We start from the raw sequence: 72,089 nt of genomic DNA, 5'->3' as shown, positions 1-72,089 counted from the left end.
CCCCCAAATTCCTAAACCAATATTTCGTTTCTTGACCCCTTTGACAGAATACAAACTAAACTCTAATTGAAATAAATTATACATCTTTGCCCTTCATTGTCCAATTCTTAATGTACAGTAATTGTTTGTTTTAGAGCTGGTAGGTGTTTGCCCTCTTTAGCACTATTGGTGTGTTGCATAAAACATTGAAAGGATGTGGTAACCATGGAAAGGTTTTGACAGTGAATCGTGTCAAAACCATTTTTATTTCCATTTCTAGTTAACTTCCTGTTGTTGTTTAGAATAGAGCTGAGCTGGGGAAAAAACAGTGAAAAAGTAGAGGGCAGATGTTGATAGCTAGGCCTGGAACCTAGAGAGCTTTAATCCTTTGTGCACACCAGTCATGTGCGCTTGCCATGCTGGCCCTTCTGCATTTTACCAACATTATTGTTATCATGAGTAAAATGTTGAGGACGTGCTGGAGAGTGAGTAGACTTTGACAGGGTGTGCCGTAAATCCTTTTTATTTTGAATTTCTTGGTTAGATAGCAGAAGCCTTGTTGGGTGTTATAGCTGTAAGTTACAAAATGTGTTTGGATATTTATACACTTTGTTAAATAGTGTTTTGTGTTATGACAATTGAAGAGAGGTAAGATGCTGCCATCCCTTGATAACTTTGCCACTGGATTCAAGTTAGCCTGGCTGATAAGGGGTGTTACCCCCATACCAGTCCCAGGATGCTTGTTTCCGGTCCAGGGAAGCCCTGGCTTGGCGGTTCGGGCTGGACTATTTCCATGAGGGACAGGGTCAAGACTAATTTGCATATGTCTGGGTCTGTGCTGGGATAGCAAACTGAGCTAAAGAACAATGATGGATTCAACCAAGATCTGTGACTGGGGGTGAGTGTCTGAAAAGTTTCAGTGCTCCGTCCATCATCTCTTCTGTTTGCTTTTTTGCCCTAAGTTGGAAAGGGTATGCCCAGACGTGTGTCCCTTGCTGCCACTGGTTTCAAGCTCGCCTGGCTGATAAGGGGGGTTACCCCGAAACCGGTCTCATGGTGCTTGTTTCAAGTCCAAGGAAGACCTGGCTTGGAGGTTTGGGCTGGACTGTTCCCTTGAAGAACAGGGGCAAGACTGATTTGAATATGTCTGAGTCTGAACTGGGGTGGCGAAGTGAGCTAAAGAACGATGATGGATTCAACCCAGATCTGTGACTAGGGATCTGAAGAGTTTCAGTGCTTCGTCCATCATCTCCTTGTTTTGCTTCAAGGTAGACCTGGGCAGGGAAGACGAGTAACGATTACACTGCTTACAATAGGGAGGGCCAATCATTATTGTGACCTGGCAGGTGCTTTGCGAATGGGCCTCCAGGTCAGAGGTTCACACTGGTGATGTGAGAAGAGGATCTGAAGGTATAAACACAATGCTTTCTTGTTAATTCAGGGCAGTAATCCCATTCTGCTAAACTCTGAATAAGGCCCATATACTAATAATGATTGGCTAAGACTTCAACTATGGACAACTATGATTCTGAAACCTATGTTTAGCCGCAATTTGTCTACTTAAGTGTTTCATTCTCAGTGACATTCAGCACAACCAAACATTTTAACAACTTGCCAGGATATAATATTCCACTGAGAGTCAGAAAGTTAAATCGTCATACAGAATCGGGTTATTTAAACAAACAAAACAGTTAAATCACAGCATTGCAAAGGTCACACCGAAAGCGAGTCTAAAAAATATAACCAACAAAAGCAAAACTGTAATTGTAAAAATGGTGCTGAATATAAAGATGAAAGAGGATCTACAATTTACTTTTACTGCAGAATGACCTTTCTATCCTTTCTTCAAAATGGCCAATGAATAGGTTTTCTACTTTTGATCTAGTGTCATGTACTGGAAGATAAATATATTTTCAGTCATGCTTGAGTTGACTGACAATGGTGGTGTCAAATACGGCTCCAGTGGTGTGGACTTTTTCCTTCCTGACTAGAAATACATGCTTCTGGGGAATATAGTGATATGATGTCAATACCCAAAGAAATATTTTGCAGATGCATCTTGGTCAGAGAATGTGTTGCTGTTGTTGCAGTGCCATTCCCAGCTCTTATTCACTTGCAGCAGGGTCCAGCTGATGTACCCTCTGGTTTATAGCTGAGCAAAGGAAAATCCAGCATTAACCACTTTGGAAAGAAGCAAGAAAAAAGGTCAATAAAAATGAAAATTCTTAATCTCCTTTGTTTCCCTTCTGCTTTCCGCTCACCCTATGACTCTGACCAGGCTCTATATTTCACTTCTTCATCATTTTCATTCTATTATATTCCTGCCCCCTTGCGTACAATGTCCTTCTCCACTCCTTCTTGTATTTATTGTACTACTTATTTGCTGATGATACTCAAATCTAGTTATCCTTCTATCCTTTTCTCCATCCCTTATACGATATATATATATATTGCGATTAGCAAATTGAGATTGTCTTATTTATTTATTTATTTATTTATTCAAAGTTTTATATAGCGCGAACAAGATCCTTACAGATATCAGAGCGCTTCACAAAGACAGGGAAGGGGCAACAGAGTAAACAGAGATAATGGGAACAATATAATAATCAGTGACAAGGTAATAACATGGATGATAAAAACAGACATAACACCAATCCATATATGATCAGGTAGGTAACATGGTAACATGGTAATAACATGGTAATAACATGGTAAGTAACATGGTAATAACATGGATGAAAAAAAAAAAAAAAACAACATAAAACCACTCCATATATGATCAGGTAAGGGAGTAGTATATAGCAGCACAGGTCATTGATCCGACTACCATGGCGTACAGGTGGATCAGTAAACTAACGTGTATCATATCTTGGTCAGTAGTAATAGAGTAGCGTAATAGTGCCCCCAACAAGTCGAGGATAGGCAGAGCAGCGATACAAGCAATGCAGAGTCTCTGACCCAACATCTGTAGCGATCAGGAAATATTGGCCAGAAGCATTGTTTTCACCTCTTTCTTGAAGAGTGCAGTGGAGGTGATTAGCCGTGTTTCAGGAGGGAGCGCATTCCAGATCCTGGGTGCCATTCCTGAGAAGGAGCGTTTGTAAGTTTTCGCTTTCCGAAATCTACGGGGTTTCAGGAGTAGATTTTTAGTACTCCTATTGGATCTCGACCCTCCTGATATAGACAGCTTTTGAGCGAGGTAGTAGGGTGCCTTGTGATGCACGGCCGCGTGTGTCATAGTTGCAATTTTTAGCTGTATTCTGGCTTCAAAAGGCAGCCATTTTAGAGACTTTAGGTCTGGGGATATGTGCGAGTGCTTTCTTGAGCCAGTAATGAGTCTCGCGGCAGCGTTCAGGGAGGCTCTTAAGGGTGCTGTTGTGGATAGCGGGAGACCGCTGAGGGTCGCAATTCCGTAGTCTATACGAGGGATGACTAGAGCTTGTACAGCAGTTTGGAAGTCTTTGGCAGGGAGGAAGGGTTTAATTTTCCTCAGCGTGTTAATTTGGAAGTTAGCTGCTTTTGTGGCTTTGCTGACGTGCTGCTGCATGTCGAGCTTGGCGTCGAGTGTGATGCCTAGGGATTTCGCCGAGTCCACGATGGTAGGTTGGACATTGAGTGCTGTTAGGTTGTTGAGCCAGGTTTGGGTGGTGGAGATTTTCGCCGGAGGTGAGATGAGTAGGAACTCAGTTTTTAGAGCATTTAGTTTGAGGTGATTATCGGCCAGCCAGGATTGGGTGTTAAGAAGCGTGGAATTCAGCTGTTTGATATCTTCCGGGGACTGTAACTTTAGGTAGAGTTGCGTGTCATCAGCGTACATATGGAATTGAACATTGGATGCTTGAAGCAAGGTGGCGAGGGGTTCCATAACGAGGTTGAACAGTGTAGGAGAGAGGGTGGATCCTTGTGGAACCCCAAGATCTGCAGGCACCGGTGTAGATAGTACATTGTCGATCTTGAACCTCTGAGACCGGTTGTCTTCCCATTCATTCCTATGGTCCTCTAGGCCCATAGGAATGAATGGGGAGATATTCCTTAATTGCGACTCGCAATTTGCGAGTCGCAATTAAGGAATTATTAGAAATCGCTATTTTTTTAGTGATTTCTTGATGAATAGCATTTTGCTATTCCTTAATAGCGATTCGGTATTTTTCGCTAATAAGGGTTAGCAAAATGTGCTCTTGATGAATCTGGGGGATTGTTTCATCTCAATCTGGCATATTTTATTTACTTATAAGTCCCTAGTAAAGTGGTACCCAACCTGCACCCAGGGCCTGTATATTAAATGCTACTAGTGGTCTGCAGCACATCCGCTAAAGATGGCGTCTTAAACCTGCCACTGCAGAGGCTGTGTGTGCAGTTTACACTGCCATGCAACATTGCCAGGCCCAAAAAATCCCATTTTATACAAATAAGTCACCCCTAAGGTAGGCCCTGGATTCTAGAGGTCAGGGTGCAATGTATTTAAAAGGCAGGACATGTACATTTGAGTTTTACATGTTCTGGTAGTGAAAAACTACCAAAGTCTACTGCAAGGCCAATCTCTCCAATAGGACAACATTGGGATTCCCTTATTACTTTTTATAAGTGTAATTTCCAATTGGGAAGAAATAAGACCCCAAGTCTGGTGTCTCTGGAATCCTAACTTAAAATCATAACATATGGTGAACTTGGATTTTAAATCACAATTCGGGAAATGCCACTTTTAGAAAGTTGGAATTTTCTTACTTTTGCCATTTTGCACCTGCTGCCTGTCTCTGATCAGTCTGGGGTGGGTGACAGCTGGGCCTTGTGTATTCCCCCTAGATAGCCATACACAATGGGAGCTTAGGTTTAACTTGATGGGCCATCCTTGGAGGATGGGTGGGAGGAGCTGGACCAAACCTCACTTACACATGAATAGGCTGTGCTCTGTCCCCACACAAAGGGCTGCATCCGCCCCTGTAGTGAGTCTGGAGCCAGGGCAGGAATTGAGGACCTCTGTGCACTTCAAAGACCTGTCTTTCAAGTCCCCTCCCACTTCGAAGGTCCAACTGGTTATAAGTACTGGACCTCTGACACCACCACTTCAGTACACTTCTGGACGTGCAAAGACTCTGCTAGGAAGGACTGTTGCTTTGTTAGACTCCTGCTTTGCTGTGCTGCCTTGCTGCCTGCTGTTCCCTTGCCTAGGTGAGAAGGATTGGACCTGCATCACTTGAACCCAGAGTGACTTCAAGGGCTAGCTGGTTGGCCTCCTGAGCTAAAGTCTCAGGGACAAAAGACTTCCAACCACTCAGAACTGGCACATCGCCCCTGTTGTGAGGATCAAAACTGGAGCATCGCTCCTGTTACATGGATCAGAACCAGTGCATCGCTCTGTTGTATGGACCAGAAACCAGTGCATTGCCTCTGATGCATGGATTGGCGCAACGCATCACCTTTGGTACCATCACTGCGCAATGCTCTGTCTGGTCTTCGTATCTCCTCTGACGGCATCCTCAGCGCAGACGACAAATCTCTGTGTTGCAGTTCTTCGGTGATTATTGCTCATGCATCACCGCTGCTATGCAGATCAGGACTGGTGCATCACCATCACTGTGCGGATCGCCATAAAATCATTACTTCAGCTGCTCTCCGCAACTTCGTCGTTGATGCTACCAGCATTAAGGTACTTTTGTTCAGAGGAGCTCACTGGATCCCTATATCTGGCCCATCGCAGCCAGCCTAAACTTGTGGCTTTGTCCCGCACCAGCCCGACCAGATATCCCAAATAAGCACTTATTGCTTCTAAGCACTATTCTACAGTTTATTCTTTAAAAATTCATATCTCACGTTCTACTTATTGGATGTTTGTCGTTTTGGACTTATTTTAATGATTACATTAAGTATTATTTTTCTAACCTGGTGTGGAATCTTTTTGGGTGGCGTTATCACTGTTTTACAGTTTGAAGTGTTGCACAAATACTTTACATATTGCCTCAAAAGGTAAGTTTGACTGCTCTGTACCAAGTTACCAGAGAGTGAGCACAGGGTTTGCCTCTTCTTACCCTGACTAGGATTGTGGTTGCTGCTTGACTAGGCTCATACCCTAGTCAACCTACAACCCAATTTCTAACAGAATTTCATTCCCCGAATGAAAAACGATGTTCTATAGACATAGTAATTATGGAAAAAGAAAAACAAGGACCTTTTTTTCACATAGGTGCACTACAAAATGATGCAGGCACTTTTCTTTTTAATGACAGAACCGAATTGGCGCTGTATCTAAAAAGTAAATGAAAATGACTCATGTAAAAGATTTACATTTTTTTAAAGCGGTTGGAGAGGAGCGGAAGCAATGAGGGAAGAAGTAACTCCAGCCAAAGAAGTGACATGTGATGAGGGTGGGTGGAGGGCAAGTAGAGCCGAAGCAACACAGGTAGGACAAGAGGGGGCTGAATGAACCCAGGGGTTGGGGGAAGCAACACCGAAGGGAAGCAGCAATGGGTCACAGAGAAGGAAGGCACAGGTGGGATGAAGCAACACGGAGGGCAAGGTGGGGGAAAATGGGGAGAAGCGCTCAGGTGAAAGCAACATGAATGGGTAGAAGCAGATGTATGACAAAGCAACACAGAATACAGGGGGCGGAAAGTACACACAAGAGACAGTTCAAAACACACACAGTCTCACAGAGTGTTTATCACAAAAGAAAAAACGGTTCTCGAAAAGCAAGCAATGGAAGTCACAAAGGCAACCAATCAAAGATATGTAAGAGACAATGCTTCATGGCAGGGAGAACCCCCAGATTGGCAAAGTGAGATAAGAATAAGTAGCAGGGAAAGGAGAGAGACAAGAAAAGCCACCCAATGGTAGGCAATGGGCAAGCTCCAGGTCCCCTGTATGTGCTTGATAGGCCACAATATGCCTCACACTAGTAGGCTTTGATCTAAATACAACCACTTGATTGTCTTTACACCACCAGTAGTTAAGGCTGAAATATGAAAGCAGAAGGGTGTAAAATCTGCCCAAATTGCACAGAGCGAGTGAGCGAAAAACTGAAAAGTAGGTCAACGTGGTGTATGAGTTTGCATCATATTCTGCCAAATGCATTGTATTTAAAAAATGTGGTTTAAAGAGCAATTTTGTAGTGTTACCTTGAAATATTCCAATCCTCTGTGTACTCAGAGAAATTATTTTGGAACAGTAAATATTACTCCGAGTGCAATAACCGAAGTTCGTATTTCAAAAGCCCATTTTATGAAGAGACACACAACAGAAAGCATGTCGTGAAGCTTAATGGTGATGCAGTTTGCTAATGTGACTAGCTTACTGCATTAAAGAAAGAGATTTTGGAAACTGATTTGTTCTGACTTGTTTTTGCGAACACTGAATAATAAAAATGTCTTTTGTTAAATAGTTCTTTGTCCCAGTTCTTAGCGCTGTAAGTAGCAGATGCTACCATTGTCTAAATGATTGTACTCAGTTTATCGAGCTCGACCTTGGAAAGATGCGTGAGCGCCTTTTACATCAAACGGGTGATTGAAGGATTGCGGCTTTGTGTGGGCCTCTAAGAGAGGAGAGCTGTACACACAATCAACAAAAGACAGAAGAAAATTCATGACGGAAAATCCACATGAGAAAGAATTCAAAGTATAAACCACTCAAGTGTATTAAAAATGAAGAATCATTGCAGAAAGCAAAACAACTATATGGTTTGTCAATTCAATCAGAATAATGCAAATATGTGCAACATTTATTGGCAGCAGAAATGTAGCCCTCCACAAGTCAATAGCCAGCACTGAATACAATCTAGTACAAAACAAACAATGAGCAAATGCCACTAGGACTGCTCCGCTGAAGGCAAGAGAGAAGTTTGAAAAATATTTTAAGGGCAGAGTGATAAATAGACTAAAATAGAGTCAGGGCTCTAAAAGGCTAGAGGAAGACATGACTCGTTTCCCCAATCGTGAGTTTTATACTCTTTCAGCCATTGAACTGTGCATTCATCGAGGTGCATTGAAGAAAGTTGCATCTCACAACCCAATGGTAAAATAGAAACCACATCACACAGTATAATGACTTTGCTCTACATCTAATGCGTATGCTGTACTATAACCTACATAGAAATCAATATGACATTCACAAATATGAACTGCATCTCAGTTGGGCTGAAGGACGTGACCTTCAGTTATATTCAGCTGTAAATCCTTCCTCTTGAGGAACAGAAAATATTTCAGTTTTTAAAGGTTACAGAGCGAGCAAGACCGTAGAGTTAACTTAATTTCGAACATCTATTTAACAATGAAGGTCACAACCGTCATTGGTGCACAGGCAGGAAAAAAGAAAACAAAAAAAGCTTTATTAACGCTTTTCGCACACTTTTTAAATTGGCAGTTTGAAAGGCCAAAGCCTTCTCATGTCCAAAAAACAAGACGTCATTATATTAAACACAGTAAAATATTTAATTTGCCTCTCGTTACTAATTAGTTGAAAACACTAAATTAATTTGTGGAATCTGCACCTACCGATGGGAGGCAGATTCTCCCTTTCTAGAATTTGAAATGGTGACGTTTTAGATCACCCCATTGTTAGCATCCTACTGGCTGTGAAGAGACAGCCTTTACAGAATGAAGGCACAGTGGCTGAATAACAAGGGCCCTGAGGTGCACGTGTTTCAGTCAAGAAATATATGAATGTCTCTTATATTGGTCCTTTGCGTACTGGAGACCTGTTCTGTCACCTTGTTATAAGGGCAGAGCTTCTCTCTCTTCACTTATTCACTTTATTATTTCCAGTCAGCGTCGACAAAACACACAAGATAAGCAGCTTTGCATTTGCATATACTTACATAACTCTATAAAGTAACATTTGCCTGATTCTATACATAAAGAAGCTGTTCATAAATGTTATCGTGACCCGAACATCTGATATCCATAGGCTTCTTTAAACTTAGCAACGCATAGAACGGTTGGTGCATTCCTGAACTCTAGGGCAATTATTCCTCCTATTCGCTGCTCATCAATAAACATACAAGAATAACACAGTCTATGCAACCTTGCCAATATTATGAATCAACCGTCTACTTGTGTGTCCAGAAGATACTGCATTAGGGGTTCCCAGAAATCCCTAGGTCTCGGTGCCTGCGGTAGCTCTTCTGCATATACCTTCAACTGCTCTCTACAGTATGACATATCTGTAAGCCAGTCTTTAAATTTAGGGGGTCGTTTACTGCCCCATCGTATTGCAACACGCCGTTTAGCTAACAGTAGTGTTACAGCCCAAAACTTTCGCCTTTTTGCAGGTTTAAGTTTGTATATTCCCAATAGACAAACTAGTGGAGCATTCGGTATTAGTTCAGTCAGCATAGTCGTAAGTGCTCCCATAATTTCTTGCCAGTACCTATTGACCTGTGGACACGCCCAGGCCATGTGCAAGAAGTCTGCATGTAAAGCCTCGCATCTATGGCATTTGTCATGTGATCTGAGTCCATATTCGTGTAACTGAGTCAGAGTATAATAAATTTGATGTAAACATTTAAAGTGGATGATGCATAAATTGAAATTTGGTGTCATCAGTTGTAGCTGCGTGCAACTATATTCCCAATCCCGGAAATCTACATCATCCCCTATCAGCGCTTCCCACTGTGTAAGCGATTTGTTCGTGACCACACCCTGTTCTGCCTGTGACGCGTTATATAAGTGTGTAACTAATTTTTGACGAGTAGTTGCCGTCAATAAAATCTGTAGTGCTTGCAATTGCGGCGGTTCCTCCGGAAATGATACATATAGCTCCCTGAGTGCCATCTGCAGCAGCAAATGTGTAAACAACTTCATGGGTGTATGGTGTGCACTTAATGATGGGTCATCTCTTTGAATACATCTACCATGTAGAAAAATATCTTTCATAGTGGTCAGTTTAATTTCCTCCAACAACTGTAACATTTTTTTCCCCTTCGTAGTAACTGATGGTGCGTTACAGGGAGAGATGAGGTGTAAATGGGGAGTTTCTGCGTCAGGTGTGCTAGCGTATGCCACGCTCTTGAAGTGCAGTGCACAGTCTGGATCGCATCTTTATGAGTTAAGGACTTTGGGTCCGACACATAAGCTATCAATGGCATTGGCTGTACACTATCTATTTCCACTGCTATGTGTGCTATGTACGCATGCGGTTGAAACCATTAATGAGCGTGCTGTGCATGTGCACAATAAAAATAAAATTGCAAATCCGGTGCACCGAATCTGCCTTCATGGTATGGTTTTGTTAATGTTTTCCAGCCTATTTTAGCTTGCTTTCCCGCCCATGTTAGCCTCTGCATGGCCCATCTCAATTTTGAGAATGTCGCCTGCGTGAGCCAGATAGGAATATTGATAAATAAATACAGACATTTAGGCAAGACAATCATCTTTTGCAGAGCAATTCTATCAGCTAGTGAAAGGGGCATCCTTATCTAGCAGTCTATCTGTTCTTCAAGTTAAGTCAACGCTCTGCCATAGTTTTCTCGCATCACCAGATCCGGATCCCGATGTATCCATATGCCCAGATATTTAACTGGGTCAGTTTGCCATTTCAGTGGATAATCTAAAGTGGGTTGCGTCGTGGCTAGCTTGAGAGGTATAACCACCGACTTGTCCCAATTTATCCGAAGTCCCGAGTATTGTTCGAAGCGTACATATTCTCTAATAAGTTCTTTTAAATGAATGTCAGGACAGCGAGTAGATAGCACCATATCGTCAGCGTATTGTGAGATGCTGAGGGGCCGAAGATGAAACTGCAATGCAGCCTCGAAGTGTCGTTGGCGAATTTTACAAGCTAAAGGTTCAAGAATCAACGTGAACAGAATGGGTGAGAGCGGGCAACCTTGTCTTGTCCCTCTACTTATACTAATGTGTGCCCATTAATTCTGACTCTAGCAACAGGGTCCATGTATAAAAGTTTTATCGATCTACAGAAATGGCTCCGGAAAGCCCATTCTACGTAATACTTTGAACATAAACACTCATTCCACTGAGTCAAAGGCTTTTCCCGCATCTAATAGGGCCACCGCTGACGGCAGCTCTGGGTCTAAATGGTGGTATATTGCAAAGATGGTGCTTATATTTTGATTGGTGGATCACGTTGGTACAAATCCAGCCTGTAGGTGCTGAATTTTTGCTGCTATAATCTTTGCTAATATCTAAGGGATGATAAGAATCACATTTAGTCAAATCCTTATCTGGTTTGGGAAGCGCTATTAAGTACTTCTCTTAGCGAGAGCGGAAGCTTACCTTCCTCATACGCTTCTTTGTACATTTCCACTAAATATGGTATCAGTAGGTCTTGATATTCTTTATAGAATTCTCCGGGTAACCCGTCCAGGCCTGGAGCTTTGTTATTTGGTAGGGAATTTATCGTGTCTATAATTTCGTCTTTTGTGATATGATGGCACAAAAACTTGCACTGAGTGTCCGATAACCATGCAAGAGCTACATCATGTAAATATTGATCAACGTCCAATGGGGTTGTATGAGTACTCGTTGTGTAGAGTTTGAGATAGTAGCCTGTAAAGCCATCTAGGATGGAAGAGGTATCATATAACATCTGATTTTGCGTGTTCTCTATCTATGTTATATAAGACGCTGTTGGTGGCGGTCTAATTTTGTTCGATAATGCTCGCCCCGGTCTACCCCCTCTCCATAGTTGCATGCTGTGTACCTGTGTGCTTTGTATTTTATCTCATCAGCAGCATATTCCTGATAATCATCCATTCTTTCCCTTATTGAGGCAAATACCACAGGATTTTGCGTTTGTGTATATTCTCCTTCAAGTTGTTTAATATCTCTTTCTATCATTGTTAATTGTTGCTGTATGTCCTTCAGAATCCCAGCATGCTTGCTAATAAAGTAACCCCTAATGGTGACTTTAAAAGCTTCCCACAGCAACCGTGCACTATCCACTGACCCAGAGTTAAAATCAAACGAATCCACTATTGCCTGATGCAGTTCACTGCGAAAGACTGGATCTAAGAGGGTTCCTCCCTGAAGTCTCCATTTGAACTGTCTTGGCATCTATGTGGGGATCTTCAGTGAGAGGCAGACAGGTGAATGGGTTGACAGCGTCTTGGGCAGATGTTCTACCTTCTTTGTCCATGTACAGGCACCTTGTGTGATCAACCAACAGTCTATTCTTGACCATGTATTATGTGTCGATGATGTGCATGTCCCCTCTTTGCGCTCTTGGTGTCTCAACCGCCATATATCAGACATCACCCATGTCTTCATTCCCTCTTTAAGTACTTTGGCAGCTTTCCTACCGTATCTTTCATTTCCGGTGGATCTATCGAGGGCCGGGTCTAGACATGTATTAAAATCTACCCCATATAATTGTTATGCTCGGTAACTCCCTTAGTTTAGACCATATGCTTGCATAAATACTGGGGTCGTCTGTGTTCGGGCCATATGACCTGACTATTGTTAATATTGTACCTCCAAAATTCCCCTGTACTATAATATAATGTCCTTGGTCGTCTTTAATGGCATGAATAGGTTGGAATGGGGTACTGCTCCTAATCAACAGCAACACCCCTATAGCATACGCGGAGAATGAAGATGCCATGCAGTACGTCGCCCACCGTGTGCCTACCTGTCCTTCATTGATAGATGTGAGATGCGTTTCTTGTATGCAGGCAACATCTATACCATGTCTGTCTAAGTATGCCAGTACTTTACGTATTTTATGCGGAATTTGAAGTCTGCAGACATTCCATGTTATGAACGTCAGTTTTCAGGTACACAAGCCAATGTCAGCCATATTTAACATCCTCTACTTCCTGAAAAGGCTTTTGCTGCTCACTCAAATTGTTGTCATAAAATTAAAATGTACATTTTCCCAACCTCAACCAGAATTTTCCGTCTTACCCCTTTCCCCCTCCCTCCCACTCCGCCCTTCCCCTTGTAGCGGAGACATTCCCAAACAGTTTTAACATAATGCCCAACTCTCCCTCCCACCTTTAGTATTCAAAAAGACTATGTGTGGTGCACACAAGTGGGCGAAATCTGCCACCCCCATTTCTTGTGGAATTCCCACATGGGTAGATGCCATGTCAACAATATCATAAAACATAACATAGTACAACACAACCGCAACTTGCTACCAGTAAAAAAACCATCCAAAAAAAAAAAACTGTGTTAGCATGGATTCATGGAGCCCTAGAACCAAATAATTAGCTATTACGTTGTTCGTTATTTTCTTTAGTAGGGTACTCCCTAGTGTAAAACTCGTTAACTTATCTGTTTCCCACAGCATGTATGTCCCGTGTTTATCCACCAGGATGGTCACATCACTGCCTTTTCCATGCTATGTGCACTCTACTGTAAAACGTCCATAGCGTTCATATAACTACCAGGCATCAGAAGCAGCAACGTCTATTCGTGCAGCAGCTTTCCCATTAAACCAGTCTCGTTTCCATGTGTCCGTTACAAACAGGCTGCATGCATCAAGAGTGACTGTAGACATGGTCGGTACTTCTCATTCAACGTCTGATGTGTTTTAATTGATCTTCCAGTTCTCCTCGTGGAGATTTCCTGCGCATGCTCCGTTGGCCTTTCTGTTGGAGGAACTTCAGTATGTCTTTGGGTTCAGTATAAATCTTTGTCTTCCCGTCATCCATAACTCTAAGTCTGGCAGGGTATAACATAGCATATGGTATATTTAAGTCTCGTCGTTTTTTTTTGCCGGACCGAATTCCTTCTTCGCTTCCTAAACAGTCACTGTAAAGTCAGGGTATAAGGAGATATCCATCCCTCGTGGCTCAGCATACTCAGCTCCTTGGCTTTCCAAAGCGCTGCATCACAGTCCCTGTAATTTAGTATCCTTGCTATTATCGGTCTCGGTCTTGAGCCAGTCGGTGACTTTGGCGCCAATGATCTGTGCTCCCTCTTGACAATGAAATCTTCAGAGAACTTGTCCCTTCCCAGCAGTGAAATGAGCAGCTGCTCTACATATTGTTCCATGGACCCTGTGTTCGTAGTTTCCGAAATGCAGTTAGGTGGATGTTATTTCTGCGGGACCTCACCTCCAAATCCTCAGTTTTAGCCGCTAGGGCCGCCAGTTGTTTATCCATTTTCCCTTGTTTGGCGTCAAACTGCATTTGGGTATCTTCAGCTTCAGATATACGGCGCTCGGCCATACCTAGTCATTCCATGTGTTTATCCAATCGTTCAGACATCCGGTCAACACGGTATGTTAGGTTATCTTTTTTATCGTCAATGTTGGTTAGAGCTGCTTGGATCATGGTGAACATGGCTTGCACGTCATCATTTGTGACTCCTCCAGTTCATTTATGACTCCAACACAACCAGTAGACGCAGGTTGTGTTGATGATTGGTCTTCAACCCCTTGATCTGGATTTTTCTCGGCCTGTTCAAAGGTGATTTTGGGCTGATTTCTATTCGTCTTACCCATGGCCTTGGTTATGATTGCACCTCTGCGCTGATTACTTCAAACCGCCTATTAGCAGGCAAGGAGCGGATTATGAGCAGCACTGCGCAGGAATTACAGATGTTGCATTGAGATGTACACAATACTCCTAGAGTCGTCAAATGTATCCTTAGCTAATAAGCAGAGGTGTCCAAAGGACTTGTTGGGCCAAGCTCCTATCAACGTGGGTCACTCCACGTATATCTGCACATCCAGCATGTAATGAAGCTCCTTTCTACACTCCTGCGCCTTTCATTGGCTGCCCACGCCCCAGCTGTAACTCAATTATTCTCGTAAGTAATGGGGAGCTCCTCTACACCTCTCTACCTATGAGTGTCCCAGCTCCACCTTCGGTTATGATCGCAGCACCTTATTTGCCTTACTTCAGCAGATGTCACACAGGATGGCAATACTATTGTACTTCCGCAGTTTGCCTCTATGTGGGCCTTGGATGTTCAGTGTCAACGACTCGATACCCTGGAATTGCAGCACCACAGTTTATGTATAATACAAGATACCAACAGAGGCAAGCTCACAAGTCCGTGGACACTATTGCAACTAGGATGTAGACAGGCGCTAGATGCTTAAAGCAGCTGACAAAAAGCTGATGAAATGGCTTTTAAATCTTTCGCTGGTTGCTTAAACGTCCAGGGCAGGACTCCTTAATATATCGCTCTTCCCCCGGAGCTTTCCGTCTTGGCCTAGAATACACCTCCATATGCACCGTAAATCTGCACTGCGCCACTCCTCAAAAATCTTGACCGCTGATACCACTTACTGTCCACTGCGGAAATGCGCAGTTTTGTTCCAACATGTGGTGCGTCTGTTACAGTATTGGCGGCAGAGCTGTTCCCACTGGGTGCGAGTGCTGTTTGTTTCCACCGGTAACCTCTCACCGCTCACTGATTTAAGCGGCCCAGTTCCGTCACCTCCAGTGTTTAGCGCTGCCTCTGCTCCTCACCTCACGCTTGTGCCCCCCGGATCAGGTCTCCACAGATCAGTTGTTGCTTGAAACTTTAATACTCGAGGTCCGGTCGTATTGGCTGTTCCTCCACGTGTTGGCCGGGTTGCGTGCTCTGCGTCTCGGTCTCCTCAGGCATGCAAACCCACCAATGCAGTTTTGGTTTCTCCAGGCTGGGCCTCAGTGACGTCGCACTCCGACATACAGCAACTGGACACCTCAGAGTGAAATATTCGGGATCATACTGATGCCTATCGTCATCGTAATTACTTTTCTTTCTTTTGGGCGTTTGTTTGCAATGTCAGTTGTGCAGGATATTGAAGGATAATTGGCGACCGAGAGGAGCTCGCTTAAGTTGCGGCCATCTCTCTTCGTGGCTAGCTCCACCTCCCCGACTGCCTATTTCCAGTGCTAATGGCTCGTCAAATGTGATACCAGCCCTGGGTACTCAGAAGCAAGTGACATCTAATACATGATCAAGTGCATTTTTAGCCTAGTTGCCTTTGCAGCATTACAACCCAATCTAGACAAAGTGACCGTGCAGCAGTCTTTTATCCGTACCCAGACCAGATGGAGTCAGGAGAGTAGTGGGGACCAGCTCCACCATAGGAAACAGCGCTCACAGATGGAAAGTGCTCCTTGCCGCAGAAGCAACACACCACTTAGCATAGCCTGGCCAACGGGTGCTTCCTGTCCACAGTTGCAGTGCCTTGGGCCCGCTGCTCCGCTTTTCGGGAGCACAGTCGCAGGCCCGGTGTGGGACTGACCATATCCAGTAGAGAATGGGTGCCCAGATTTACGATGGCCTATGTGATCCTGTGCCTACCTTGATGGATGCACTCTTACATTAAGTACACACTATAAGCATGCATCTAATTTACCTGTAGAATAAAGAAGTTCTAGCATTTTAAGGAAGTGTTTGTCACATTTTTAAGACTTCACAAGTGAAAGCCATTAAGTTGATCTCTGTTACGACAGCAGATTATAGTTTGCAAGTCGAGCCCAACTCACTACTAATACCTTTATCTTCCTCTGGCATAGCTGTCCTTAAATTGGTCAAGCACAGTTTAGTGTTTATATCTAACCCACTAACAAATATTTGCAATGCAATCGGTCTCGCCTTTGGGACCTTATTAGTATTTAGCTATGCAGCACATTTTTATGGGTGCTGCAATAATAATTCCAGATAACACAAGCATTAAATCCTGAGCTAAAAAGAGGATTAGTCAGTGTCAAATATCAAGTCCAAAATTTCAAATACTCTTCGTTTTATTCTTCATTTATATTTCATTCTTTGGTAGAATCCAATCTTCACACGTAAAAAAGTAGACAACCGCTGCCAACACGTGTTTCGTCTAGGTCGTCAAGACCAAAAGACTTCGTCAGGGCATGTAAATCTCAAGGAACAGTCATATGGATGCAATAAAAGCAATGTTCTAGTCCATAGCCTGCAACAGTATCAATTCCAAAGATCATCCGAGCTCAAAGAACATGTCCAATTCAAAAAACGTCCAGTCCTTCCAAAAATAATTTGTGTCCACAATATCAAGGGACTGAGTAGTTTTACGCTTCACGAATAGGTTCTTATCCTCCGAGTACAGAGACAAGAAGAAAAGGAGTTTCCCAATGTTCAGCGGCGTGCAGCTGAACATTGGGAAACTCCTTCAAACCATTAGCCATTTGCAGGCTATGATTTTGGAATGACACAGGCATAAGCCAATCCAAAACGGTCAAATGAGTCAGACCCCACAAAGTACATACAAAAGATCACCTGACAGCCGCACTGTCTATGCTTGACCTACAAATGGCTTCTCTGGCAATGTAAAGTTAATGAGAATGGTACTTCAGCATTGCTACACTGCTCTGATTCACAGCCACAAATTTGTGCAAAATTATCATCATCGGCATAAGAACTGGGGAGGGTAAGCAAGAGTCAAGGAGGTCGGGAAGTTACCACCACACAATTTGTTGTAATGGGGGGATAATATCACCCTCTCCTCTGCCCCCCAAGATCTTAAAGTGAAAACTGAAGATTAAACAGGTGCAGTCACAACAGGTTTCTCTCATGTCCTGCCACATCACAGGCCTCCTTAAAGCATTGTGATTTGCGGAGCAAACTCTGCTGTGAGGGAGGGAGAGGCAGTCTGTGTCCTTGTTGTTTTATTGATTATTTAACTGTGGTCACTGGCCTGTTAAACCTCTCGTAGAATCCACCCGTCAAGCCAGCAGAGTAATGCAAGGCAGAAGATGCTGTTTTATGTTAACTGACAGAGAAAAATAATTCATTTTTTGAAAGGCTTAACTGACAGCAGTTAAATAATCAGCAATAACAGAGAGGTCTCTGAGGCTCTGCAAAGTCTGCTCTTCCAGGAGGCGCTTGGAGAAGTGCAGCATGGTTTCAGACAGGCATGTTGTTCTCCTTGATCTCCAGAATCTCTGCAAACATTAAAAGCAAACACACAGCTTCACATTTCATGACTTTTTACATGCATATATATGTATAGTGTAAGTCTGATTTAAGAAGTGATAAATGTATTTGTTGGACTTCCTATACTATCACTGTTGGAAATGGCCCCTTTTGCAGGGTTATCCTCAAACTTTTTGCTTCTTCCTCCTCTTTTTTCCTGACTTGTTTGTGTTGGTTTTAGGACTCTGGGCCCTTTACCACTGCTAATCAGTGCTAAAGTGCATATCCTCTCTGTGTAAATTGTGTTATGGATTGGTGTTTCCATTATTGGCTATTTGATTTAATTGGTAGTCCCTAGGAAAGTGCACTGATTGTGCCAGGGCCTGAGGGCCTATAAATCAAATGCCAAGAGTGGACCTGCAGCACTGATTGCGCCAGCTGTCTGGCAGTTCAAATTGCCAGCACAGAGGGTTGTAATATTTTAATTGTACATTTTTATAATTCCTATGACAGAGTTACCACGACTGGCCATCTGGTCATCCTTAACCTTTTTTTGGCGGACTATAGGGAGGCCAATGACAACCACTGTCTGATCATTCTCTTGGGAGATTTTAACATTCATGGGTGTCCAGATAGATGCTCATCATTGGATCAGTTAGGCCCCCCTGAGCAGGGTGACACTCATTTTGAGCACTCTGCACAGGGTGAACTTCTTAAATTTTTTTGGCTGACAATGGTTTAATGCTCCCGCAAAGGGAAGACGAGGATATACCCACTTTCAAGGGTAGAGGTAGTTCCTCTACCATTGCTTATATTTTCACTAGTCTTATGCTGGGAAATAAAATTATTAATTACTCTGTGGCCTGGTCACATTTCAGCGACCATAACCCAGTGACTCTCAGCATTTTACATCTTGTTAAAATACCTGAAAAAAGCCAAAATAGGGTAGATAAGAATGATATTCGCCTGACAGATCAGGCTCGTAGGATCAGATGGAGTAAGGTCGTTCCTGAAGATTTCCTAAATAACCTTTTAACAGACAGAGGCATGGAGTTGCTTAAGGATAAGGAGGTTTTAGATGCCTATCTAATAATTTGTACACAGGTAGCTGCGGATCTTAAACGTCCGGGCAAAGCAAAGGACTTCGGGGGAGTGGGGTGGTTCGATCGTAACTGTTCACAACCCAATCAAAAATTAAGGACTGCCCTGAAATGTAAACCTGTTGACAGACCTCTCGTGGCTTCTTTAAGAAAAATCTACAAAAGTGTTGTGGAAGCCAGAAGAAAAGAAATTAGGGCAGACGCCTGGGAAGAATTAACCTCCATTGATGTACTAAAGAATAGCGCCAAATTCTGGTCTGTTGTCAATAAACCTTATTTTAACGATCCATGTAACAATCAATTGGATTGTGGTATCCAGGAACAGGAGTGGTTCTCTCATTTTAAATCAGTCTACGAAGGGGTAAACATAGAGGAGGAGGATTTATCCACCCCATTCGGCATTCGCATACTTTATTGGTTACTGAGGCGGAGGTGGCAGAAGCAATCGGGAAAATGACCAGTAATAAGGCTCCAGGTCCTGATGGTGTCCCTGCCGACCTTTTTAAAGCAGATGTCAAGCTATGTCCAAAGTTTTATCTAATATTTTTAATAGAGTATGTAAATCTGGCATTCCGGCTACTTGGTCTGAATCAGTCATTGTACTGATTTTTAAAAAAGACAATAGAGGTGAACCTAGTAATTATCGCCCGATCTCCCTTATTGATTCTGCAGTGAAAGTCTTAGGTCGGGTGGTCCTGAGTAAACTTACAGATAAATTGGAAGAAACAAATTCTCTTTCGGCCCTCCAATTTAGCTTCAGGAAGGGGCGAGGCACTATAGACCAAAGCCTCAATCTTCAACTATTAATTGGGAAATATACAATTGCCAAAAGAGGCACGCTCTACATAGCATTCATGGACCTGTCCTCGGCCTTTGACCGAGTGAACAGGTCCAAACTATGGGGCTTGCTTCTAAAGCTAGGCATTGATGAAAATATTGTGTATTTCCTAGCAGACTTGCATAGGGACCTCACGGCCACAGTCAGATATGATCGTCAGGGCAACTGCACGAATAAGATCTGGATCACGAATGGGGTTAGGCAAGGTTGTATCCTGGCCCCGTTACTATTTACCCTCTACATCAATGAACTGGGTGCTGTGTTAGGGGAGGCGTGCAATGACATACCGAGAGCGGGCAAGTTTTTTATACCGGCATTACTTTATGCGGACGATGCCGCTCTTTTAGCCCGCACAGCAGTAGGGTTACAACGACTTTTAAACTCATTTTATGATTTTATGAAAGTCTTAGACCTTAGTGTTAACTTTTCAAAGTCACATGTAATGGCTGTGGGCAAGAATGGCAATAAAATGAATACCCTGCATTGCGAGGGGAACGTGTTGTCCAAGGTCTCGAGATTCCCTTACCTAGGGGTCATTTTCGATTAAAAGTCCACATGGTTGCCCCAACTGGATGCTAAACGTAATGTGTTTCCAAGGTCTACTCTGTCCGTACTTGCCTTTTCACGGAAAATAGGAGTAAAACCATTACAGGCTGTGTTGAATGTTTACAAAGCCAAATGTATTTCTCTAGCTATGTATGGGGCAGACTTATGGGGTTTAAAAATGTAAAGATGTTACAGATTGTAGAGGACAAGTTTTTAAAGACCATCTTATCGGTCCCCCATTCGACCCCTGGTTACATTGTTCACCAAGAATGCGGGGTGGACTATCTGGAAGATTGTATAGCTATAGCTCCACTCTTAAAATGGATTGCGGTATGGTTGAATCCCGAATTGGATTTAAATCATGAGGTTCTGAGGGATTGTTTAGCCCTTGAGTATAGCAATTCCATCCCATGGCTGAAATATGTTTTAATTATCTGTTGTATTAGGGCGCCCAGAACTGTTTGATCAGCCATCTAATCTAGTCAAGGGGGATGTGAAATGGGTTAAAGATAAATATAACCGCAGAACGGGTTTGGACAGAGAAGAAAAGGAATTGACCAAACCAACTGTAAGGGCTCACCAGCTGCTATTAAATTCCAGTGAGTTAGAATTATATCTGAGAGTGGTCTACAATGCTAATCACAGATTCCTGCTGACCAAGTTCAGGTTGAATACATTTCACCTGCTTCTTACTGATCGTCCAGGGTGGACTAGGCCAATAGATCTGGAGATCTGCCCTTGTGACGGATTCTCCATTATGGACACTACGCACTTTATGTTTTTTTGTAAATATTTTAACTCAATTAGGAAAAAGTTAATTCGACCCCTAATCAAAGATAAAGGGTTTAGACAAGTTAAACCGGCCCTTATGTACCTTCAGCTATTGTCTAACGTTTGGGAAATGTTTTAATGTAGCGAATTATTTGACTGTAGCCATGAGACTAAGGAAAAAAATCGAATGGACATTTTGTAAATAGTGAATTTTAGAAACTGTCGCGGAACGTTTTGTTCTGCTTTGTGTTCCCTTGTCTCAAAAATGTTTGCCAATGGACGATATTTTATTGTATATTATTGTATTTCATTATTGATAGTTTTTTCAATATTGCACTGTATTCTGGGCCTGATTCTTGATGTTTGTATACTTTTATGGTTTTTGCTATGAACCGAATAAAGTACTTTTGACTGACTGACTGATTGTGCCACCCACGTGGTTAGCCCTAAAAAGGTACCTCAGACCTGCCATTGCAGAGCCTGCGCGCAGTTTGTAACTGTCATGTCGACTTGGCCCGTGCGCACACTGGTCAGTCCCTAACCTTCTCTTTTCTTACATGTCAGGCACCCCTAAGGTAGGCCCAAAGTACCACTGTGGGCAGGGTGCAGTGTATGTGAAAGGTAGGACATGCCCAGGTGTGTGTGGCATGTCCTGATAGTGAACTACAGCCCTTTTTGTTTTTCACTATTGCAAGACTACCTGTTCCCCATAGGACAGAATGGGAAGTATGTTTATAAGATCTTATAAACATAACTGGCCCTTGGAACTAGGTGGAAAATAACATTTAGTATGCCTGAACTCAGAATCTAACGATGCATCTTTTAGTAAAGGTGATTTTTACATTCTGTGTTTGAAAATACCACTTTTAGGAAGTAGTTATTTTCTTGCTCAGTCATCCTGTGAGCCTCTGCTCTGCTGAATGTGGATTGCCTGTCTGGGTTTTAGACAACAGATGGCTAGAAAGCAAGGGCGGCTCCCGATAGTCTAGGTTGGTCAGGAAAGGACTGAATATCAATCAATCAATCAAGTATTTGTAGAGCGCACTACTCACCCATTAGGTTCTCAAGGCGCTAAGGGTGTCGGGGAAGCAGTTGCTGGTCGAACAGCCAGGTCTTGAGAAGTCTCCTGAAGGTGAGCAGGTCCTGGGTTTGCCGCAGGAGGATGGGGAGGGTGTTCCATGTCTTTGCGGCGAGGTGGGAGAATGATCTGGTGCCAGTGGTCGTGCGTCGGATGCGTGGGACGGTGGCGAGGGCGAGGTCGGAGGAGCAAAGCTGGTGGTTCGGGGTGTAGAAGGACAGTCGTTTGTTGAGGTATGCAGGTCCGGCTTTGTGGAGTGCTTTGTGTGAGTGGGTGAGGAGTTTGAAGGTGATCCTCTTGTTGATCGGGAGCCAGTGCAGGTCTCTTAGCTGGGTGGTGATGTGGCTGTGGCGAGGGAGTTCGAGGATGAGGCCTGCGGAGGCGTTCTGTATTCGTTGGAGTCTCTTCTGGAGTGTGGTCGTGGTTCCTGCGTAGAGGGCGTTGCCGTAGTCCAGCCTGCTGCTGATGAGTGCTTGGGTGACCGTTCTCCTGGTTTTGGTGGGGATCCATCTGTAGATCTTGCGGAGCATTCGGAGGGTGTTGAAGCAAGAGGAGGAAACTTGCTCGGTCATAGATAGCGTTGAGTCCAGATGAAACCCAGATTGCGTGCATGGTTTGTGGGTGTCAGGGGTGCTCCCAGCGCGGTCGGCCACCAGGAGTCGTACAATGCGGAGGGGGTGGCGCCGAGGATGAGGACCTCCGTTTTGTCTGCGTTCAGTTTCAGTCGGCTGGTCTTCATCCAATCTGCGACTAATAGACCTGGGCTGCGATGGGGGAAGACAGAGGAGATTTCCTTGCACCTCAAAGGGCCTGGCCTTCCTCTGAAAATGCCGTCTTCACTCCCTGCTGGGAAATCACACCAGAGAAGGCAAAACTGGTTCTGACTGGGCACAGACACCCTCTACCTAGAGGATCAAAGGATTTTTGGATGCAAATACTGGGGCTCACACCCCTGAACTTTAGAACTCTTTTGGATCAAGAAGAAGAGCTGGGAAAGCTATGAGGAGGGACTACCACTTTTCTGTGTGTTTTGCTGTGTTGGCCTGCAGTGGCTGCTTCTGTCCTGGGCAGTGAAAGCACCGGACTGAACTTTCTGCAATCTTCTTTTGTGAGTTTCTGCAAGGGCTTGAGGTAGAGCTTGCCCTCTGTTCAAGAAGTCTCAGGAACAGCAAAGACTTCAAACTCTTCTGCCCTCAGCACTGGGGATTGTGCGTTTTGTGCTGCAACAGAAGAAAAGCAACTCAATGACGTCTACAACACCGCTGCAGACTGTGTCTTAATTGCACCGCAGATGGCACCGCCGCAACGCGACCCTGATCTCAACGATGACGCCTGCGGCCTCGGCCACCGAGCCGCTGCTCACACCGCGACCTGGGGGCACCGCACTCAGCACTGCCTCGCTTCACGACAATGCCTTGACATGGCAGAGGGCACTGCCGCAACGCTGCACAGCGAGCCTGGCCTCACCGATGACACCTGCTGAGGGCGCCACCGAACCCTTGCTCGCACCACAACCTGTGGGCACCGTCTTGCTTCACGACGACGCCTTGTTATCCCCGACGACGACTCTCCATGCCAAAATCAATGCCGCTGCTTGCACTGTGGTTCGAGGGCACAGCTCATAAAGTTACACAACGCACCGTCCTCATCCTGCACCGCAGCCTTGGCCTACCGATGCCGGAGCCATCGACTCCAGTTCGTCAGCCGATGACAGCGCTTCAGCAACGAAGACGCCGCTGCTTGCACAGTGACATGCCAGCACTGTGACAAGCACAGCCTTCATCTCGCACCGAGAACCTGGTCTCACCGACAACACCATCTGATGCCGCCACCGAGCCGCTGCTCGCACCGCGACCTGAAGGCACCGCTGCACTTCCCACCGCAGCACCCAACGCCTGCCGAAGCTAGCGCTCCTGACTCCAACAGAGAGGAGATCGACCTGCAATGCGTGTGACTTCGAGGGCCCCGAGGACTCCTGCACCGACCTCAGGAACCAACAACTACAGTCGCTGTGTTTTCAGAAGCTCAACGAGAGGTCGCCGACACCCTGCATTTCTAAAAGGTACTGTTTGCGGGTCTTCCTGACATGGTAGCTAGCTCGCAACGCCGCGGTCAGCCAGGACTGTTTGGATTTGTTTGCTCACGATGCCGTGATAGTCCCGGACGTAGCTATTGACATCACGGAACTGTATTTAAAGCGTCTTTTGATAATTGTGGATTTATATCGTTTTTGGCCTTGTCTTAAGTATATAAAAATATTGAATATTTTTCTAAACTGGTGTGGTGTCCTTTTGTAGTGCTTACACTGTACTATTGTTGAATATGTGCAAATGCTTTACACACTGCCTCTAAGATAAACCTGACTGCTCGTGCCAAGCTACCAAGGGGGTAAGCAGGGGTTATTTTAGGCATGTATATCCCTTATCCTGACTAGAGTGGTGGTTTCTGCCTGGCTTTGGCACATGCCCTAGCCTGCCAAAAATCCAATTTCTAACAATCACTAATTACAAAAACAATAATTAAGTACATGAATGCCACTGATCTTTTATGCTCAAAAGAAGAGAGGGATTTGAGAATATAGGGGTCTATTAGTATGGCGGGCGGATCGCCCACACCGGCCTGGTGGTAGCCACCGCTGGCCTGGCGGGTGCGATCTTCCCGCCATCCACGCATGAATGACCCCCGCCATATTATTATAGCTGGGGGGGTCCACGGCGGACGGGAAGACTGTATGCAGCATTTCTGCCCATCGACAAGTCGACCGGGCAGAAAAGGGGTCTAACATGTTGGCAGTGTCTGCAAGACACTGCCATCCATATTAGCATGCCGGCGGAGATGTGCCTTTCCATACCCGTAGCTGGCCCCCAGGTAGTTGGGGGGGTGGGGGATGCACACCGTGGGTATCTATGGTACCCCCCTGCATTGGTATGGACAAAGTGGCAGGCACCACGCGGTGCCTGTCACCTTGTGCAATCCAATGCGCGACGTGCATTCCCAGCATTAGCTGGGAATAGGGGATGCCACCACCATGGTGGTGGTGGCATCCTGATTGCAGGTGCGGGACCGCCGCACCCCTTGCTGACGGTCCCACATTCCGTTACGGTGATAGGCAGACTTTGTCCGCCCTCCATTGTAATAGACCCCATAGTGTCTGCCTTTAAATGCACAATGTGAAACCAGGAATCATGGGCTCAAATCCCAGCTTCCCCACTTGACCAAACTGTGTCATCCATGGTCAATGCTTTACTTCACTATGTATCATTTTGATTAACCAACCAGTCTGAGAGCTCATCGAAGTAATTCAGTACAAGTTCCCAATATTAACAGTTAGTATAAAATGTTTGCGCTTCCCAATTATTAGCAATATAAGTTATATAAAACAAAAAGCATGACAGTGTGACACATTTTGGATAACTAGTGGCAATGACATCAGGCCTTGGGAGTATTCTCATATTTTAAAAAAATGCGACACTGAGAAATGTTGAAAATACATTTGCTCATTTAAAGGTTATCATATTTTTCATGAGTTTTGTACCATGACTTACTTAGTTTGCAAGGGGAGTCTCATGCTTTGATTATTAGAGCCAAGTCAGAGCCCTCGCACGGCTATTTCCAAGGTAGTCCAAGAGGGAGAGAAGGGGCAGAGGCATATACCACTGATGAGTTGAATCAAATCCAAAAAACATGGCCACCCAGAGCCCTACAAAGTAAGAGAAGATGAGAGCAGGTACAGCCAGGGGAAAAACAGCGTGAGGGGTAGTCTGTCCCGATTCATATGGTGTCTAGTGGTGCTCAGTCAAAATATCGAAGTTTAAATATCGACCTACACTAATATCGAGTTCCAAATATCGTAGGGACAGAATTTCAAAGTCAAGAATATCGTTGCCCAGAATGTCAACTTTAAGGTAAGTGATATTGATTTATTTTAATATCGAAGCATGTATTATCGAAGTAAATAATATTGTTTGCAAAAATGTAGTAGTAAATAATATCAATATTTTTTAGTGTTATGTATTTTAGTATGTATTTTATATGTATGTTGATTTTTTAAAAAGTTTTTACATTATTTTTAAATATATGTATTAAATGTTTAGAAAATAGTAATTTTTATTTTAAGTTCATTTTGCGTTTTAGTATCAGAGCGGGTTGTGGGTTTATAGGGGAATAGGGTGGGAAGCAATTTAAATATAATTAATTAGTTAATATGTGCTTATTTATTGTTATTGTTAATTAATTATTAATTGGTAATACATTTTTATTAAGTGGTTAATTCATAATTATATTAATTATAAATAATGTATTATTCATTTTTATTTACTGTTATTGTTAATTTATTGTAAATTAATTATTAATTGGTAATTCATTTTAATTAATTGATAATTCAATTAATTATGTTATTTTTAATATTTCACGGATTGTGGGTTTATAAGGTAGTAGGGTGGGAAGTAATTTAAATGTAACTAATTAGTTAATATGTCTTTGTTTATTGTTATTGTTAATTAATTTATTGCTATTTAATTATTAATTGTTAATTATTTTTTAATAATTGGTTAATGTATTATTATATTAATTATAAATAATGTATCATTAATTTTTATTTATTGTTAATTAATTTATTGTATATTGATTAATATTTGGTAATTAATTTTAATTAATTGATTAATTGGTCAGTAAATGAATGATGGTATTTTAATGTGTGGTGGTTTGTTGGTTTATAGGGGAATAGGGTGGGAAATAATTTAAATTGAATTAATTAGTTAATATGTGTTTATTTATTGTTATTGTTAATTAATTTATTGTTAATTAATTATTAATTGGTAATCACATTTTGTTTCATTGATAAATTTCTGTGTAGCGCGTTGTGTGTTTATAAGGGAATGGGGTGGGAAGTAATTTAATGTTATTTAAGTAAATATTAATTTAATTTAATTTAATAGGTATTTATAAATAATTATTTTATTAAATAATTATAAATATGTTATTTATTTAAAAAATAAATAAATGTATAAGTATGTTAATTTAACCCCTACGCTATCCAACACTTTCCCTACTGTTGCATTTACTGGAGTGGGAATAGTAATTTGTATCCCTACGCTATCCAACACTTTCTCTACTGTTGCACTCACTGGAGTGGGAATAGTAATTTTTCCCCCTCCCCAATCCAACACTTTCCCTACTGTTGCACTCACTGGAGTGGAAATAGTATTTTTTACCCCTCCACTATCCAACACTTTCCCTACTGTTGCACTCACTGTAGTGGGAATAGTAATTTTTACCTCAACGCTATCCAACACTTTCTCTACTGTTGCACTCACTGGAGTGGGAATAGTAATTTTCCCCCCTCCGCAATCCAACACTTTCCCTACTGTTGCACTCACTGGAGTGGGAATAGTATTTTTTAACCCTCCACTATCCAACACTTTCCCTACTGTTGCACTCACCGGAGTGGGAATAGTAATTTTTACTTCTACGCTATCCAACACTTTCCTTAGTGTTGCACTCACTGGGGTGGCAATAGTAATGCTTACCCCTCCGCTATCCAACACTTTCCCTACTGTTGCACTCACTGGAGTGGGAATAGTAATTTTTACCCCTCCGCTATCCAACACTTTCTCTACTGTTGCACTCACTGTACTGTATACTTAATTTTAAAAAGATTAAAATATTTTAAATTGTTTACATTTTATATATATATATATATATTTTTTTTTATTGATAATGTTGTTTTATGTGTATAGATTTTGGAATGACAACGACATAAGCGAATTCAAACCAGTGGGATGGGTCAGACCCCACAAAGTACATACAACAGGTAACCTGACAGCTGGGCTGTCTAGGCTCAGCCTAAAAAGGAGTGGGGGCTTCCACTTTCATTCCCTTTCACACTTTCTCAAGCCGATAACTTTCCCTGGATCTTTTGCTGCTCTGAAGTGTCTTGTTCTGCTTGAGTGCGGGGCTTAGCCTTTCAGTAAGTACTATTTAGTATACAGCGCTATGGAATATGTAACAACATCGGGCCTGGCACAGACTGAAGACAGTAGACCAGAAAAGAGGGTATGCAGTTCCCCAGGTTAAAAAGGGAAAAGGACAGATGAGCCAAAGTGAGTGGAAGGCAAACAGGAGGGGAGTCCGCCTTGTTGGAACTCTAGTCCTCACACACCCAGCAAGCTAGGTCTCATGCTTCATCATATAGGCTCGCTCCTCGTCGGGTCGGCGATGCAATACCCGACGGGCACCCATAAAGGGGCTCTTAAGCGGAGATCTTTTGTTCCTGCCGTATGGTGCAGTGGGTGTGAGGGCCATAAGGGAGGGGTGGGAGTTCACTGCGTATGTGTTGATGTGCGTTAGTGGTTAAAAAAGGTTGGGTAGTCCACAGAGGAACTTTAATAAAGTGGTAACCCACCTTACTAAAAACAAACAGAGTGGTGGCTCTCTGGCTTAAGGGTCCAGGGGAGCCAGTCCCTACTCTATATCTATGGTCAACATGTTTCATGCAAGAGTGTTCGAATCGATACAGTGCATTTCGTCAGGACCTAAAGACTATCTATACTAAGTGCTGTGGGTAGATGAGAGCCTACCCACTGTAAAAACAAGGTGCGAGTATGTAGTCCCGCCCAGTTCTGTTGAAACCCAGAGAAAACGGTGCGCTTGCTCCTGTCGTCTCCCCGGCATAGTACACCTCAAGGTGGTTGTCCTGTCCTAAGTAGAACGAGTGCAGGAAACCTACCCATGTGCTATGTCAGGGGAGTGTGTGTGGTTTTACACAGAAAAAAAAGAACACATTTTTATATTTATTTTTGGTTAGTTCGCACCCAAAAGTCCATTTTTCAATTAAGTCTCAGATTGCTCCTACATATCCTCATGAAAGCCCTCCTTCAGTTTGAGTTAAATGGGTTGCCATTTTTTATTGCATGTTGCCTTATCACAACTGGAGAGCGATATTGACTGGTACAATAATTGGAATTAACTTGTAGCTGCCTAGAACTTCCATGTCCAGTAGCTAAATCATTTTGATTGTTGTTGTGGTTTTTTATTATTACTATTCTTTTTTTTCCAGACAAGTTGTGTGCATTGAAAAATAGGGGTACAGTGTGTAATGTTACTGCATGGCACTGGCTTATTTTTCGAGTCCTGGAAGTTTCTTTTACAAATCAGCGTTGTAAGTTATGCACATTCAATTGGTATACTAGAACTTAATCAACCTAAAAATCCCTTAATGCACTTATTTAGTAAATAAATGTCCAGGACTAGAAACAGTGTCAGTGATGTGGAGGCACCTTGTAAGACCAAAGTAAGCAAGGTGTTTCAATGCATTCAGGAACCTCACTTTACATTCACAATGTGTTTAAATGCATTCACAAGTGCATTCACAATATGCCTTCATAAGGTGTTTAAATGCATTCAGGAACCTCAGTAATTTAGACAGCAGGTGTTGTTGGTTTCTCACTATAAATGTGGCTCTTTTGACTCTGTATAAAATGAGCCATGTTTTCAAACGAATTTCGTTTTGAACTGTGCTGCTGCCAGTCACAGAGAAGCTTTAGAAAGCCTTTAAAAGCACACCTGTTAAGGCCCAAGACCCACACGAATAGACTCTCAGGGGTAATACGTACATAGTAAATTGGTCATGCGCCAAAGTGAGTTGGAGTGTAAAAAAGGTGGCACGAGTGCCTTTGGAAGGCGCTGTTATCTGGGGCTCAAACTTGGAGAAAATCATACTGTTTTGCATAAAGTGCTGCAAGATATGGATGCGCATTGGCCAGGCTAAAGCCGGGTCCAGAGAGTATCCTTAATAGATAACTGTACCTCCTAGTGCCAAATCTGGTTCGCTTCGGTTGTTTGTGTGCCTTCTACTGAAAACAAGTAATTGGCGGGAATGTCTGCTTCATCATGATAGAATTTGCCTTCTAAAGAGTTTAAAACTGTTTATTTAAAAATGGACATAGTTACTTCAAAATTAATCATCCATGTCAAAGTTGGGGCAAATCTTTAGTATTGCAGTGTGACTTTATCACTTTATTATTCTTTACTTTAAGCCATGGTGCACACCAACCCGCATTGCTGTGGGAGATGACTAAAGAACATTGACAAAGTCAAAAGATCTGGCATAGGTGAAACCTATTGGCTTTGCCAATGCTTGTTCCTTTAGGGCAAGCGTTGACCTCGCTCAAGCATGTACAGTTGGATTACCCATCTTAAAAAAACACGATCTCCAATCTTGCTCTTCAGTAAGCAGCAGCCTTTTCTGATGAGCAGATCACGTGTTCCTGACATGCTCTCTTTTCCTCTTGCTATGAAAGATGGTGCGACGCCCCTTATGTCCATATATACCAGCCGGCCCTATACCATACCATAAGTAGCAACAGAAACAGCTCTTGCATGTTCCATAAATGTGTAGAACATGTATTCTTCCCCTCATTAAAGGAGCCAACAGTCAAATTTCTCTGAGAAAGCTAGCTGTAAGACACAAACTTTGACCTCTGTGACATCACGAGAAGAGTACACATAAGTGGCTTTTCCAGAAGTGGTGCTGCCAAAAGTGGCATTCGTGGGCTTCATACTTATTAAATAGAACCGAAGAAGCCACTGGAGCTTTAAGTTTGTTGGAGGTTTAGGGCGTATTAACAATGTTTCAATAACACCAGCGTTACTCACCTAGTCACAGACATCGCCTGTCTTTTTGTCACCCTATAGCATGTGCAATAAGCCATCAAAGATATGTTATCAGCACTGAAATCGAACATGCTCTGTGTCTATTTTTCGGAAAGGTTTGAAGACCCATTTATTTTTTGCGGCATAACTGTAGGCTTTGCCTTAGTCCATGTGTTGTTGCTGTTTTGAGGCCGGTATCTTAGCGCAGGGACACACTGGCCCGGTGTAACCAGGCGCTCTACAAATGCAATTATTATTATGTGATCTCGAGAATACACCTAATTAGCTGCAGAAGGCGCTTAACCACCTTAGTCATCAAATTGGGTTTGGAGTCTTGTATCCTGCTGGTGTCAGTTTGTGGCCTCTGTTTACCTCATCACTAACTCACAACTAATCATTGCTTTGTTCCGAGATCTGGTGGACACAACACGCAGAATCCTCAACGCTTGGATACCATGAATGGGTTTAAACGTGGCCAGAGTTCACAGAATTGTCCTCCCTTACAGTGTTCACCCCCTCATGCTGCCCCTGTTCTTGAATAGACACTGTATAATTCCACGACCAAGCACACCTTATGCCATTTACTTTAGTAGATTAGTGTAGAGAGGTCACCCTACTTTAGAGTGGCATAAGCAATGTAAAACCCATGGGGATTTAAGAGCGCTTCAGTGGTAGGCTTATGCATGAGTCCACACCACTAGGACATATCATTTATAGTCCTGGACTTTCCTTTGAAAGGTCGTTGCTTTCAGGAGCAGTAGTTCAATGTGTTCAGCTGAAGTAAGTCAAGACTACAAGTCCCATAATGCCCAAATGCAGCAGGTGCAGCGGGGACCCAATGCCTTAGGGAAAACTGAACCCTGTATAGACGAAAATCAGTACTTGAAGTGAGCTTCCTTTGTGATGTGAAGTTATATGGCAGCCATATTCGCTGCCCTAGACTAACATGAGCGGCGCAGAAGAAGCAGTCTGTAAACTGTTGCTCGAAAAAAATATTGCTCACTCTTCTTGTGAAAACACATCAATGAGGAGGACAGGTACAAAACCCTTTCTAACTTTCAATTGAAAATGGACTTTGGACAAAGAACTGGGAGAGGATGCTCTATCTATATATTTAAAAACGAATGTATGTCTATCTGTCTGTCTGTCTGTTTGTCCTTTATGCATTACTACACCGTTCATCCAATCGCCATGAAAGTTGTTGAGTACACTCCCGTGAAGGTTTCTGGCATAAAATTTGTATAAATATCGGCCCCTCAGGACCCTCATAATCTTTCGAATACTGATAAACGTTTACAGTTTCCTGTGCGACTCGCTTTTGCAATGACCATCAACAAAGCACAAGGACAATCGCTGCAAGTGTGTGGACTAGATTTGGAGAATCCGTGCTTCTCACATGGGCAACTGTATGTGGCCAGCTCATGCGTCGGAAAACCTTCTGATTTATTCGTGTACGCACCAGATAGAAAAACAAAAAATATCGTGTATCCACAAGCACTCGAATAAATAAATAAAATTAAAACGACACTTTGAAATGTTTTCCATATTAAAATGAATACGTTTCAATAAAAATGACACAATGTAAATTGAATGTTATCACAACAAGTTTCCTTGAATTTCCTTTCTTCTGAGATCGCATCAACGCGCGACGGGTAAGCTAGTTTCTTTATAAAATATGGAACTTGATTTCACTGATTCAAGTGAAATAAGGCAGGACTTCAGATGCCAGAATGCACTAAGGGCCCCATTACGATGGCTTGCGGACTTTGTCTGCCCGCCACCGTAATGGAAAATGGGACCGACTGCCAGAAGTGGGGTTGTCCCACGAGGCCACTTTGGCGGGCGCATTCTGGCGTTTCACATTGCGAACGGTGTTGCTGGGTGCAGCTTCCTTCACAACGTTAAAAGTGCATGATTTGCATTGCCATGCACAACGCGACAGGCACTGCGCGGTGCATGCCACCTTGAGTATGGCAATGTAGCCACATGTGCAGCCCCCCCGGGCCCGTATTGGCCCCCCGCAAGCATTTTTTCGCCGGCCTTTTCATGGCGGCATCGCCGCCGTGGAATGGCCTTTGAATTTGCTCGTCATAATATAGATGGCGGTGCTTGCTCGGCACCGCCACCGTATTATACCCCAGATCCACACGACAGGCATTCGTAGCGAGTGCCTAGCAGCGGAACAGCGGCAGACAACGTTTCCGTCCACCACGGTACCCCCGCCATACTAATATGGCGAGGGTAAATAAGGTACAGATGGCGGGCGGATTGCCACCGTCGGCCCGGCAGTGGTGATCTGCCCGCCATCATAATAGGCCCCTTAGTTGTAATTTCTATAGCTTGCAAGGCAAATTATTTTGATTTTCACCAATAAAGCCATTGCAAAATGTAAATCTTCCTGCATCTGAAATCATTTAAAAGTTCTGAAACTAGGTCTAAAATATTTAGGAATTTAGCCAAGTCACTATTCCCTGCTCTGTTTTTATATGAACTATTTAAAATAGTCCATACTTGCTACCACAGTTTTAGAGGAAAGAAAGTGAGATTATGACAAACTGCACCTAGTGTATGTATGCGAACTGAAGAGGTGGGTGAGAGGTATGGAATGAAAGGGAGATCAGGAGAAGGAAGGAACGAACAGTGGAAGTGGGAGACACAAGCAGCAGAAGGAATGAACAGCGAGAGACTCAAGGCAAAAAAGAGAAGAATTGCAGTGAGGCTACATAAGTGAAACAAAGAGGGAAAGAGGTAGATGGACACAGAACATTATAAGGAGGTGGAGAAATGGCAATGGAGGAATGTGAGACAATAAGAATAGGATAGGTAGGTTGTGAAAGCAAGAGAGAAGAAGACCAAGAGAAAGGGCAGCTAGAATAGGGAAATTGGGGATGAAGATAGGAAAGTAAACTGAGAGACAGAGGAAGAGAACATGGACGACAGGGGCAGAGAGGGGGATGGAAGGAGGAAGAGGGATGCCAAAAGAGGGAAATAGAGACTATAGAGACAAAATAAAAAGTAAGAGGACCATAAGTAGGGAGAGATCTACACAGACTGAAAGCAAGATTGATAAAGAGAGTGAGACAGTACACAGCACACATTAAAAGATAAGAGTAAAAGATTATTGTGTCAATGTGCTGATGCTACCCCACAAAGTCCCAAGGCTCTTGGCCGGCGTTTGAGCTGGGACACAGCCCTGGAGAGCGCGTACCTAGCAGCCGCAGCCGGTAGTGGGAGTACCTGCCGGGTGGTGTCGTGGAGAGGGGGAAGGGCAGGGTGGGGGGTGGTAATGTATGGATTACGGACCTTAACAGGTCAGTAAACATATAAATAAATAAAACTAATTTTGCTGCGCGCACTGCATCGCATTTGGTGATGCAGCGCACACAACGAATTTTTTTTATTTATTTATATGTTTACTTACCTGTTAAGGTCCGTAATCCATACATTACTACCCCCCACCCTGCCCCTCCCCCTCCCCACGTCGCCACCTGGCAGGTACTCCCACTACCGGCCGTGGCTGGTCCCTAGGCCCCGAGTGCAGTGAGGCCTGGCATTCTGAGGTGGGCCATGTACGCCCTTGAGGAACGTGCACGACTGAGATGTGGCAGAAAGGAGTGTCTCACGGCTCACTGGGATGGTGAGGAAGATGCGGTGGAGGGTATGCAACAGTGGCAAGCCAGTTTCGGGTTTTCAGTAGCTGAGCGGACCACGTCGCCCACAGGAGCAGGGAGTGGGTGGAGCACACGTGTTCCCTGGTATTCGGCACAGTGGGGCTGCGGGTAAACGGCTTCGCTCTTTGGGCTCAGCAGGGTGGTGCAGGCCGAGGGCTAAGCAAGCTGTGTGAATGGGGAGGTGCTAAGGACCCTCGTGAACAGGTGACATAGCCCAGAGGTGTGGGCAGAAGATCACTGCTGACTGCAGATGGGGCCACAGCCTAGATTGTTGAAATGGGTGAGGAGACCCTATGGCATATGGAGGGAGAGGGAGGCAGCTCGTGGTGAATGGTGAACTGGGGACCCGGCCAGACTGGAGCTCTAGAACAATCACAGCACGTGCCGTGGGCGGACAGTGGTGCCAAGGCACCTGGTAACCCTGCCAGAAAAGACATTGCGGGCCTTCCATACTGGTGGTATGGTTACTGCTGCTCCGGACGGCCACCACATGGCGACCTGACCCAATCTGAACATTGGTGAGATGTGTTTGTCGGGAGAGTCCCACCCTCCACCAATGACCCCTGTGTGGATGACAGACAAAGTGGGGGCTGTTGCATGTACTGATAACTTAACTGAGGACCAGACCCTTGGGGAATGACCCAGTCGTGTGGTATTGCAAGTCGCCATAGTCACTTCGGGAGAGGGGCCCGACTGATGTTGTGAGCACCAGCTCAGCTGCCGCAACACTGACACAGCAGGTGGGGGACATGGAGTGATTACATATTGATGGAGATACAGCGGGCCCCCACTTGTCACTTGGCACAACTGAAGAGCGATTTCTCTGCCGGAGATGCCAGACATTGCCTTTCAGACTGTGCTGTCTGACGGCTGCTGAGATGGTCAAACCTATAGGACCCAGACAGCAGGAGACCCTTTCCCGGGATATAGGGCCAATTCTTGCCATGCAGCCAATAGGAAAGGCCCACCTGAGCTACTGGAAACTACCCGTGAAAAACACATAGGATAATTTGAGCGCATCTTCCAGGCTATGCAGGACACTGAGGACCAGATGTACGACCCATTTTTGCATGTGCAAACAGGTTAACCACCTGTTTGCACATGCTGAGCCCTGCAGGCCACCATACCCGGGAGGGCCGCGTCATTCTCAAAGGGGTCACAAATTGAGAGTGCCTCATGAATATTGATGAGGCATGCAATTTGCGACTCCATTGGGAATTGAAAACAGTGTCTCTGACAGTGTTGTACATTGGCATTAGCGACTCGCAAATTGGGACTCACAATTTTTTTGCAATTTGCGATTAGCTAATACCAATGGTCCTACATCTGGCACTAGATCCACACTGGAAATAAAAATAGACACAGTTACATTGAAGCCAATTTTCTACGAGTGGATAATACAAACCTCTCTGGTCGACTAAATAATACGGAATCCGCAATTATATCACTGCTCCGTACAGTTCAGTATGGGCACCACCAACTGCGTGATCTACAGATGGAAGTAAAGGTTCTGAAACTGCGAGTGTAGGATGTGGAAGGCAGACATAGATGGAACGCTATCTGTCTCTTGGGTATACTGGAAAAAATAGAGGGCTTAAATAGGTAACTTTTCCATGAAGAATGGTTAATCGATACAGTGCTGGCTTGAAGGCTCCCAAAAGTTTTCTCCATTGAGATAAATGCTGCTGACGGGAGCGGACCCTCATCCTGTGATAGCTAGACTACTTAATTACAGTGATAGGCACCTCATCCTGAAACTGTTCCATACTAAAGTTCCCTGGAGATGCAAAAATGCAACAATCACAACCTACCCAGACAACACAGTGGATGTCCAAAAATAACATAACTCTTTTGGGGTGGTAAAGCAACAACTGTGGAACATGGGCCTAAAGTAAGCTCTCCTCTTTCCGGCCAGACTGAGTGTGGTCGAGAGTGACACAACCAGTGGTCGAAATGGGCGGGATCGGAAGGGCACGGCGTGCCCTTACTTCTTTAAGTTTATGCAGTCCGTTCCCCTACTTTTCTGTTTTTGAAAATGTGTCCCAGGAGGGCAGAAATAGCGAAAGCCTACTGATAAGTCTTGGCCGTTCGGGGACGGGCAGAGAAGGAAAAGGACTGTCTCTCCCTTCCTTCTTGCCCAGGGAAGATAAAGACAGTGTCTGCTTCCGTGCTGCTGCTGGCAGCTGTCCCTATCTCTCTCACTTCTTCCTCTTATGGCCTCTCTTTCTGTCTCGCTCCTTCTCTGCTGCTGAAAACCGTGACTTCAAGAAACGACTCTTACCCTCTCTTTCCTTTACTTGTTCCCATGTGAAATGGATCAAAAAAAGAAAGAAACCATTTTGCTGCCAATGTCTGTAATGTATTGAAGACACTTCTCATAAAGAATTTAGTAGTTCTTTATTTGTAGGCTGAAGATAAGCTGCGGGTACCAGGGGCCCAGGAGCACGAAGACAGGTAGTATTCAAACAGGCACAACAGAGTTCCGAACTAGAATATAAAGGGAACCAATAGCATTAGTAATATCAATATACATAAAAATAGACCTAACCGAGAAGAAATACTGACATAGCATGCCACAATGTTTTTTTCTGACATTTTTCTTTTCCAAAGTGCAGCCTCAGGGTGGAGAGAGATAAAAGGTTAAAAATACGAAAAATAACTAATCAAAGCATGTCAGAGTGGTCGCAAACTGGCCAGATTGGATTTATTCACACCAAAACACATTAGCACCACTTTACAGAGTTTGCCAGTGAAGCGCCACCTTCGTTTTGTTGTCTTTCTTTAAACAACGGGGCATATTTACAAAGAATTGACAGAGCACAGCGTTAGCCTTCTTGGCTTAACACCGCGCTCCGCCACTTGTGAAACGCAGGGCTGCACCATATTTACTCCCCCTGCACTAGTGATAATTGCACCTGCCTATCGCCAACACAGTCACCCTTGCACCATAGTGAAAGGGTGCCTGCATTGTAGCGGAATGATTGTTTATGTGCAGGAAGGTGTCCCTTCCTGCACATAAACAATCTGAAATGGCGATTTGTAACTTCTATTTGTGCTGCTTTATGCAGCACATATAGAAGTTGCAACTCGTCAGTTTTTAAATGACTGTTTATGTGCAGGAAGGGACACCTTATTGGACATAAATAACCATTCAAGGCATTTTGCTGTTACAATGCAGCACACATGAAAACAGCAAAAACGAGCAGAAATACAGCATTTCTTCTCATTGCGCCCTGTTAAGACCACATTGTTCCCGCTTACATTTCACATGTTTTACTTAATCTTGCATTCCCTACTAGTAATAGCTTTTTCCAAGATGTTATTACTTTTTAGGTCTCGCCTACGCAGTGCGCATGCACTGCATAGGAGACCTTTAGCCGTCGTGCAGCTCTTTTTCAAAGCACACATTCGTGCTTGTGGTGGCATACGCCTTGCAGGAGTGCGCAGCAGCGCGCCACAAGCACGAGTGTGTGCTTTGAAAAAGAGCTCTCCTCAGCGCGTGACACTGCAGCTGCTTTCACTTTTGCCATCGCGCACACACCACTTCCTTTATACTCTCCCTTGTTCCTTTCCCCACTCATTCCCCCATCTCTTACACCTCTCCATCTTTCTGCCTTTCCCTGTGCTCTCTTGTTCCTCCTCTCTGTCGTCGTTCATTCTCCCTTTCATTCCGTCCGCGGCTCCTATTCTTCTCATTCCCTCTTCATTGTCCCACCTCCGCTGATTCAGCTCCTTGTTGCTCTTTCCACCTTCCACTAGCTCGCTCTCCCTACTGTTGTGTTCCATTCCCCTCCTCCCACCGCTTTTTGAAATTCCAGCCCACGCTTGACTCTGGGACTCATCCGCTCCACTTCTGAGATCATATTTGGGGTGATTTAAGGCCAGGGGTTGCAGAGCGTGCTTCAAGTATTTGCTTTCCCAGCTCGTGTTTGCAGCACTGCGCATGCACACTTCTCTGTGTATGCTATGCATGTGCACGCTGCTTCTCCGTGAGCGCGCGCCTCTTTGCGTGCCTGCACGGTGTTTCTTTTTTTTTTAAACAATTTGTATTATTTTCCAGTGTTACAAACATACACGTTGACATTCAATACGACAATAGTACTGTAAGAATGTACATAAGCAGGCACTTGCACTTGAAGTTTCACATTACATTATCATTCGCGAAATATCACTAGCCATGTTTCGCAGGTCCGCTACCTCTAATACTCTTCCTATTCCCCCCCTCCTCCTCATCCGAGCTGGAAACATCGTCTTCTGGCAATGGGTCACATATGTCTCCCCTGTATACATTCCACGGAGTCCACACCTTATTCCATTTGCGAGGGCTAGCCCTGGCCACATATACTGCACGTTCAGTGATCATAAGCATGTCCATGTTCCTACACCACAGCGCCAAGGTAGGTAGTTCTGACGCGCCCCACTTCTGTGCTATATCTCTCTTTGCCACCATGATGCCCAATGTGCCCCATATTTGACCATATCTGGATAAGTCATTCGGCTCCCAAATGTTCAAAACACATCTGCATGGCCCTGGTGTCAGAGAAACCTTGAGTGTTTGTGAAATAGTGCGCATTACTTGTCTCCAATAGTGGGTTACTAATGGGCATTCCCAGAGGGTGTAGATTAGTGTCCCTGCCTCTCCGCATCCACGAAGACAATAGGGATGTGGCGCCCGTTGCAACTTGTGGAGAGTGGTCCTAGTGTAATATATCCTGTGTAAGATTTTGAGTTGTACCAGTCTGAATTTGGCTGAAATTCTCACCTCCTGCACGGTGTTTCTTTGCATTTTTGTCTGTGGTGACATTGTGTGATTCCCTCTCATCATGGGGACCACACATCACTTAATTTACCTTTTGCCTACTAAAAAAATAATGTGACCTTGTGTGGTGTAACTACACCACACGTGGTCCTGAAGTTCAGCACTGGGGTGTTCTTGAGAATCTGCTAATCTTGTTACTTTGCTGCATGCCCTGTGCTTTAGTCACATTTAATCAAAGAACAGTTCGGTATATCTTTGGAGGGCTGCAGGTCCGCAAGCTAACCAACCACGTTACAAATGCTGGGGGCTGGAACCCTTCAGGTCGCCTCTGCACGTGCCAGAAGGCCAGCTGTGTGAGCATGCAATGTGCTGGCATGGGTGTCTGATGCAGCCACAATTCTGGCACAATGATGTGTTTCCAGTCTCCTCCGTGCTTCAGTTGCCCCAGCGTTTCAAGGCAGAGCATCGCTGTGTGCTTTTTTATGTGGAGTCCTTCAAACATTTTCACTGTTCAGGATTATAGATTCCACCTTTAAGTATTCTGTATTTTCAAACATAAGGATAGACAGCAGGCTGGCAGGGGAATCCCACACACCATATTTATGTTATATCCTCTGCCCTATCGTGTCTTTGGTATTAGTGCTATTATTTCTTCATCTAGCGCCTTTTTGGGCCTGGCAATGGCAGTAACCTTTTGTTTTTAATAAAAATATATACACTATACAGGCTCCAGTTCTTTCTGCCAGTACCATCTAGCATGGATCCAATACTTTCACTTTCCCTTTCTTAAGTAAACTATTTCATGAAGTGTGCAGAAGCTTGGTCCTGCGCACTTTAGCACACCCCCAAATAGAGCAGTTAAAATGGATTTAGAGGTTGAAAAACCCTGCGTCTGACTTTTATTGTCTTCTAACACAATTAGCAAAACATCTTCGGTTTTTCCCACTATTTTTGCTGGAAAAAAGCAATAACATTTGTATTTGAGGAAGAATGTAGCCACAACAAAGTATTTTTGGTGAAGAATTTCACGGGAGGCATAATTGGGCAAAAAAAACAACCTTTGCAGGTTCATAGCAGAGCCAATATGTCTCGCCTTTCCGACCTTGGAAGTGTTTAGCCATGCAACAGTTGATGTTGTTGCACCAAGGATATTGTGCTGGATAACTAAACACTTATATGGTCCCATAGGGGAGACCTATTGGCTATGCCAATGCTTGTTTTTCAGGCAGCATATTACTTGTCTAGTGCATAATTTGAATTGAGTCACATCCATATGTTTGTAGCGCAGCACAACTGGGTTATTGTATTGTATGCAATATTTATAAAGCGCAGCTATCACCCAATGGGTATCTTGGTGCTATAGTACGTGATGTCAACACTCACAGATGGTAGAGGGTGTGGTGTGACAGTGAACATCCTCAGACATTAGGAGAGATCAAGTTCTAGGGAACAGCCATGTTTTGACCTTTTTTCTAAACTGCAAAAGGTCATGGGACTGTCTGATTTCAAGTGGAAGTTTATTCCAAAGCTTTGCGACTGCTGTGCTGAACGCCCTACCTCCTGATTTAGCTCTTCGAATTCTAGGAATTCTCACCAAGTAGGCAGAGGAAGAGCGAAGACACCTTGTCGGAATATACCAGGCAAATTTATCCTGTAAAGCTTTGGGGCCAATACCATGAAGGGCTTTAAACACTATGCAAAGAGATTTAAACTGAGTTCTTTGCAATATTGGGAGCCAATGCAGCTTTGCAAGGGCCAAAAAGCCCGAAGAGCGTCGTGGCTTCATTAAAGCCAGTTTAGCCGCCGAGGTTTGGACTATTTGAAGACGTTCAATCAGGAATTTTGGAGTAGGGCATTACTGTTATAGCTTGAAGTCAGTGTGGGTTTTTCTCAGTGGGGCGGTATGGTGTTCCGTGTGGGAGAGGATGTGGCACTAGTTACTAGGGGACTTTAATATACACTATGACAATAGCAATAATCCCCTAGCTAAACAGCTAGAGGAGAACATGGAACTCTTACAACTGTCCCAGAGAATCGAACAACCAACACATAGGGCAGGACACACATTATATTTGATGTTCTCCAATATTAATTCCACCCTCATTAAAGGGATAAAACCTATGACTTGGACGGATCACTCTATGATTGAGTTTGTTATTAATCTACCTGTCAATAATACCAGACCATTATGCCCGGCAGCAGCAAAAACTAGGAGTTGGAAAATCTTCACAGTAGAAGCTTTTCAGCAACATTTTGAATATTCCAACACTATAAAAACTAGTATCAACGATGAAATAGATCAACTCCAGAACCATATCAGGAATGCACTGGACGATTGTTCATTGCTACATTCCAATAACAAACCAAGACGAACTATGTCAGAAAAGTGGTATGGGCCAGAACTAAAGTTACTAAAAAGGAAATGCACATCACTTGAACATAAATGGAGACTTACAAAAACCCAAGATGCCAGATTGTCATACAAGAAAGAACTTATACTTTATAACAAATCCATTAGGAAAGCAAAAAAGGAATATTTCCCTCGCAGAATAACAGAAAATAAAAACTCGTCCAAAGAACTATTTAAAATAGTCAAAGAACTATGCAGTCATACAAGCCTTTCGTCAAATTTGACTCCCTCACAAGCAGGCTGCGATAAAATCAATGACTTTTTCTGTGAAAAAATAGATACAATTTACTCCTCATTTTCTCATGCTAATCCGGAATACTCAGAGACACCCGAGTCATCCACCCCCCAGATTAGCTGCTCCCGCTTCGGCCCGTTCTCAGAAGAAGAAATCGGGAAAGTCATGCTTGAAATAAAATCAGGCTCCCCTTTGGACCCATGTCCACATCACATTTTTTCACAAATAGCTCCCATTATATGCCTGGCAGTAACACAAGCATTGAATCACTCGCTAGAATCCGCTGAATTTCCAACTATTTGGAAGAACGCTATAGTTACTCCATTACTAAAGAAAGCAGGCTCAGACATCAATGATCCTGCCAACTACCGACCCATATCCCAATTGCCCTATCTATCGAAAGTGCTAGAAAAACTGGTTAACAGGCAATTGTCCAGCTTCCTGGAAACAAACAACTTATTAGACATCTCCCAAACCGGTTTTAGGGTCAACAACAGCACGGAGACAACACTATTGTCCATGCTGGATAATATCAGAATGCAGGTAGACCGAGGGAAAACAGTTGCCTTGATTTTATTGGACCTCTCGACGGCATTTGATACCGTACCACACAATTTGCTATTAAGAACTCTTGCAGCAAAAGGTATCAGGGATAGAGCACTAGGTTGGTTACAATCATTCCTATCGGGAAGAACGCAATCAGTGCGCATGGGCAATTTTTCATCCCCTCATCGGAACATCAAATATGGGGTCCCGCAGGGGGCCTCATTGAGCCCAACGTTGTTTAACGTATTTGTGTCTTCCCTCCAGCAATAGGAAGAAAGTGGGGTGTCTGACTGGATGTATAGCCACTGTCTAAAACTGAACGCAGACAAATCAGAAATATTACTTTTTGGGGGACATACTCAGCTGTGGAATAACAGCTGGTGGCCAGTATCCCTGGGAAGCGCCCCTAACCCGACACTGACAGCAAGGAACCTGGGAGTAACGATTGATAACACCATATCCATGAGGTCTCATGTGTCTACAATCTGTGGCAAAGGTTTTGCCTTGTTAAAAATGCTCAGAAGAGTCTTCCCCTGGATTCCGATTGAGTGCAGAAGGATCCTGGTCCAGTCATTACTGATGAGTCGGCTGGACTACGGAAATTCACTGTTTGTAGGGATGGCAGACTATCTCTTTGCCAAACTACAAATAGTGCAAAATGCGGCGGCCAAGGCAATCTGTAATAAAAAAAAATTGACTCCACCAAGAGCTGCCTAAAAGAACTTCATTGGTTGCCAATGAGGCAGAGAGCAACCTTCAAAATACTGTGTATAACACACAGAGCACTGCATAAAACTGGTCCACTTATCTTAAGAAATAGGATTAAGTTTTATGCACCAACTAGAAACCTTCGCTCTCAATTCACAGCAAGAGCAAGAACTACTCGAGTGAAGAGAGCCAGGATGGGAGAACGAGCCTTCTCTCATGTAGCTGCAACCAAATGGAATGAGCTGCCGGTAGCTCTCAGACTTACGGACTGCCATATATCATTTAGAAAACAATTGAAAACCTTTCTTTTCCCCAAGATAGATTAACTGTAGGACTCAGGTCTACCCACCACTCACCATTATCAGTTTAGCGCCGTGATATCCTACACTGGATGATTGTTAGCGCTTTATAAGAAACACAATACAACACAATACAATACTATGGCCAGAGCTGCCGGATTTGGATCTAGGGAACCAAGTGCAGCCTTCAAGACCAGTCCACTAAACCACTCTCCTGTGAGAGCACATTCCCATGCTTCACCTTAGAAGGCCCAGCTAGACCTTAGAGGCCCTGGTGTCTTCGGACTAGAAGGTGGACCCTACCAGTGGCAAGTGTGGGTTATCCTTGAAGGCCTGATCACCACAATCCATGCTGAAGTTCACCTCCAGTCTCGCAGGCAGGCTTACTAAGCAACAAATGCCAGAGTGATAGTGACTCTGTCACTGAGGTCACAGGACCCTTAAAGTCAGTCTGCCTCACCCATTTGCACCTCAATTGGCCTTGCTTCATCAATAGTAGTGCAACTCACCAGGGAACAGCAATGCAGGATTTGCACACACACCAAACTAAGTTACCAAACTCTTTGCTCCATGCACAAGCACTCTTTGCTCCATGCACAAGCACTTTTAATATGTGCTGCCTGCTTTGGGGCAAGTAGAATTATGCTGAAAGAGAGAACTAAATTATGCCACAGTGTTGACTAAATTATGCAGCAAACAAAAAGGCAGCAGCATAATGCGGTATAATATTTTGACATTTTTATACATACTAAAAGTCTCTACAAATATTTTGCCTCATTAGTAGCAGTGTGACAGCCAAATGCAGCAGTGAGAAAGGTTAACAGTTAACCTTTGCAAAGGGCCCTCCACTTCGCAGCAACATAAGTCACATTTTTTGTAACTTTTCATCCATTTGAGCTACAAACAATGTATTAGTTAAAATCATCAGATTATGCAGCAGCTGCTGGTATTAAATGGTAAATATGGCAGAGCCATAATTAGGTGGAAAATATTTGCAAACAGATATTTTGTGATTCATGTTTGAACTGCTCTTGTGGAAAAAGGGAGGAGAAGTGCTGATGACAGAAGCTGCATGTCTCGGAGACAAATGGCTTGTACTTCCACTTTTGAGTGTATTTGGGACATTCTGTCATTGGAAACGTATCCCACTTTGTGAATACATTTTATTGTCAATAACTTATAATCAACCTTTAATAAAAATGTGTATCCATTGGTTGAATTAAATAATGTAATAAGTTGTAAATGGTCAGTAAAGTACCAAACAAATACTAAAAACTGGGATGTTTTGCACTTTCTGGCCACACCTCTGACTCCGCCCACTGACCCAGTCTACAGGTCATTCCCACCCTCTGATTCTCCACCCACAGTTCCCTTACTTTTTCCCCCCACTTCATGGCATGGAACAGTGGTGCACACAGTGCTTAATTTGTGCCAGTGTTTCCGGTGCTAAGCGCCGGCACCTATTTCTCAGGGCCGGGTCTATAGCATTGAGAGCCATGGGTATGCTCCAGAGCCTGTGGAGTGTTGCAGGTGTTGACTTTTTTATGGTGAAGTTTCAAGTCGGTCAGCTGCAGAGCAAGGAAGGCTGTGGTTGGAGGCACCTTCAAGGCTCTGCAGGGGATAGGCAGGGCTTGGCGCGAAGGGAACAGGCAGGCCTCGGCGCGACTCGATTAATTTCCGGGGCACTCCTGGAAGGGTGAGAGGCTGAGAGCTAGTTGGTTGTCCCCATCTAGGCACCCGGCCGCAAAGTAATCTTCCGGAATAGGGAAGCAGGAGCAGTTGAGTTCGACGAGAGGACGTGGAGCAAGCAGAGGAAGTGGCAGAGGAAAGAAACCGTTGTGAATCCCCTAAATCCTCCTGGCAAGAGAATGCTGGGAAAAAGGTCAGTGCAGTTGGTGAGATGGGTCCATGTTAAAATTATAGAAATTTTCAGTTTTCCGCCCCCGAAGTGACACATTGAAACTTCTTTGCTAACAAACGTGCAGATCACTGTGAGCTGGGGCTTATTTATGATAGGAAGACAAACGTCCGTGATTAGCACGGACACAAATGCCATATTTTGTTCACGCATTAGAAAAAAGGACTGATGAAACATATTTTATTTTGCTGAAATAACAGCGACCGAAACAAATACTTTTAATAAAAATCCAGCGCAATAGACGTATGGCGAGTTCTGATGTTGCTTTTTTTGGGAACACGGAAAGGAACGTATGCCTGCTTTCCTCCTGTGCAGCTAGGTCTCTTATGCTTTCTCTCCTTCGAGTGTCTGTGCATTGTGATGTGATAGGCTCTGCAGTCTGTGTTGATGACCGCATTAGTTTCGGCTGACTTATGGTAAACACAGTAAGCACAAGAAGAGGCTAAAAGGGGTTACTAACTTTTTCAGTGTCCGTCTAGGAACAGCAGATCGAAACTTCTTTGCTAACAAACTTGCAGATTACTGTGTGCTGTGGCTTATTTACGACAGGAAGATAAACAACCGTGATTAGCACAGGCACAAATGCCATATTTTGTTAACGTATTAGGAACAAATAGTGCACAGAAAAGCCAGCGATGGACAAGAGTGCAATGAGCAAGTGGAGCATGTTTACTTGAGCAAAAGGAAAAGAAAAAGTAATTTTGCCAGATCTTTACAAATACAGAATTAGTCTCTGCCAAGAGCCTGGTGTTCCCCCCAAAAATATGTCTTCTAATATTTTAAAAGGAAAAAGGTGCACTCAGGCCAGTCCAAGCCCAGCGTTTCTAACTGCCACCCCCAGCTGGTCATTCCGGTCATTCTCCTAGGGGGCAGTTTGCCTTCAATCCCCATGTGGTACGCGCTCTGTCAGAGATGGCGCTTGGTGCTTGGTGCTGGAGGAGGCAAATGTCTTATTACTTACCGGTAATCTTCATTACCCCGATTAGGGTCCTCCCCGTCCCAGTCCTTACCACGTGAGGCAGTCCTGCCTCCACCCAGCCAATCAAAACGCCAGAAATCCAAAGGTCGAAGGTGACATAAGTCCCTCCCACCCACTGCCATGCCTGTCATCAACAAGACTCAGACACAAACACAGCGGGAGGGAGGGAGGGAAGAGGACTGGGACGGGGAGGACCCTAATCGGGGTAATGAAGATTACCGGTAAGTAATAAGACATTACCCCCTCATGGGTCCTCCCCGTCCCAGTCCTTACCACGTGAGGAACTCACAAGCAGAGAACCAGGAAGAAAAAATGCAGGACACCAGGGATCCATGCAAAAGTACAAAACTTTAAACAATAAAGCATCAACGAACAGCAGCGCACAAGACGCCAACAGATATCGTCAGAAGAAGCAAGAAAAACATCAAGCCGAGAAAGTCGCACAAAAGTGAGACGGGACCGCCAAAAGGCCACCCCACAAAGCACCAGGATAGAGATCCTGCCGCAACAGCACAGGAAGCAGACACAGAACCCACAGGAGACAAACAGGGCAGGAGAAACCCGAGACTGTAGTGAACATCGGAGGCAAAACAGAAGAGCCCCGCGAACACCCAAAGAAGGGGAACAGGAGAAACCCCCACAGCAGGCAAAACAGGAAGCAACACCTCCAGCCGCAAAAGGAAACACAAAGAAACAGGCAGAAAAGCCCGATCTAAGCCGCAAAACAACACAAACCAGCAGAAACTGCAAAGAAGGAAATAAAACGAGCTAGGCACCCAACTCACCCAACCGACAAGGCCAGCAAAAAAGCCACCGCAGTGGATAACCACAACAAGTCCGCCACTAACAAGGACATGAAAGGGGCAACCGCAGACCATGCAAAACAGCAGGCAAGGCCCAAAGAAGAAACGAGCACATGGGAGCCCGGACAATGAAGCAAAAGCCCCGAAGAAGCAGACTCACCAAAGGGCAACAACCCCCGAGGAAGCCCCAAGGCCCCGAAAAGCACAAACCGCCGTCAACGAGCAGACAAAGCGGAATGGGAAAAATCCCAACAACAAACCCAAGCTGGAGAAACCAGCACAGAAACAGGAACCCCAGCATGGAGTCCGACCAAGAGAAGAGCACCAGGAAACAAAAGAGCCCCAAAGTGCATCACAGCCCCAAAGAGCGGAAGGCCAACGCGACCAACACATGCCACAGGCCACCACAGAAGAACAGCCCAAAGACGCTAAAGACAGCCGCTCAAGAGACAGGCAGTCAGAAGCAAGCGCCAAAGAAAGGGCAAAGACAGCTGCGGACCCAGAAGCAGAGCCGGAGGCAAGGGAGGCTGGCCAAATCCGACTCCCACCAGCAACAGCAGGAGCGGAAACCAAAAACAGCTAGGCCAACCCAACAACACCAACACCCCCCAAACCTCCGCAGAACGCCCGGGAGGAGAAAAATGGGAGGGAAGGTATACAGAAAACCCGAAGGCCAAGGAAACGAGAGAGCAACCCCCGAGGACAGACCACCCCGGAACAAAAACCGGGGAAGAAGAGCAACAGGAGGGGAAGCAAAAATAACCAAACCAAGAAGTCCAAACCAAAGATAAAAGGACCTGGAACAGAGGAACAGACAGAGGGAATGCTACACGAAGCAGCAAGACATCCCAGTGCAGGGCCATTCCAAGCACCAGCGCACAGTCCCAAGCACCCACGCAATGTCCCTACCAAAGGACATGTCCTGTCGAAACGAACACCAGACAGCACCAAACAGAGGACGGCAGGAAGCGGCCCAAGCCACCAACAGAAGGCACAACTAGAGTACCATTCCAATAAAGAAAACAACCCTCGTAACAGGGATGCCCCTCAAGACCCTCTGAAAGACAACAGAGAAGTCGCCGCCCAGACACAAGACAGGGAAGCCCGCAGGAACAGAGACACGTACCGGGACCCCCCAAGAAGGCCCAAACAACAACGAGCCCCCGGAGCGCCAGCCCGAACAACAGACAAGCCGGCCACCAAGGACCCCAACGGGGCCCCCAACCCAAGGACAGGCATCCAAGGACAACAAGAGGAGAGAGGGAAGCAGAAATGCACCCCCCATACCAGGTCGGGAGAGCAAAGCCACCAGACCAGGGGAGAGAGGAACCAGAGCCCCGTAACCAGCAAGAAAAAGGACCCAACGAGTCATCAGAAGAAACACCAAGGACACGAGGTGCACAAGAGCCCAAGGAACCACAGCCGAGGAGGCAACCACCATCCGCCGGACACAAAACCAACCCCGAGCCAGGGCAGAGGGAGACCCAGTAGGACCCGCAGAAGATCCAACAGGACAGAGAACAGATCCGGAAATATGGAATGCCTCAAGAAATGCGTGTCACCCTAGTGCAGGGGCCACGACAACCCCCACCAGGAACGCTCAACAGAAAGCACACGAGCCGCTGAAGCGAGCACTGAGAAACAGCCCCCAGCAAAACGTCAAACCGTTCCCGAGGAACTGAAGCCCCCGAACAGGAACCAGACGAGGAACGGCCAGACCCAATACGACCCCAGAAACCGGAACCAGGCCAGCAAACCCCCACAACAAGAGCCAGCGCGTGGAAAAAACCAGAGGAGCATGAGAGAGACCGAAAGGAAACACCTGAAAACAGGAAACGGAACTCAACCACCGCAAACCTCTGAGCAGCCGGATGGAGGGGAACGAGAAAAACAGGCGACCCCCACACCTAGGGAAGCCAAAATCACCCACCAAGAAGAGGGGAAACCGGGCTGCAAGGGGCACAACTGAAAGGGACACAGCCGCACCACCCTGACCAAAGCCCCGGGAGGCAGAACCGAACAGAAAGACCAACGGGAGCCAGGACCTGGAACAGAGAGAAAGAGGACCCCCGGCCCCACTCCGTCACCGAAACCAGCACCACAGAGCGTAGCGACAAAAAATAGGCCGACGCCAAAGAAGACGGCAGAACGCACCACAGTGCCAACGGACAATGAAGCGACCGTGAAAACAGCCTAAAAGGGGACAGGCGACCCATAAGCAGGTCAACACCAGGAGCGGAACACATAACCTGAAGAGGAAGAGATGCAACCACCTGGCCACGGAGACTCCTCCTGGGCACAACATATCCGACAGACACTCAGGGGCAGCAGCAGGCGCCGCAGAGGCAGGGAACCAAACGTAGTGCAAAAAATGCAGGCATAGGACCAAGGCACCAGGGGAATGGCAAAGCACCAAAACGCAGGCCAGAGAGAAATCTCACAAGCCCCCGCCGCCCCGGTAGCCGAGGACAAGGCCCAACCATCCGGGACTGGAAGGAGGGACCCCCAAGAAAAGAACCTGCGAAGCACAGACCGAAAAAGAGCAAGCACACACCCCAAAAAGGAGAAGCAGCATACGAACTCTTGAGAGCGGAATCCACCAACCGCCCAACCCGGACCTCCAGGGAAGAAGCCTCCGAAGACAGAGGGAGAAGGTGCAAAAAAGAAGAAAAAATGCCGGATTCCAGGTGACAAAGACCGCTAGGCGAAATCGTGTCCACAGAAAGAGAGGAACACCACGCCAGGCAATGCCAAGTCACACCGCAGCCAGCACAGCCAACAGGACAGCACAAAATGGGCGGTAAAAAACGGGAATAAACCCCGCTGGAGCAAAAGTATCATGGAGAAAGTCCATCCCCGAATGTATACCCCAACAGGGAAAAACGTCCACGATCCCACCAACAAGAGATGATGGCATAGCCGCATGCACCAGCAGCGCAGACAGCGCAAAACAGTCCAAGAAAAAATGCAAAAGATGCTACGTGGACAAAGAGAATGCAAATTTCCAAAGCACAGCACGAAAATGAACATCCCAAGCCACATTGACAGCAAAGGCAGGACTTGAACCCTCAGCACATGATAGCCTGTGACACCAGAGGCATATGACATACCAATGAGCAACAGCTCCGTGGATGCACCGGAGAGGAAGTCCCCTCAAATATGGCGAGTAAAGGAGTAAACCCCATATATGGAACGCTTCACGAATATGCATGTCATCCTTGCGCAGGGGCCATGCCAATCTTCTCTGTATCGTTCCAAGAATAGTATAAGTGCTGCCGAAGCGAGCACCAGGAAAACACCCAACACACCAATAAAGGAAGTGCCCAGCAACCTCCAGGAAACACTGCCCCAAACAGTAATCTCGCATGTGAGATCAGAAAATAAACAAAAAAGGGCAGTCCTGCAGTCTCCACCCACAGCCACATATGAAGAACATGGCTGCAGGGGCCGGACGCTGCACTAAAGCACCAGCGCCGGAACGACCTGGGGCCAGAACACCAGGAGGGCTCCCCGCCCCAGCCCAGCACATGAACGGGGAGCATCCTGACCCCAGAACAGGAGCGTGGCCGGCCGGAGGACCGGTGCGGCCACGCCGGTAAAAACAAGAAAAGACCATAAACAGAAGCATTTAAAAATGCAAAAGAAACACTCACAGCACTGCCAAACCATCCAGAAGAAAACAGGAACAAAGGCAGGAACCGGGAGCACCAGCGTTCTGACAGCCGTCGGAGCAGAAAAAAAACAGGCATGGCGGTGGGTGGGAGGGACTTATGTCACCTTCGACCTTTGGATTTCTGGCGTTTTGATTGGCTGGGTGGAGGCAGGACTGCCTCACGTGGTAAGGACTGGGACGGGGAGGACCCATGAGGGGGTAATGTTGCATGACGAGGACTCCAGGCTACCTTTCACCATCACTTATACTATTTGCACAAGGAGGCAGTGCAGAACCCGCGCTTCACAGAACAATCACATGAGTGCAGGGATAGTCATTCTTGCTGCAATGATGAGCATTATTAACATGCCACCGTGCACCACAGGAACGTGCATCCGACAAAGATCAGAGTTACACTATATAACAAGCTCTGCACAAGCACAGTCCCCCCTCTCAATCACACTCTTAACTCCCAGGCCCCGTGACTCCTCAGCGACGAGCTGGCACAGAGTTGTTATGATTTTGTTGTGGTGACAGGGAGGGATATATGTGTCTCAGTTTTGTCAAAGGACCTAACAAAGTATTTATCTAGGATTTTACTTGCAGGGGCTGATCTAATGACTACTTTTCTTGGTTTCAAATTAACCAGGAGCGTAGTTTCCACTGATGCAGCAGGTGCAGTGGCACTGAGGCTCATTCAGTTGGACTTCTGCTATTGTTTACAATCCAAAAGGCAGCTAGGAGTGGGGTGTGGGTAGGGGCATTTTCTGCTTTGCACTAGGGCCCATGACACACTGGCTATGCTATTGGAACAAAATGTTCTAAAATCATACAATATATTACCCTGATCTAGCTACTCAACCTCCGTGTCCCACTTCTGTTTGCCATGGTCAGGATTCATACACTTTGCTCTCCTGCTGTACCATTTTGCACCGACATTTGCACTTCTGCCTGATATGCAAAAACAGCTAATAACTGAATGATATGTGAAAATTGAAGTTTACATTGGTTAACAGGTTCAAAGGTATTGATCATACGGTGGGCAATCTATAGAAATGTGAGCGGAAAACTCTATTGCATCATTACCAAACTGCATAATTTAGACACAGCAGGTCTTCAAAATAGCGTACATTCGGATTTTAGCGCTATATAACCAACGTTCTTTTACAAAACAAGAAAGAACAGAAGAATGACCAATCATGGCAAGAGAAAGAAAGTTAAACTCACAGCTAAGTTCCATAAAAAAATACACAATGCATTGGCAAAAGAAAGGGCAAAGGACAGAGTACAGTTTGCGCATATTAGGCAAAAACTAAGTTGAAATTCTAGCAACGTCTGTGGTAAATAAATAATTAATTACCGGTACTATTTTTGACTATAATAAATAAACGGTTTAGCTCAAAAAATAAGAGTCAAGATACGAGGTAGCTGAAGTTTACAGGCTTTAATCAAGCATAACGGGACAGGAACCGGACAGCCTGCATGGGAATGGGATGGCAGCTGCCGGGGGCAGGATCTGGGCAAGAGTGGCTAGCAAACTTTAATAACAGTGCACAATATTTATAGTTAAACAAAATACATGGTATTCAATACAGTAGGCGTAGCAGTAGGCGGAGTCTGTAACAGTCGCGAAAGATAAGGCATAAGGTGGGTGTAACAAGAGGTGTGTACATAGACATGTGATGTAGACGTAACAGAATATGTCATAAACGGGGCGGAAACATGGAGGGGGCTACCTGAGGAGCTGGGACCTCTGACCTAGTGGTACGCGCAAACTGGCAATGACGTGTTACTAGGGAGAACTGGGGGGCTATGGCTTCCGCGCTAGAAGAGGAGACGAAAGTCTGGAGTGTCAGAGCGACATGTACCTAAAGCCTATCTAGTATCTGGTGTTTAGAGAACATGTTGATAGAATCCAGAAGTTATCAGGGTAAAGGCTAACAGACACTAAGACTGGTGCATGCATTATTCTACATGTAGTGCGGGTGCAAGGAATATTCTATGAATATTAATACAGTATTTCTCTTACATGGAGACATAAAGGCTAGACCATGACGGAAACTATTGATGCGATTCAGTAGCTTAGGAATGCAGAGAAGGAGGGCTGGACTGATAACTAGAATCATAACATACTCTTGGCAGACTGGAGGCAGAGCCAGGCCGAGCCGGGCACTGCGAGGCAGGAAGTAAGTGAAGGGTCAGGGATGCAGGTGGGGGCTGTATCGCTCCTCGGAGAGGGTTCAGGAGACAGGAGCTGAATCTGAGTCCGGGCCTTTTTGAGGCCTAGAAACGGGGACTTTTCAATGAATTAACGTGCACACTGTAAAACGTGGCAACGTAGCTTTACATAGGCCTGATATTCGTTGTATTCACGAAGACTGGAAACTGGCATACTAGAGATGGACACAACTATAATTGCGTCTTTAATCGATCATAAGGGAGTACATGCATATCGATCATGCACATATAACATAACATGGGGAACACGTAGGCACATATAACATGGCAAAATTTACTTTTCCACATTCCCTCCTTGTGCCCTACGTTTCCATCAGGAAACATCTATATTCATGATACCATCTATCATTTCATATAGCATCATTTGTTCATCTCGAATTGTCTTGGAACGGGATTTAGGACTAGGAATACAAGAGGTAGCACAAATGCCGCAAATCGCAGGGCCACATTGTATACAGAGGCAGCAACTGAATATGATCATTACTGCAATACCTAGAAATGACAATACTTTCCATCCCCAGGCAGATATGATACTCCAGAGCCAACCGGACCATGTCCAGGTGCCTGGATTCTGGTGTAACTGATGGGCAATTTTATGAAGTCTGGTTATAGCTGAATAAACAGACGGCGCGTTATTAGGAATGAAAATGCAGCAACTAGATCCGATGACTCTACATGCTCCTCCTCTATCGGCCAGTATGACGTCAAGAACGAGACGATTTTGGAGCACAACAAATCTCATAGCGGATTGCTCTTCGGTTAAGTTACCTAGAGCAGAAGTAGTCTCATTCACTACTGCTTCAAGGGTTCTGGTTAACCTACGGATTAGCTTACTATTCTGGATAGGGCCTATAAAGAAGAAGAAACCTTTATTGAAATCTGTATACTGTTTCAGTTTGATCGACAATTGGGGACTCAATCTCTCGTCTATGTCTAACGTGTACTAGATGTGTGTCTCTGTGATAATCTGATGGGGCTAGAAAAACTGGTGGCAGTAGGAAGGCAATGTAACATGTTCCATCCCAATCTAGGGGCAGACGAACATATGCGGTCTGACCACAAACAAAATAAGAATGACGTGAAGCTTTGAAAATAGATTTCCCACTGTCACTATACTCGATAGTAGTAGTACAATCACTATGTCCTACATGTGCGGAACCATTATTTCTGACACATAATTCGCCTTTGACTGGTAGTACTGAAATAGCAGGTAAGTCTGGAGTAGTATCAGACTGAACATTCAGGACCATGAAATTCGAAGAATAATTACCCAAATTATAAACTTCATTTTCTAGATCTAACCCTGTTCTATGGGGGAGACCTTGCTTGTCTGGAAAACATGTTTTATTCAGAAGGGACATATCATTTGAGGATGACGTTAACGTGGACCATGCTCCACACGAACCATTATGTGAAAATGGATAAGGAAAGAGTGGCAGAACTCCCTTCGGTGTCTGGAAAGGGGGGAGTCGACCACACACCCAACAATTGGTAGCATTGCTGGTCTGGTGTGAATAATGTAACATTCTAATAAATGTATTATTACGCATAGCAAGACGATAGGATAACTCGTGAGGAGGCAGATCACTAAAGGTGTGCTCTACTTTAGCATTAGAAAACTTATTTACATGAGAAATTGGAAAACATAAATGCAATGCATAACTTGTGCAAGTAACCATCAAACTTAGAAACAATAGAAAACTTAGAAAAACGATACATCGGATAGAGTTTTGACTAACTCTCTCACTATGGGGGTCTATCTCATACATGTCAGATACCTGTCTAACCGTTTCACCCGAGGGGGACTTAGACAATTAAACTGGCTGACTTATTTTACTAGACCGGAGCTTCTTTTTATACTCCTGCTGCGGAGTTTCCTCTGACAGGGGAGGCTTTGATTCAAAGTTTGTAGCGGGACAGTCCTTAGAAATGGAACAGTCTTTAGAATTCTGGCAGTCCTTTAAAATGGAACAGTCCAATGTTTTTATGCGACATCCATGGAATTTCTTGATGTGGGACAGGTGCACCCAGCCTTTGCGGCCTTCCAACTTCACGGCCGTGCGGGTGGTCAGAAGGACAAGTTTCGGTTCTTTCCAGCGAGGCTCCAGGGGACTTGAGCGATCAAAGTTCCTCACAAGGACAAGACTTCCTGGAACGATTTCATGCGGTTTCACCTCGGTATTGTCTGGAAATGCGGCGGCAACCTGTGAACGACAAGAGTGTAGGGCAGACATCAAGGAAGCTAGGTAATCTGTCAGCATATTACTGGAAACATCTGTAATACTTCGGGGTCTCGGTGTACCCCACATGTTCGGGGGCGGCCGAATACGACCTCATAAGGGGACAGACCTGATCTGGAATGTGCGACCATTCGCATGAAGAATAGAGCAACTGGCAGGGCAACTAGCCAGTCTACACCTTTCTCTTTACAAACTTTGGCAATGCGGATTTTTAATGTCTGGTTATGTCTCTCTACGAGACCGGCTGCTTCAGGATGGCGCACACAATGGAACTTCCACTGGTACCCTAACAAAAGGGAAACATGCTTCATGAGCTCAGATGAGAATGGCTGGCCGTTATCAGAATACACGACCCTAGGGAGTCCATAACGGGGGAAGAATTCACGAACCAACTGCCTGGCAGTGGTCGCTGCTGTGTAATCTGGAACTGGATATGCTTCTGTCCACCTGGACAAAGCACATACAACTACGAGGACATACTTGAAACCTCGACATCGCTCCATCTGAATATAATCCATCTGGAGGACTTCAAAAGGGTGGTCAGGAGGATGAAATCCACCTTGTTCCACCGGGACACTTTTACCTGGATTGAACTGACAACATATCATACAGGTACGGACTTTCTGCTTGGCTGCAGCTCGTAAGTGCTTGTTAAACCAAAGGTTCTGGATACTGTCTAACATGGCTTTCTCTCCTAGATGTGCTGGACTATGTGCGGTATTAATAATGACTTGAACCATAGAGTCGGGGAGAAACCATGTGACTTTTCCCTTCGTCACCCATCCCTGATCTGTCTGGACCCCTCCTTGTTCGGACCATTTCTTGATTTCTTCAGGAGTAGCATGTAACTGTATGTCTATGACATCTTGTGTAGGGTCCTTAACTGTCATACAAGTAGTCGGATCTGGAGTGGATGTCTGTGTCTTGTTAACTGGAATGTCTGGAGTCTGAGCTGTAAGCTTGGCTGTTCGATCTGCTAGATCGTTACCCTGGGAAATGATGTCAGTAACTTTAGTATGTGCCTTGCACTTCATGATAGCGATAGCTGTCGGTAAATGTATTGCATCTAACAGAGCTTGAATGAGGAGACCATGCTGAATCTTGGTTCCATGAGAAGTCATGAAACCTCTCTCCTGCCAGAGCACTCCAAAGTCGTGTACAACTCCGAATGCGTAACGTGAATCTGTATATATGTTTACTTTCAAGTTCTTGGCACGTATGCAGGCTTGGGTCAGAGCGATAAGCTCTGCTGCTTGGGCAGACAGGGTGTCAATACGGTGTGTTTCAATAACTTCAGTGTCAGTAGTCACTGCATACGCGGCAACTAGCTCTCCTGTATTAGTTCTCATACATGAACCATCCACATAAAGTGTCAGGTCGGGATTAGGTAATGGAATGTCTGTCAGGTCTTGTCTTGGCTTAGTCATAGTGTTAACAACTTCCACACAGTCATGTGTGGCCGGATTTGAAGTAACTGACGGTAACAGTGTAGCAGGATTTAGAACGTTGCAGCGTCTGATTTCTATGTGTGGCTGGAACAGTGTCAGTTCATAACCTGTTAAACGTGCAATTGTCAAGTGCTGAGTCTGTGTTCGGTTTAAAAGAACTTCCACAGAGTGTGGAACTTGTACTGTCAGGGAGTGTCCTAATACTATGGAATCACTTTGTCTGATTGCTAGAGCTGTGGCTGCAACTGACTTGAGGCACGCAGGCAGAGCCTGGGCTACTGGATCTAATGTGCTCGAAAAATAAGCACAGGGCTTGTATTGTCCTGCTTGATCTTGTGTGAGGACAGATAATGCTGTACCATCACGTTCTGTGACAAAAAGTGTAAAAGGCTTACTATAGTTCGGTGTTGCTAGAACAGGGGCTTGGCATAAGGCTTTCTTTAACTCATTAAAACTAAGTGTATGTTCAGATGTCCAAGGGAGGACAGTCGATACGGCTGCCTCCTGTGTCGTTAACTGTATCAGTGGCTTGGCTAGAAATGCATACTGAGGAATCCATTGTCTGCAATAAGAAGTGAGGCCGATAAAAGCTCGTACCTCCTTCTGGGTCTTGGGCTGTGGAAGACTCGCTATTAACTGAATACGGTCTGGTGTCAACTGCCTACCCCACTTGGACAGTAAGTGGCCTAAGTAGATCACTTGCTGGACACAGAATTGGAGCTTCGAAGGGGACACCTTGTGTCCCATCTCGGCTAGGAAATACAGAACTGTAAGTGATGCTCGCTCGCAAGCACGCTCAGAACGGGCTGTGATCAGTAGATCGTTGACATACTGGAGCAGGGCAGTGTCAGCTGGCATGTGAATATTGTCTAGTTGTCTTTTGAGTGCTTGACTGTAAATGCTAGGACTTTCTGTGAAACCTTGAGGAGCTCGTGTGAATTTATAGCTCCTTCCATTTAAACAAAAACCGAAAAGGTACTGGCTATCTGGATGAATCGGGACACTGAAAAATGCATTCTTGAGGTCTATTACTGTAAAAGATACAGCTTCAGAATCAATAGCCGTCAATAGGGATGAAATATCTGGGACTACTGGATACTGGGGTATGATACATTTATTAAGTTCTCAAAGGTCAATCACTAATCGATATACTGGAGGTGCATTTGGATCAGTACGTTTCATGACTGGAATGATAGGAGAATTACATACATTGGAGTCAGTTTCTACAACCACTCCTTGAGCAATGAGCTCGTCAATAATTTTGGATAAGGCTGCTACAGCCTCAGGTGGCAATCTGTACTGTCTGATTCGTGGCAAGACTATACCTTGCTTGAGGGTCACACGATGGGGTGTGATTCGCATAAAACCTACATCAGTTGGACCTTGCGCCCATAAATGCTGCGGTACATTAGACAATCTGGGATCAAAATCACGTAATACATAGTGACCTTTGAAGTCACGCAAAAACAAGCGTATTCCCTCTGGGGAGCAACATATTACTGCACCTAATTCCTTCAATGTCTTAATACCTAACAAATTTTCTGGACATGACTTCGTAAGCAACAAATCAGTAGTTCGGGACAATGGACCAACTTCTAGAGTAACTGGCTTTGATATCTCGTTAACAATAGGCTTTCCTGAAAATCCAAGGGAAACATTTCTAGAGCCTGAGAGCGGAGCCCCTGGAACCTCGTCATGACTGATAGTAGTCCTACTTGCCCCTGTATCAATCAGAAACTTTCTGTCTTTCCCTAATACTTGACTATGAACATAGGGACCCTCTTGATCTACAGGTATCTCGATGAGAGGCAAGCCTACCTCCCTCTCTAGGCTGTTTCATGAATATGGCTGATACTCTGGATACTCGGACTGGGCATACTGGTACATTTGCTGTGTAACATGCTGTGTGGCAGCGATAGGCTGCGGTGCTGGAATTGTCTGTTGTGCATTCTGTGGTGACTGAGAAGTCTGTGAGACTTGCTCTGGTCTAGGCGGACGTGGTCTTTCTTTAGTCTTACCGGTAGCTATGTTGTGTTTCAGAACTGCACACTCGTTGATAAAATGACCTGGCTGTTTACAATAATTGCATGTCCCTTTAACGGGAGCTGCAGGATGACTGGCCTGATTCGGACCCCTCTTCTGACTGTCTTGTGGAACAGATTGTGCAACTAGTACTTTCATTTTCGTGTCTTTCATACGTCTCCTTTCGTGTTCTTGCTCTTCCCTGATTCTATTCTGGTGATACTGGAGCATCTGGAGCATCTGGGACGGGGTACTAGCTTGCCATGTACTTTCGACTTTCAAAACTCGATTCTTCACTTGTGGGCTTGAATTCTCGACTAGTTTAGTAACAAAAAGATGAGGGTATGACTCGCTACCTGTCTTTAAACCACTGTTGATGATAAAGCATTTCTCGAATCTAGAATAAAAATCACTAGTATCTTCATCCTGTTTCTGTTTGCATGCTGAGATTGCATCCCAGTCTTCCTTTTTCGTGGCTAATAACCTAGGCAAAACCTGAATCAATAACTCTGGTAATTCTTTACATTTATCTCCAAGACCGGTACCTGGTACTCGTATCTTATCTTCAGCTTCTAGAACTGCCCAATCGATCTTTTTCTCTCCCACCTCCCATTCTTTTTCCTTGAGTTTCTCATATACCCCTGCGGGCAACAGGACCTTTAACATTTTAATAATATCTGGATACGTGTATTCTCCCATACGGAGCATGTCTTTTAATTCTCGATGGAACCCTGCTGGATCTTTGTCGTGACAGGGAATTAATTTCTTCATCTCTAAGAGTTCCATCTTTGTGATAGGGGTGTAAACAAATACTCGTTGCATCTCACCACCCGCTGTCCTAACTGGATGCACTTCTCGTAACGGATGCTGTCTATCTATGTAAAATGGTTTACTTTCTGGAGGTGAGACGTGAACAAAATGCGGGTTAAGAAACGTTCTATACTTGTGGCGCTGTTCTAGAATGACACTAATTAAATCGGTACCTAAACCTTTCCATTTATACTGGAGTAACTCGTTCAGGATATCATGTAATGGGCCTGGATCAGAATGTTGACCCTCATACAATGTAATGAGGTGCTGAATCATATACATACCCACCAGTCGCTGCTCGGCTGGGGGCAGTTTCAGAAACATGTGTGCCACTATTTCGTCTGGAAAAGTGGTAGAATCAGTAATCCATCGGACTGCTGATCGGGCTAGTTCTTGTTCATGCATGGTACTTAATTCACTATAACCGATTCGTGATTTCAGAATGTGATCGGTAGCTTGAAATACTTGTTCTAGAGAACCTTGTTCTGGTGCTGGATGATGGAAAACTTTCTTGTGTTCCGGACATAAATGTCGGTCTGGATATCTAGATTTTCCTACATACGCTATTCTGGCGGTATTCTCGTCTTCTACTTCTTCAGTATCTGAATTACTTTCTTTCTCGTTTACTAGTGCTTCTTTCCGTTGTTCGTGTAACCTTATTATTTCTTTACGTATTTTCTTGTACATACTCTCTATACTACTGATTGTCTTGTGTTTACCCTCGGCTATATTATCACTCCACCTTGTCAGAATTTTCATTTCGTTCGGATCTTTAGTCGGGGAATCTTGTTCCCTTATTAAACAGTTGATTAGAAACTTTAATAACATAAGCTGGGTCTCAGCTTTCCTGAGAGACATGACTTCACCAATACTTTCTGGATCTTCTCCTGTACGGATAAAACGATATATTCTGTCTAGATCTTCTTTCATATTCGGTAGGGTGTCCAAATACCCGGTCACCCGTCTTACACGCAAGGAATATATAACCATATTATCCTCGCCTGGAACTGGATCATAACAGCATTCAGTAAGAGCTCGTCTGATATCTGCAACGGACTGGTATTTGGGCGTACGCTGTAACGCACGTTCATGTAACTCGACTAACCCTAGACGTTTATTTGGCGGCGGGGTACCTGGAGGACCTCCTCCCGCGGCTCCTAAACTGGAATCGTCGACTGATACTCTTCGTGCTGGCAGAGTGACCGAAGTAGCGGGAACTTGTACTGTGGGCTGGACCGGGGGTACCGTAACAGGTGCTGTAACAGGTGCCCCGGTGGCTGGAGGAACAGGAATTACATTATTTACAGGAGCTGGCGGAGCAGGATTCGCATATTCTGGGACTGTGTCGTCCAAATAGGACGAGAGAAAAATATCAGCTGCGGTCGGTTTGTGACGTAGCTTAATCGGAACTAATGGCGGCGGGAAATTACATGGTGCTTCCGGGGTTGCTTTTGGCAAGCCCTCGGCAAGAAGAGGATACATACCCTTAATGAGGGCATTTCTCTGTCTGTCTGACTGTTCGGCTTTAACTCGTTCACCTACTTCGATTAATTCCCTTTCTTGGGCTCTTTCTAAGGATTCTCTACTTAATTCTGACTTTCTGATTTATTTTTCTGTTCTCCTATGAGATTCTTTGCGCCATAACTCGATGGCGTCTTTCTGGGACTGTCTGGCTTTCTTTTTCCATAATGCTTCTTCTACTCGCATGATGCACTCTGCATCCCACGTACCTGATACGGGCCATCTATACTTTTCCTCTAACTGTTTGGTGTACTCCACCCATAAATCTAAATACAATATGGCACTTATGCCATGCTTTTGTTACATAAAATGACCTGGACTGTCCCTAGGCGGGACAGGAACTGCTTCTTCTAACAGACCTTTTCTAGTTTTTAACTGACGTAACTTGGAGAACAGAGGCATGGCTGAACTGGAGTCTAGACACAATACAATACACAATGAACACGACGATTACTGAAAAACAACACATTCATACCACGACATTGAAAACACATTGAAGAACATTTAAAATAACAATTCGGACAAAATACTACCTGGAATACTGAAAACAGAATACATGAATTTCTCGAGAACAGAACTTGACTTAGAACAGAAACTAGAAAGACTAGATGCACTGCTAAAACAGTACGAAACTTACCGGTCCCATAAAGAGACACGTCAGGACCCGCATCCACCTAAGTGGACACTTCGTGTTGGATCTGCGTACCCAAACCCACGGACCAGAGACAAATTAATTGACCCTGTCTAGATACTACCCCAGCAACGGTACTCACCGGGCAGCAAGAACGGAAGGCCTCGGACTGGACTGGACTGCTACGACGACGGACGGACGAACTTCGGACTTCTGTTACGGGTGGGCCTCCGGATACCTCGGACCTTGGACTCTCGGCTTGGGCTCTGGTCGGGACTCGCCGCGTTCCTCCACCGCCTCGTCTGGACGCTGGACCGCAACCTCCGTCTCCTCCGTGGGCCTGAGGGATACTTGAAGCAGAAATATCTGCACGTGCACGGTATGGTTCCGTCACGGCTGCAGAGGGTCAGGGGGCCTGCGTGGCTTCTCCGGCGCGTGGGGAAAGGGCAAGTCCCTATTCGGGCGCCATTATGTGGTAAATAAATAATTAATTACCGGTACTATTTTTGACTATAATAAATAAACGGTTTAGCTCAATAAATAAGAGTCAAGATACGAGGTAGCTGAAGTTTACAGGCTTTAATCAAGCATAACGGGACAGGAACCGGACAGCCTGCATGGGAATGGGATGGCAGCTGCCGGGGGCAGGATCTGGGCAAGAGTGGCTAGCAAACTTTAATAACAGTGCACAATATTTATAGTTAAACAAAATACATGGTATTCAATACAGTAGGCGTAGCAGTAGGCGGAGTCTGTAACAGTCGCGAAAGATAAGGCATAAGGTGGGTGTAACAAGAGGTGTGTACATAGACATGTGATGTAGACGTAACAGAATATGTCATAAACGGGGCGGAAACATGGAGGGGGCTACCTGAGGAGCTGGGACCTCTGACCTAGTGGTGCGCGCAAACTGGCAATGACGTGTTACTAGGGAGAACTGGGGGGCTATGGCTTCCGCGCTAGAAGAGGAGACGAAAGTCTGGAGTGTCAGAGCGACATGTACCTAAAGCCTATCTAGTATCTGGTGTTTAGAGAACATGTTGATAGAATCCAGAAGTTATCAGGGTAAAGGCTAACAGACACTAAGACTGGTGCATGCATTATTCTACATGTAGTGCGGGTGCAAGGAATATTCTATGAATATTAATACAGTATTTCTCTTACATGGAGACATAAAGGCTAGACCATGACGGAAACTATTGATGCGATTCAGTAGCTTAGGAATGCAGAGAAGGAGGGCTGGACTGATAACTAGAATCATAACATACTCTTGGCAGACTGGAGGCAGAGCCAGGCCGAGCCGGGCACTGCGAGGCAGGGAGTAAGTGAAGGGTCAGGGATGCAGGTGGGGGCTGTATCGCTCCTCGGAGAGGGTTCAGGAGACAGGAGCTGAATCTGAGTCCGGGCCCTTTTGAGGCCTAGAAACGGGGACTTTTCAATGAATTAACGTGCACACTGTAAAACGTGGCAACGTAGCTTTACATAGGCCTGATATTCGTTGTATTCACGAAGACTGGAAACTGGCATACTAGAGATGGACACAACTATAATTGCGTCTTTAATCGATCATAAGGGAGTACATGCATATCGATCATGCACATATAACATAACATGGGGAACACGTAGGCACATATAACATGGCAAAATTTACTTTTCCACACGTCAATAAATAAACACTCAGGCATGACTTCACACTGGGCTTGACACACAAAATCATAATCACAAGCTTTTTGTAATCACTGAGACCGCAAATCAGCCCTTTCAACTAAATATTTTTTTTAAAGTGAACATAGAAGTTAATATTTCATCAATGAAAGCGTTGTCGCCATATTTTGGCGTTAATATTTGCTAAGGGTTAGAGTGTTTCAAGAAATAAACACACCAGGTTTTGTGTTACATCCGGGCAGCCGCGCAGCCTACATCACCGCTGAAGACTCCTCGGCGGTAGGTTGGTGGTCACTTATCCATCAAGTAATCTTCCCACACAACTCGACCTTTGATTATAAAGTGAACCAGGCGCACCGGAGCCTCGTTCCCATACATAATATTATGTTATATTGATTTGTAAAGTGAACTAGTCACTCAAGAGGGTATTAAGGCGCTTGGACAGGTGTGAAGGTGTGAGACCCCTAAGTGCTTATGTGAAGAGCCAGGGCTTTAGCTTCTTGCCGAACTTAAGAAGTGAGGAAGCGGTTCTGATGCGTTGAGGCCTATGGGTGTGGATGGAGCTAATAAATGAAGTGGGTGGCGCCACTGGAGAAAGTGGGTGGAGCCTGAGGAAGTGGGTGTGGCCTCCTAAAAAAATTAGCGCATCTGCACCTAATATTTTACAAATTAAGCACTGGGTGCACACATCCTTTTGTACAATGTTCTGACATGGAATATCCACAGCATGGCTACTCCTAAGAGTCTACATGTATCTAAGGTACAGCAAAATACATTGTCTCTCTTCATAGGACTTACATGGTACATTCAGAACTCAATAAACTATGTAGGGGTGGCGGGGACACTTATATGGTATGACCTACTCAGCCTATTCTCAGGGGCTGTTAATATGGGTGGCCCTGGCAGTACCCTTTGAGTTGGGTATGTGCAAAATAGACCCAGATTGCAGCTATGTTGTGGCAGGGGTGACTAGATGGAGCCTTCCTGATACCCCTAGCGATATGTGCCCTTAATGTGAACCTCTCTGACTTCCTTGACCAACAGTTCCCATCTGTTACGCGTAATTTGTGGCTCTGACTCTTATGGGGGGTGATTTTAGCTGTGTTGTGCATCTGGGGTGGACCACTCTACTTCCTAGTAGCCAATACAACATGTCATAGAGTAATTCAGCACCTTCAGTGCTGGTCCACAAGCAGGTTGCCCACTATCGCCTCAGATTTTTGCATTGACAATGTAGCCCTTGCCATGTAGATTTCATATGTGGGAAATTGACTGGGGGTGTGTGCATTTGTGAGATGGCACATGATATCCTTATACACAGATGAAGCGCTGATCTACTTATGACATGCCAGCGAGTCTCATTTGGCCCGGATGGAGGCACTAGGGTCATTTTGTGAGGCATCGGGACTAAGGGGAAATTGGAACAAATCGGGCCTGTTTCCTTTGAGGCCCATGGGAACCTCATGGAGGGATGGGTGCCTGCAAGCTGGGCTCAAATAGTGATACAACAAATTAAAGTATCTGGATATCCACATATACCATACAGAGGTGTACATAATAGATGGAAACCTAGTTAGGGCACTTACATCAGTTAGACAGTCAATGAGTTTCTTGAGATCCCTGCCGTTGTCTCCGATGGGCAGAGTGGTGATACCTAAGATGCTCACTCTTCGACAGCTATTGAACTTCGTTGCCATTTTGCCAGTGCTCCTCCATTCCTCGTTCTTTAGGGTTCTGAATGGTGTGCTCTCTGAATTGATATGGGGCAGGGCAGGAGACCGATGGGTCTTTACAAAGCACAGTGCCCATTGAGGGAGGAGGGAATGGGTGCCTTCGACCATGAGCTGCACAGCTTCAGTGGCTGGTGCGATGGCTGGGAGCAGGTCCCTGTGCAGAGAGAAATGACATGCAGGCAGTCATTAGTGGCAGATCAGTACTGGCCTGGCTACTGTCCTTGATCAAATGGACGGGAACAGACACTGTGCTTAAGTGCAATGTAAAGAAATGGTGGACTAAATATTTTTAAAAGCATGGAGCCCCACCTAAATATGCACAGGAATTAGATGTGTGGGCCCTCCCTGACCTGTTTCAGACTTCTTTGGTACATGAGGTGAGACCCTGGGAGGAAGTGGCGATGACTTGGGTTGGAGAGCTGTATGAGGAAAAGAGGTTGCCAACATATCAAAAATTGCAAGAAGCATATGGCGTGAGTGCAGGCCATTTTCTTACATATAATGCTATAGTATATGTAATTGAGACAAGGGAGGAGATGCCAGTGTGAGCCCCTCTATAGGGTTTTCTTATGCACATCATGCCCCGTTGGATCATCACTACCTTGTATAGCTTATTCGTGGCACAATCATCCATAGATCACCCATGATCTGAGATATCATGGGAGGAGGACCTTGGGTAGGACATCGTAGATGATCAATGGCAAAAAATTAGGGAGCAGGTCAAGTGAGTGTCAAAATATCTGAGATTACAATACATACAATTTCATTACCTCCACAAAACGTATCTCATCCCAACACGCTTGTACCACATGTACGGGGGACGTCCTAGGCCTGCCTAAGATGCTAACAGTCAGAAGCATGATTCTATCATTTGGTGTGGACATGGCCAGTGTTATGCAGAGCATGGGAGAGAGTGATGGAGATAGAATCAGACATTTTAGGATGGATAATACTGAACACGCCTGATCTAGCCGGGTCTGGTGTCTCAGTGGGCTAATGCGTCTACTGCAGGGGCCTGTGTTCGACCTAATGGTCACAGGTTCAAATCCCGGCGGTTCCACTCAACCTTTCATCCATCTGAGGTCGATAAAATGAGTACCATTGAGTCGGGCAACAACAAACATCTGTTATTCATCGCCAAGATTACCGTAGTGGTGAACGTGTGCTTTACAAATATACATGTTGTGTCATGTGTTATGCTATCAATGTCTGCTTGGATTGATGCCACAACCACCCAAAGTTAAATACGTACATAGATTTGTAGACCTAGCAATGTTGTTAGTTGAGAGATGAATAGCTAGAACATGGAGAGCTAGCCAGCCTGCGGCAGTGCAGGGCTGGCTGCAGGACCTCAACAAATGGGCCAGAGCGGAGGCAGACATCATGACTCAGAATCAGCAGAGGGGAGGGAGGGGTACAGATGGAGCAATATGGGATGAGAATCTTGCCAAAGTGGAAACAAAAAGCGAGCACAGGCCACCATGAGTGGAGCAGTGTGAGACAAATAGCGGGGGTGGACCACACGAAGGCTATAAGACATATAAAAAGCATGACTAGGCAGTAACTTTCTTGTTTGGGTTGCGTAACTCCCATACACAATGCAGCTATATATGGAACTATATATCACCACAGATCTGTCACACATACACCTAACCTGCGACCCACACCCACTTACTTATTGGGAGTGCCACACACAACCACATAAAATTATATGTAGAAAGCCAGTGACTAGTGGGCCAGTCATGTTGAATACTATTTTCTGTGACGTACAAGACCAATGTATTTGTTGAAAACACAGCTGAGCGGTAATGGCTCCAGTCCATTGCGCTGTAATGTGTTATTGTTAAAAATGAATAAAGACATTTAAACAAAAACAAGATTGTGCAGCACTTAGCAGAGCAAGACCTCGAGAAAGCCTTAACAAATGTTTACACTGAGTCATCTGGGTGCACCTTGACCTTGAATTAATCACAACAGCCCTCGCAGTACCAGAGCGAATATCAGCAATTCTCGTATGTGATTTGCACGTAGACTTGCTATTTACAGCGCCGCAATTCGAGCACAGGGCCCTGGGCTAAACTCATCTGAATGCTTGCTGGGCCTGCTGCCGAAGACATATTTTCCTTTCTCAGAGAGGCCTTTCAAGGTCACTGCCTGCATATGGCCATTGCTATAAAGAGACTTTCAATGCCAGCTCAGATTTAACACTGTGCATAAAAAATACAACATTTGTAGCAAGGGGCTCGTCTAGCAGAAGATACTATGGATTTATTCTTCCTGCAGACACAGGCTGGTCTGAGTGGAATCACAACAGATGGAAAACTTCAGTCGAATACACAGGGGATTGCCCGGCCCATGCAAATTATCCAGGTTCCCTTCTCGCTGCACCTTTGTGAGCAGGAAGTGATCTGGTAAACAGAATCCGCGAAGACAGTTCTTCTTCTCAGCAATAAGAACATCTGTTGTTGTTACATTTTCTATGCTCTGAAATGACCCTCTCCCAACGCCATTTTCTGATGATGCCTTTGCACTGGTAGAAATATTTACGGTCTTCAGTGGTATACTCAGGGCATATGGGATTATGTGACAGGAAAGGATCAAATTATGTGGCAGGTTTAACTAAATTATGATGCAAGAAAGGACAACGCATGCGCCATAAAGCGTCACATTTTGTGACGGTATTAATTTATTATTTTGCCATTTGTACTCATGGCAACACTGTCTGGGGAAACATTTCACCTCATTAGCACTGGTTTAACAACCAAATTCAGCAATAAACAACTGTAAAATGACCACTCAACTCTTGCGCAGGAATACACGTTGCAACATTTTAGTACATTTTTATCAGTTTGTGCTAGAAACAATTTTTCTAGTGAAAATCTGCAGATTATGCAGATGATGGATTATGTGGCAAATGCGTCAAATTCATAATTATGCAGGAAACGCCACAGCCACATAATCGCATATTTGAAGTGGCCCTGGGTAGAGGTAATTACATACTCTTTGAGAAGCGCTGTCGGTTTTTCCCTTTGTGGTTTGTTCTGAGTAAGGGTTAACAAGTTACCTCTGGAGCTCTCACTATAACGTCCCCTCAGTGAGTTCTGATCCAGCGCGGCTCCCAAACAACCCTCAACTTTCATTCCACATATCCTAGGAGCTAACTCTTTTACTTATTGGTGGGTCCCATAGCACCGCGAGTCACACATCCACACATTACACTACTCCTGAATCAGTCGAAAAAAGGCGAGCTGCTGGATAGCCGGGTATCTCATTAAACTAATTTTAAAATCATATATTATATACATCTGTGTACATTTCAATTTTTCCCTTCAAGCATAAGGAAATAAACATCAAGGTACTCCGCTATTTGGTCAATGGACCAGCCAGTAGAAGTTAGTTGATGGCGAATTAGACCAGCTCAATCACAATATTCTCCTAATTTCAAAGTTTAATTTGCCATGACTTTTGTTCTAAAGAATAACAGACTCGAGTTTATATTTTATAGAAAATGTATTTAAAATAAAAAAGAAAAGAAAATAGCATTTCAATCGCAATTTAGCATTTATTAATACATTGAAGAAATTGAAAAATTAGAAAGCATATAACCAGTCTGCTATAAGCAATGACAGAACTATATCGAACAGGTTCGCATGGTGACTATCTTTCTAGCCTCCTCGATGTCTACCTCCCAAGATAGGACTCCACATTCGCTCTCTTTGCCCCATCAAATATTTAAAGTCCAAAAATAATTCAGTCTTTTTGCACCAAAAATCATTCAAACTGACAGCATGTTGTGGTGCGAAATAAAATCCACTGAACCAACTTTTTTCCCTTTGCACGCAAGCTCTTTTATACCCCTTTTCCCTAACTATCTAACTCAAAATTGAAACTTTTAGGGTCCACCCTCATTTCTTATTGGTCCATTAGAGAGGTGGTGAAGATCACCTCATGTCCTCCTTGTCCAAACCAGTTCTAGTTTTGCTATGTCATCCACACATACTCTCTCACGGCCAAAATTGTCCACTTTGCAATTGTCATTCCGTCCTTGTATCTTTTGTACATCATGAAGTTACAGCACACTTGTTTCCCAGGCTTGTAAATGCAAGCATTCTTTTGCACGTCTCCTGTTCATAGGCCAAGCTGACCTTGACATCTTTCATTCCGAGCCCAGTCCATTCACTCATCGCTAGCATATTTCGCGCATGCCTACGGGCCATTTCTCCCAGAGTCTCGCTTAAACAGCAATTTTCGAACTTGGCCGCACAGGCCTCAATGGGAGCTAATAGGACGTTAGATATAGAATTTTAGCCCTTCTGTTTACCTCCCACCATGCTAATTTTCCTTGTTAGGGGTTACCTAGCAAAAAGCATACAGGTATGCATCAGTTTACTTACCAATTTCATTGCTTTTGCCACACAACCTCAATCATAAGCACAAATACACACTTTTATCCGATTATGTCTGCAATACCACAGCTCTATATTAGTATGACTCTTTGATTTATTAACACATTATTTTTTGCAAAAATAGCAATTAGGTTCCCACATGTGGTGTCTATTCTATGTGCACTTGGTTGATTAGTTTTCATGCTTCACGCTATTAATACATGTTACAGTTATGAGAGAATGACTTTACAAGGGGTACACAACAAATTTTGCCTCTTCCCCTGCTCCATCAACTCCCCCCTTTGGTGATGTTATCATCACTAATGCCCCCAAATAAATTTCTTTAAAACATGTTTCAGGTTCTTTTCATTTGTTTTAGCTTTAACTTTAGTATCTTTTATACTTTGTCATCTTTTATACTTTGTCTTTTTGTATCATTAAACATCTTTCCTTTAAATTCTTCCAACTCTATTTCTCCCATTTCATGTTCTCTTTCCTTACTTTTTTCAATTTTCTTCTTTATCAGGTTTTCACTGTTCCTTTTTTCAACACACTTACACACTAATCTTAATATAAATGCTATAAAGATTACTATTGTTAAAGGTATTAACACTTTCTCTATTATTGAGCTACCTATTTCTACAAACCATTTCTTTACAGCAGAAAAACTCTTACCAAGTTTCTCTAGAGCACCATTAATATTCTTAATATATCTTTGAATGTTCTGACTTTTGTCAGATATGTATGGACAACAGTGTTGCCCTTTTAAAACTCCTCAAACTCCTCCTTCTTTTGCCAATAAAATATCAAGAACAAGTCGATTTTGCATCACCATAGCTCTCAAAGCAACCATTTCAGTATTTACCATTAAAAATCAGCAGTATTTGGTGATAAACAATCTACTATCGTTGATAATTTTCAATTTTTTTTTGTATTAAATGATATACCCACAGCTGGTATTAATGCTCTGAAAATATCCCCTATTATTTTTTTTAAACTTTCCCATCCTCTAAGTGTTAATGGTTTACCTATCTCATGAATTCCATTGGCCCCCCGATCTACATGAAATATTTTTGGAAAGACCAGACCTACATAGCATGTACCATACCAATGGTCAGGTAACCTATAATAAGCTTTGTTTTCACATATAAAATACATTCCAGGAAAAACATGATCATTTCCACCTTTAAATCCCCATTTCCCTGTGATTATATACGTGTCCTTACATTCACTTGCACCTACAAAATATTTTTCATACATTGTATTGTCCCTAGGAATACAGTTTCCCTTGTTGTGGCGTATCTAAGTGTATTGCTACATTAACATTACTTTTGTCAAGGTTTTCATCTTCAAAATTCCACATTGTTGATTTTGATTTACTTTTAGTTGCTTTTCTTTGATATCTAATTCTCCTTTCTTCAACCATGTCTAAGAAAACTCTCTCTTCTTTGCGCATCCTACATGTTAGATTATATTTTAAAGCATACTCTAAAGTCATTTCTTGTGTTTCCACAAAATTTTCACCAAAAACTTTACACATTTTCATTTTGTTCAATCCATGTGTTATGGACAAAGTTGCAAAAGTATCATCTGAATCGGAATAATATTATTCTAATTTCCCTGTTTTGTAAAATAAACTAGCTAATATACTACAAGTTATTCCATTCGTCAAAGGAATGTGATGATATGTTACTCCCTCTGATACAGATGCTGGTAACTGCATGCAGACATAGCAGTCACAGATATCCATTGTTTCTACATACTCGTACAGTAATCCAGTAAAAACATTCTTTGAAAAATCATTAATAGATCTATCTCTATGTAATTCAGTGTTATCCACAAGTGTCATACCATTCTTTAAATCATGTATCTTTTCACTTTTACTACTATTTTGTTCTCCATGTTCCAAACTCGATCTAAAGGGACTCAACTATTGCTAAAATAAGCCATATAAGCATTAATAAACCTGTACAAATTAACCACAACCTACACCATTAGTGGAAAAAATAGCACATTTTGATCTTATATCATTTTCAGCCATTTCTTTTTTTTACACAGTACTTTTCACACTACAATAAATGTCCTTTAATCCTTTTTCTTTCAAATGTCTTTTTAACTCTTACACAAAAAATGTGTCTTAAAAAAAAATCCTTCTTTTAGGTACTGTCACTTTTCCTTCTATTTTTCCAACTTTCTTTGATTTGTCATCCTTCAGTTTCCAGTTTAAACACAATCTGTCTTTATTCACCTTTTTCACTCTCCAAAAGTGTCTTGGTTCTCTTGACTACTTTCTACTTCCTCTATATCAGGCAAAGAAATGTAAGTCCATTCAGGTGATTTGTATTTCTGGTTTGGTCTCCTCACTCTTTTTGGCCTTTGCACAGTTTCTTTATTTTCTTTTATTTGATCCTTTTGACTTGTTATTTCATTCACTTGTTCCTCTTGATTTCTGTTTATATATATATATATATATATATATATATATATATATATATATATATATATATATATATATATATATATATATATATATATATATATATATATATATATATATATATATATATATATATATATATATATAATTTTGACCTTCAGTCCTTTAATATCTTTAGGCCAATTGTCTCCTTTTCTTGGCTTTTTTATTTCAGGCTTTATAATTCCACGGTCAA

General features: G+C 44.2%; 1 non-coding gene across 1 annotated transcript; it reads right to left on the bottom strand.

Annotated features, from left to right (window-relative positions):
• Positions 1 to 50,253: 50,253 nt before the first annotated feature.
• Positions 50,254 to 50,360, bottom strand: LOC144774610 (U6 spliceosomal RNA). The gene has a single exon (XR_013600384.1). It is a non-coding gene; the product is annotated as a U6 spliceosomal RNA (small nuclear RNA).
• Positions 50,361 to 72,089: the final 21,729 nt, after the last annotated feature.

The sequence above is a fragment of the Lissotriton helveticus genome, chromosome 8 (assembly GCF_964261635.1).
Source record: "Lissotriton helveticus chromosome 8, aLisHel1.1, whole genome shotgun sequence".
Lineage (NCBI taxonomy): Eukaryota > Metazoa > Chordata > Amphibia > Caudata > Salamandridae > Lissotriton > Lissotriton helveticus.
Note: the sequence above shows the minus strand (reverse complement) of the source record. Positions and strands in the feature narration are given on the sequence as shown.